The sequence below is a fragment of the Apium graveolens genome, chromosome 2, assembly GCF_009905375.1.
Source record: "Apium graveolens cultivar Ventura chromosome 2, ASM990537v1, whole genome shotgun sequence".
NCBI classification, from domain to species: Eukaryota; Viridiplantae; Streptophyta; class Magnoliopsida; order Apiales; family Apiaceae; genus Apium; species Apium graveolens.
Window position 1 is genome coordinate 311,986,354 of NC_133648.1, and position 72,089 is coordinate 312,058,442.

At 34.2% G+C, this 72,089-nt stretch overlaps 4 protein-coding genes across 6 annotated transcripts; 3 read left to right on the plus strand and 1 right to left on the minus strand.

Annotated features, from left to right (window-relative positions):
- The first annotated feature begins 14,295 nt into the window (after positions 1–14,295).
- Positions 14,296–18,153, plus strand: LOC141708744 (putative inactive purple acid phosphatase 28). 3 transcript variants are annotated; one of them, XM_074512509.1, is made up of 5 exons: positions 14,296–14,544; positions 14,726–14,873; positions 16,143–16,558; positions 17,173–17,654; positions 17,887–18,153. In XM_074512509.1, the coding sequence occupies exons 1-4, from the start codon at positions 14,350–14,352 to the stop codon at positions 17,632–17,634; spliced, it is 1,221 nt and encodes a 406-aa protein (XP_074368610.1). In that variant the 5' UTR covers positions 14,296–14,349; the 3' UTR covers positions 17,635–17,654; positions 17,887–18,153. The 3 variants fall into 3 exon arrangements, with proteins under 3 accessions (XP_074368610.1, XP_074368611.1, XP_074368612.1); XM_074512510.1 differs by having other exon boundaries at positions 17,185–17,654; XM_074512511.1 differs by having other exon boundaries at positions 16,182–16,558.
- Positions 18,154–51,897: 33,744 nt separating this feature from the next.
- On the plus strand, positions 51,898–52,484 carry LOC141706390 (uncharacterized). Its single transcript, XM_074509159.1, has one exon. It carries the CDS (start codon positions 52,107–52,109, stop codon positions 52,314–52,316), a length of 210 nt encoding a protein of 69 aa, XP_074365260.1. The 5' UTR covers positions 51,898–52,106; the 3' UTR covers positions 52,317–52,484.
- A 3,129-nt stretch (positions 52,485–55,613) lies between these two features.
- LOC141708746 (large ribosomal subunit protein uL30y-like) lies at positions 55,614–57,988 on the minus strand. Its single transcript, XM_074512512.1, has 7 exons — positions 57,837–57,988; positions 57,246–57,423; positions 57,053–57,150; positions 56,923–56,980; positions 56,318–56,397; positions 56,131–56,233; positions 55,614–56,040 (listed from the first exon to the last, which is right to left on the minus strand). The coding sequence occupies exons 1-7, from the start codon at positions 57,932–57,934 to the stop codon at positions 55,825–55,827; spliced, it is 831 nt and encodes a 276-aa protein (XP_074368613.1). The 5' UTR covers positions 57,935–57,988; the 3' UTR covers positions 55,614–55,824.
- A 719-nt stretch (positions 57,989–58,707) lies between these two features.
- LOC141703517 (ARS-binding protein 1-like) lies at positions 58,708–59,118 on the plus strand. Its single transcript, XM_074507020.1, has one exon. It carries the CDS (start codon positions 58,708–58,710, stop codon positions 59,116–59,118), a length of 411 nt encoding a protein of 136 aa, XP_074363121.1.
- The last annotated feature ends 12,971 nt before the right edge of the window (positions 59,119–72,089 follow it).

Here is a 72,089-nt window from a genome sequence, read left to right on the forward strand (position 1 = left end):
TCTTTGAGTCAAAGTGTTCATACTCTTGAGTGAGTATTGTCTTCATGTTCTTCTTAATTATCTCCGTTCCCTGACACCTTGTTTCCAGAGCATCCCATATCTCCTTAGCAGTCTTGCAGTTGATTACCCTGTTTGACATTACATTATCAATGGTACTATGCAGTAAGTGTCGTACCTTGGCATCCTTAGCAATTGATGCTATATCTTCAGCAGTATAATCACTCTTCTCCTTTGGTACGGTCTTTGCTGCTTCACCTGCAACTGCAACAGCGAGCTTGGTTGGTTTGTGAGGGCCTTCCTTGATTCTATCAAGGTATTCTGGATATGTTGCTTCCAGGAACATGGTCATCCTTACCTTCCATATGGGATATTCAGATGGTCTCAGTATGGGAACCCTGATAGTCTCATATCGACTTTGAATTTGTGGCTTCGGAGGTTCTTCAGTTTTGGTAGGCTTAGTTGGAGTTTCTGTGTCATACATGATTGTGTATGGATCTTTAGCTGTATGTGTGTTAACAGATTAGCTCTGATACCACTTGTTAGGTCACACACACTGTAGAGGGGGTGAATATAGTGTATAATACAATCAAATCGAACTTTAATATATTAAGTAACAGAAAACAAACTTTATTGAAACAATAAACTCTGTTACAGTATGGAACTGTTACCTCTCAGTGATGAACAAATATCACGAGAGCTGCTAGGGTTACAATGAATAATCTTCTCGAATATATTAACACTTTTAGTGTAAGCCCTATGTCTGTGTTTATATACTACACAGTTACAAGATAATTGCTAATTGATATGGAATATAATTCTGCTTCCTAAAATATATCAGTCAGATATCTTTTCTTCCAAGTATTCCATTCTTCACGGAATTCCTTCTTCATGCATATCTCTTCTTATGTTTATCTCGATCTTCTTTCCTTTAATCAGCTACTGTCCTTCTCTGATCATCCTTCAGCACTTAAGTTCTGATATCTAACTTCTGATGATTATCTCCTGATAATATAAGTACTGATATCCTTAAGTCCTGACTTCCAGTATAAGTACTGATCAACAGTTAAGTACTGATTTGTCCTGTTAAGTAAGATCTGAAATCTAAACATAAATTATATTAGCCATGACATTATCAAATATATCTAACTTCTTATTTCTGTAGGTCAAAATAATATTTGATCCTTTCATGTGAGGATGAGAGAAAAGATTGAGAGAAAAACAGTAAATAAGAGAGGCAAGATCCTTCCTGGCAAAAGGAGAGGTAGATGAGTGTTTGGATTTAGTAATCCTTGTGAGAAAACTCTGACTCTTAAAAGTCATGAGACTGGTGCAGTGAGAAGTAGTGAGACTACTTTAAAGAACAGAGAGTTTAGGACTTTTGTTATTGAAAGACTTTTTCTGCAGGTCTAAGAAAAGTCTCATATCCTACTTGTTGAACTCATCACAACAAAAATCATTGAAGCTTGAAGCTGCAGATATTGTTCTAAATGGACAATGCCAAAAGCTTGAACAACGTACATCTAGCTGAATCTTTCCACCTAGAGATAATGTCAAAAAGAGGGAGAATATATCTAAATGCAAAAACAGTTGTTGGATGTTGCCAGACAATAATACTCTCTTCTTGATAGGGGGAGAGAAGAGTATCAAGCCTAAGGATTCTCTCTGGAAGAAGATCAAGAAGATCATGCCTCAGAAGAATTTTGAAGAAGCTTGGAGTTGAATAAATCTGTTTGGATAAAAATACTCTAAGTCAAGATCTCTACAAGTCACAGATTTTGTGTTATAGAGAAGTCATTCGGGAACTCCAAATGACTTATCGAGAAGTCAGAAAAGCTACTAGAGAACTCAGAGAGATATCGACAAGTCAAGAAGACATGAAGGTTGGAGATATCGACAAGTCATTTCTTCACTAGAGAACTCAGAGTTGTCGACAAGTCTACATTCATTAGAGAACTCTAAGTTAGCGATAAGTCAAAGTCCACTAGAGAAATCAGAGATATCGATAAGTCAAAATTCACTAGAGAACTCTAAGTTGTTGACAAGACAAAGTGAAGACCTGATGCTGAGAGATCTCGACAAGGTAAAGTTTCATTCGAGAACTCAGAGACCTCTATAAGTCAAATTCACTAGAGCATTAGAGATCTCGATAAGTAATTATACTTATCAAGATGTCAAGATCTCTATATGCCTAATTGGAGATCTCGAGTAAAATTCTCAAAGTACAAAAATAACAGACCAGTTCAATATTCAAGATTAACAATCAACAAACAATCCAAATAGTTGGATTGACAAGTCTACAAAAAGCAGCTTGAAGAATGTGCAAGATCAATGGCGAAGATTAACTGACAGAGGAAGATTAAAATTATCACAGGATGCTAAATATATGCTAAGCCAGAAATGAAATATCTACTTTTCTATAAATAGAAATGACAAGTGACAGTTTTGAAAAGCTAATAGCATGTCTTATTTTACACTGTGTAAACCAGCAGTTAACTGAATTATAAAGTTAACACTGGTCCTTCAGTCAGAAATAACAATTTAGATTAAATTTCTTGTAACACTCTCAAGTAGAAGCTAAGCTCTTTATCAACAAAAGAGCCTAGAAATTTTGTAGCAAAACATTCTTAATTTTAATATAAAATTAAGTGAGTTTTGAATATTTGTGTTCTTTATTTTCTGCAAGCTTAATTTCTGCATAAACACATTTTACTACAAAATTTAATTTACTTTGTTCAACCATAAACATTCAAGGAAAGCCCAAAAATAGTAAAACACATTCATCCCCCCCCCCCTCTGTGTGTTATTCATTTCCTAACACTTTCATTACATAAGTCTTGAAAAACCTTATCATTCTAACCTTTTGATTCCTTATCAAATAAATTAAAGACTGCCACATGTTTCAACTGTATAAGCATCTCAATTGTAAGGTATCCATTCTCCTGACACGGCAACCAAGTCATCTCACACACCTTTGTATTTTCCCAATACTATTTTCTCTTTCTAGTACCACGTCTAACTTCTACTTATGATTCAATTATACTATGTAGTATACGCCATATATAACTCATATTGTTTATCAGTGTGGCATTTAAGAAATCAGTCCAGGTAGGACTTGGCTCGCAATAAACTAGCCATCACAGGATTACTGTCGTTAATGAGTCTCCATGCATAGGGCTGTAAAAGAACTGAGCTGTTCGTGAACAGTTCGTGCTCGACTCGTTAAGAGCTCGGTTCGACTTGGCTCGTTAAGAGCTTAAACTTGAGCTCAATCACAAAAAATGTTCGTTAAGCAAAACGAGCTTGAACTGAGCTTAAGGCTGTCCGACTCGTGCTCGGCTCGAGATCGATAGCTCGACATTGGTTCGTTAGTAGCTCGAAAAAACTATATATTTATGATTTATATTTATTTGAATACTTCAAGTTTTTTAAAATTAAAATTACAATACATATTTTCAAGTAAAAACCAAGAATGTTTGTAATACTTGGTCAAAAACATACAGATGAAAACGTACTTAAAAGTTTCTGGACTTAAATCCTTCAAAAATATTACATTTTAAAAAATAAAAACACAAAGTTGTCCAAGACTTGAACTAGTTGTAATCTTCATTCTTTAAACTTGAGACTTGAGAGGACTAAAGCATTCTGCATATCTGAAATTTGAAGCCAAAGCATTCTGCAAAACTAAAAAAAATGATCACATATGTTGTGGCAATTAAGCAAATTAACTATAGCCATTTGGCTTTCATACAATATGTAATTAGTTAGAAAAAAAACTCCAGTAATTATTTATTTAGGCCTGGTAGACTGAGATTAGAAATCAATAATCATAAAGTAGAGTTCAAACATGTAACCCTCAACATAGTTGTGGCTATTGTAATTAAATAATGTACTACAATATTTATTAGATAAAAGCAGAGCAATTCTGAATATACCTTGTTACAAGAAGAATAAATATAATTAAAAATGTACAAAACTCTAGATAACATAGTCGAAAAATCAGAATGCATAGATAATTTTAGATGATTGTTCTCTTGAGAAGTCGGAATGCTTATATAATATTTTATGTGCAAGTTATAAACCACATGTGGTTATTTTCTACCTTGTTCGTATAGATAAAAATAATACAGGCACTAAAGAAAGCATACATTCTTGTACTGTAAGGGAATATTGCAACAATATATCTGAGAAGTTTTGACATCGAATCTTTAACATATATCTGAGAAGTTCTGACATCTTTTCATAATATTCATAATATTCCAGAATCCAGACCAAAATGTAAATTCTAAGGTTTGAGTTATTAATAAAACATGGTTGTTCTCAAGGGCTTAAGCTACAGGTTACATGCATTAAATCGCGCTCATTTGAGCCCAGTGAACTTAACATTATATTGTGCACCTGATATGCCAGTTATAAATGAGCTTGGGGATTCAAGAAAAATACTATACCTTGAATTCAATGAACTAAGACTCATCGTCAATCTAAATGTATAACCACATCCTTGTACTCCTTCTGCAAACAAGTCAAAATTTGAAACAAGTTACACATGGTAGAATTATGAATCGAGGGGGTTAAAATTTAAGAAAATATTATAATATATATTTAATACCCGTTGTTTAGATTTTTTCAGTCCATAGACCTTACGCACCGAATCAGCACTACAAAGCAACATTTCAACGGTTTCGGGTTTTAAAGAAGACCTATAAGGTTCGATCACTCTACCTCCAGCACTAAAACTAGACTCTGAAGCAGCAGTACTTCTAGGTATACTCAACACGTCACATGACATCTTCGATAAAATAGGAAATTTTAAAGAATTTCCTTTCCACCAAACTAGAGCATCAAATTTTGAAGTCGGAGAAATAATTTTCTCACTCAAATATTCTTCCAATTTTGACTTTGTTGGCTCCACAATTCCACCCCTCTCTCTAATAAAACTTTCATAATCATTCATGTCTTGTGTTGTCTGAGTCTGACCTTGTTCATTCATGAAATTAGTATCGGAAGAAGATATTTGACTTGTTTCGTTCTTTTCCAAACTAATTTTCCTCTCTTTTTTGCAATATTCTTGATGAAGTCCAGTCAAAGAATTTGTTAAATAAGTCAGATTTTTTTTATTTTCATGCCACTGGATAAAGGGTCGAAAGGCAAAAGGTTGGAAGCTTCATTTTAAACTGTGGATCTATAACGGAACCAATTGACATTATTAGATTAGTTTCCCCCTAATATTTATCAAACTTTAATTTTATCTCTCGTGCCATCTCTCGAATATGAAAATTTGAGTGAATTATTATCTTGTCTATTACTTGCTTAACCAATCTGATTTCTGACAAAAATAAGTTAGAGGTCAGATATTAAGTCCTGGAAACAATTTTCGTTACATCACAAAAAACCTCAAGAAAAGAACACACACCTTCCACTATTTCCCAATTTTCTTGACCTGGCAAATAATCTTCAAACCCCCATCAGATGTGGCATACATTGTAAAAACTTCTTTAAACTGAAGTGCTCATGACAACATATTATATGTGGAGTTCCAACGAGTCGAAACATCAAAAATTGGTTTTTTATATTTAATGCCTAAATCCAAACTAATTTCAGCGAATTTAATTCTCCGACCCTCCGAGGCAGCCACATATTTAACCCCATCACGAACTTTCCCAACAATTCCATCAATCGAATTTAACCCATCCTTGACACATAAATTTAAAATATGCGCACAACAGCAAGCATGAAACAATTTACCACCAATTGATAATTTATTTCAAACACTAAAATTCTGTTTCAAATTTAGTATAGCAACATCGTTAGCCTTAGCATTATCCATGATAATTATACCAATTTTATCAACAATGCCCCACTCATTCAAGCACTTAAATAAAGCCTCTAAAATCACATATCATGTATGTGGGGGAAATCATATATCCTGTATGTGGGGGAGAAACATTACAGAAATTAAGAACTCTCACATTAAGGTTCCAATTGGTATTAATCCAATGACCAGTTACAACCATGTATCCTAGTTTCCTGATGAGATGAAGTCCGTTGTAATATTTTTCTTCCTAACAGATTTAAAAATTTCTCTTAGCTTACTTTTCTCAATTTCATAGGTACTGAAACAATCATTTTTAATCGTTTGCCTACATATCTTTTCCCAAAATGGAGTAGCTTTTCTCATTAGGACATCAACATAAAACTATCAGCATGCCTAAAGGGTAATTCGTTTACTAGAATATAATGAGATACAACATTTCTCATCTCGGAATAATTGTATTTAAATTTAGAAGTGCTACCTCAGATGATTGTTCGTCGCTCGGTTGGAACTGCAGTTGCATTTGACGTTTGTGTCCATGCGCAATAACACACTTATCAATATGCCTATTGAACGATGTTGTGATCCTCGTTTTACTAAATTTCATTGGATATTTGCAGAGCTTGCACACGGCCATCTTCTCATTCTTCACCATAATATTGTCCAAATACGGCCAATATCGAGATTTTTTCTTTATTTCTCTCTTTTGATAAGGAATCTCAGTGCTTTGATTTAATTGTTGAGATTCGACTTCAACGGTCTGACTTTTGCTTTGACCTTTTCTTTTCCTCGAAATCTCTTCTTGTTCAGGTTGCTCAGCAGTGTTGTCTTCATCTCCATCATCATCGGTGACTTCAGATGGTGATTCATCGCCTAGACTTCTTAAAGGTTCTTGTTGAAATTCAACATTTTGAGAAATATTTCAAAGCGAGGCTTTTTTTTGCCATTTCAACTTAAAGACCTAAAATAAAACAAAGGGGATAGATAAACAACGCAAATCGATGACAAAAAATAGGGATATATGAAGTAGTTGAATTCAATAATCATACACACACACATATATTGTGAAAGAGATATGGTTGAGAGGTGAGACTTACTGAATGTGAATCTTGTTCAAGTAGGAATCTGAGAGTCTTGTTCGATTAGGAATCGCAAATCTGAGGGATTCAATTGAATCGATTATTTGTGAGAGTCTGAGAGGCGCGGCTTTAGCATTTAGGGTTTTACTTTTATAATTTTAGTCTTCAGACGTTTATTGGAAATGGGCTGGGCCTGTAATTTAAAATTGGATTCGACTAAGTCTTCTTTAAATCTTAAAAAAAAATTACAATTTTTAACTTTTCACGATCTACTCGATAACAACTCGAAATCGAGTCAGTTCGTTAGTGCTCGAAACCAGCTCGAGTTCGGCTAGTTTCATTAACGAGCTCGAACTCGAACAAAACTTTTATTCGGTAAGAAAGTTCGGCTCGGCTCGAGATCGTTAAGAAAAAATTAAAGTTCGGTTCGTTTATGTCAAAACTCGGCTCGACTCGGTTCGTTTATAGCCCTACCATGCATGTCTTGCTATTAAAATCGTGTAATCTTTAAATCCTAGGCTCCTGGCTTTCTTAATAGCACACAGTTTATCCCATTACAGCCATTTGATACCTCCACTCGAATTGTATTTTTTCTTTCTGCATTCATCTTCTTCTCAATCATATCATAATCTTTCGCCGGAATCAAACATTAAACTCATCCAAAACAATTGGTATAATCAAGGCAACTTTTTTTTTAAGTCTAAATATGATGGTGAAAGAAATTTGTATGCAATAATTAATATAAATCACCTTATTTTTACTATCTGAGAAGTATTATCTGGCGACCTGATACGATTTCACATGGATTACTCGTTCGATACTTAAATCTTTAAAATATTATTACTATCCGGCCTAAGTTTTTTATATTAGCAATGTCAATTTAATTTGACATTTAAGCCTCTATTTCTGTAATAACTAATCTAAAATAAAAGTGACTTATATTTATATTAATCATTCCTTTAAAGTATAACATAAATTATTATTTTTGACAAATATGGCTTATAATCTTATAAATAAGTATTTGTTCTCAGAAAATTTACTGGATGGGCGAGGGTAGAAACCAGATATAGAGAATAAATTTTTAACCACTTAAGATATCTAAACATACTCCAAAGTTTTTTTAATTTTGTATATTGTTTATATTGTCTTATGACACTTTTCATTTTGTGTTTTTTTATCATAACTAACCCGCAACCGCTTGTAAACCCTACGGGCTCACACAATAGCCGGCAAACCAAGTTTGTTAGTACATAAAATTATCTTGTCCCGGATATTCCTTTATTTTAATCATTCATACATTTATTTGCACCGGATATTACGTATTTAGAAAAATTAATAAAATCTGAATTGTGAAAAAATAAATGTGATAAATATAATGATATTTGAGATAACATTAAAATAATAAAATAAACAACTATCTTTTTTATATTTACATAAAATTTTATACAACAGGTTTCCAAAAAGAACTTAATGTTATAAATACTATTGTTAGTCGAAGGCCCGATTTATGAGGCCCAAAAGTCGAAGGCCCATAAGGCAACCAAGGGTCAACCGTTGGACTAGTAAATTAAAGAAAAGTAACCCCCTTCAACATTGATGTTCCTCCTAAACGTAACGGCGAAGCATTTATGTCCGAGGTTTGGATAAATACACCAATCTATACACACAATCAGAGACACAATTTTAACAACGATGGCATATACAATTTTGGTACAAACACAGCTCTTGTACGTTCCATCTTACTCATGAAAGGCCGATTACTGATTCTCACACCGGAGGTGAATCGGGGGATAAACCCTCGCATTCTTCTCCTTGCAGGTCCGACCGAAGGACGTTCCACACGATCGAAGGACGTTCGACCATCATCAGAAATTTGGTTGTAACATTGGCGCCGACTGTGGGGAGTACAAGAAAGCTAAAACCAAAATTGAAACAATCGACATCTCCCGTGAAGAATGGCCGGAGGTTGGCAAATTCGTTGGTTGTACACTGTGATGGCAGATAAGAGCTTCCATCACAGTCGATCTACATCTCCAGATCTCCAGGAAAGTTGTATAATTTAATAAATAATGTATTACTAGTGTATCTACAATATTCAATTGATTTTGTCTAGCACAACGCACAAAGATCATGATATACTTTATGTTTATGTGACTAAATATGGTGCCAAGTCAGGTGATATTCATGAATATTCACAGGCTTATATGCTTAGCAAGTTACAATAACCTTTCTGTTTGTGACCTCCCGAACTCGAGACTTAAATTCCATGTTTAATTGGACCGAATGGTTCAAAAAATTTATACTTATGATATTGGTCCTGAAACTATGCAAGTTTGGTCAAATTAATGCTCTATCACTGTTACATTATAGTTCTAAAATTTACTGGAACGTTTATGTACATGTAATAAAATCTAACTGGTTTTGTGTAAATTACTTATACAAATCTATACCAAAACTGATTATTCTTATGCTTTGATATCATGTTGGATAGCTATACCTCGAGGAGTGGGTAATATTTTGCATCTGCAACAACTCTACTAGCCTAACTCCATAGTATATGGAATTACTCGGAGTGTTTATTCAAAGTTTTCATAAAAATAGTTAAAAGAGGGTGATGGATCACAGCCACAAAGGCTATGTGACAAGCATATCAGTTGTGTGACTGATATACTATTTAGTTATGGAGAGCAAATCAGTCATGCTTAGAAATAAGAAGGGGTATACAAGGCTGCTACTCAATGGTTGGTTAACCGCACAACAAGTCTCCTGAACAAAGAACAAAGTCTGGGACTTCTAAAAGGATAATTGCCATATGGACAAGTGATAGTTCTAACTAATCACCACCTGAACACACTTTGAAGAATTAATCCTGAGCTCCTCCTTGAAAAATCACCAAAAATGCTGCTGAAAAAATCGCAGAAATCTGAAAACTACGGAAGGCCTAACTTTGCAGAATAAACTGCTTTTCTCAGGGAATTTATGGATATGAAGCTATATACCGTTGGAAATATCTCGGAATCTAGTTTTTTTTGAAAAAAACGGTTCGTCAAACAAAATTTTCTACAGCAATCTATAACCGTTTTAGTGACAGGGTGTAAAACTGTCCAGATTCTGGAGAAACTGCAGAAATATCAAACTTTGCGGAATGAACTACTTTCCTATGGGAATTTATGGACAGCAAGCTACATACCTTTAGAAAGATCTTGGAGTCTTCTTTTTTAAGCAAAAAACGGTTCATGAAAATGATTTTTTTACAAAAAGTTACGGCTATTTTAGTAAGGAGGTGTCAAGATGTCTATACATGCAAAAATATACTGCATCTATAAACAAGGGCCGAATGAAAGTTAACGACTACATAACCCAGTTTGACAAGGTCAAGGCAACCAGATTCTTCAAAGCTAGCATCGATCCGACTAAAGGTACATGTCTCGGATTCAGTACATTACTTTAAATACATTTTTCGGATGTAGTACGCTATTTTGTTTAATTGCATTAATTTGAATTAAGTAAATTCATTCGAATTTAGCACATTAATAACAAACAAATTAGCAAAATACCTATTTAGGGTATATCCCAAATAATATAGGAACTTGTTTAAGTATCCAAGGGGAATATTTACCCCGAAGAGGAATAAGTATTTAAGACCCTAATTATCTTTCCTTCGGGATTGGGTAGAACAAATCGACCTAATTACTTGAAATCCGGAAGCAGAAGTTACTCAGTCCCTTAAAAATTTGGGGCAAAGAAGGTAGCTATAATATCTGACTATGTTGAGGTGACACATAAGATGCATACTATTAAAGTCAAAAGAAGCATTTTACTGCGCTATAAGGCTATAAACTGTGACTATGTTGAGATAACACCGAAGATGCATATTATTAAGGCTGAACGAAGCATCTTACTTCGTAAAAAGGCTAAAAGAAATGAATGAAATATTTATCTAGGGGGATATCCCGAAGAAGATAAATAATTGCTCAAATACATCGAAAGAGAATAAGTCTATAAGACACCGACCTGTTGCATTCGAAATTCGAGAAAAAATTGACTCGATATACAAGTCCCGAAGGCGAATAGCTCAGTCCCTTAAACACTTAGGGGCAAAGAAGGCAATTCTGAACAATATTTAAAATTGTGCCGATGTCGAATACCCAAGATGCACAAATTGATTAAATACGCTAGGCTAAATACCAAAAATGTGTAAATTAAATAAATTACGCTAGGTCAAGTACCGAAGACGCGTAAACTAAAAATATGCTAGGTAAAACACCGAAGATGCATAAATTAAAAATTATGCTAGGTTAAACACCGAAAATGCGTAAATTAAATAAATTACGCTAGGTCAATTACCGAAGACGCGTAAACTAAAAATATTTTAGGTAAACGCCGAAGATGCGTAAATTAAAAATTACGCTAGGTAAAATACCGAATTTACGAAAATTAAAAATTATGCTAGGTTAAACACCGAAAATGCGTAAATTAAATAAATTATGCTAGGTCAAATACAAAAGACGTGTAAACTAAAAATATTTTAGGTAAACACCGAAAATGCGTAAATTAAATAATACTCTAGATTAAATATCAAAGATGAGTAAAATAAACAATTTATGCCAAGGTTAATACACATACTGAAAATGCGTCAATTAAATAAATTACGCTAAGGTAAATGTTAAACCGAAGAAACATAAAATACGGAATGGAAACCGAAGAAGCATAAAAATAAATTATGCTAGGTTAAAAATCGAAATTCTGAATCCGAACTATTTAGTCCCCTAGAAACTCGGGGACAAAAATAACAATTTTAAAGGCTAGGCCGAAGACACATATAAAATTTTCTAAATTACGCTAAGGCACCAAAATAGCCGAAGCAGTGTAAAGGAAGAAAATTTTATCAAGGCACAAAAATAGCCAAAGCAACGTAAAATTTCCTCAAAATATGCTATGGCATAAATAGAGTCGCTTCATATTAAATCTATATTATCTAGAGATAAACATGTTTTTCATACTAGTTAGGGCGAACGAAAACCTATCTAGGGGCCACCCGAAGAAGATAGATCCTTCGTCCGTCCCTCTTTAAAAATTTTATCTCCCGCACGAAACACTTATCCAGGGGCCACCCGAAGAAGATAAGTCCTTCGTCCTCCCAATATTTCTTCGTTCGAATGGAACATTACACAAGACATTATCTCTAAAAAGGGGGCGAACGAACACCTATATAGGGGCTACCGAAGAACATAGTTCATCCGTTCCCCCACTCATTTCTAAGATTTAGAAACTGGACGAAACACCTATTTAGGGGCTACCCGAAGATAATAAATCATTCGTCTCTATATCACCTATACTTACCATGAAATTTACAGCAACTATTTAAAAAACAAGACCCATCTTTCGGAAAAGGGGCAAACAAAGCTAACATCATTTCCGAACAATGGCCCTAGTACTTCAAACACTTGGGGCGAAGATGGATGCTAAAAACTTATAAATTGTTGAGGCGAAATAAAAGCCGAAGATGCAATGCAAAATTGAACCATTGTTGTGGCGAAATGAAAGCCGAAGGTGCGATGAAAATTGAATAATTGTTAAGGTAAACCATAAAGCCGAAGATACAATTCGTTTTATTAAAATCGCTATGGCGAATGAATAAAGCCGAAGACGCGATTCATTTTATTACAATTGTTAAGGCAAACCATAAAGTCGAAGATACAATTTATTTTATTAAAATTTTTAAGGCAAATGAATAAAGCCGAAGATGCGATACATTTTATTACAATTGTTAAGGCAAACGATAAAGCCGAAGATACAGTTCGTTTTATTAAAAATCGCTATGACGAATGATTAAAGCCGAACTTTCTAAGGCAAATGACAGCCGAATACGCGGCTAAAATAAATGACAGAAATAATGCTGATAAAAGATGAAAGATGCATTAAAATATAATAGCCCGAAGGCAGAAGTTACAAGCCCGAAGGCAGGGGATTGATAAAATAAAAATCAAATTCAGAAAGGTCTTCATCCTCACCCGAAAAAAATAAAATCGTACGAGGACCGTGTTCTACAACACGAGCGCCTAGGTCTTCCATTACTTCATCTAGAAAGAGCTTGTGATTCCAGGAAAGACACGAGCCTTGTCAACAGCATAGTCAAATCCGAATGGAAACACCACTCTTCGGTTTGTTCTAGATCCTCTCCCAGCTTCCGTTTGTCTTCGATCTCCTTGGCTGAGCGTTATACGACAAGTGGCCTTAGGGTTACTGCCCAAAAATGGGCCACGCACATTGTCTATCGCCCACACACTAGTCCGACCAATAGACAGGGACATGTTAGTCGAAGGCCCGATTTATGAGGCCCAAAAGTCGAAGGCCCATAAGGCAACCATGGGTCAACCGTTGGACTAGTAAATCAAAGAAAAGTAACCCCCTTCAACATTGATGTTCCTCCTAAACGTAACGGTCGAAGCATTTATGTCCGAGGTTTGGATAAATACACCAATCTATACACACAAGACACAATTTTAACAACGATGGCATATACAATTTTGGTACAAACACAGCTCTTGTACGTTCCATCTTACTCATGAAAGGCCGATTACTGATTCTCACGCCGGAGGTGAATCGGGGGATAAACTCTCGCATTCTTCTCCTTACAGGTCCGACCGAAGGACGTTCCACACGATCGAAGGACGTTCGACCATCATCAGAAATTTGGTCGTAACAACTATCATTTGTTTTATTTATAAACACTGTTAAAATATTTCCAATAAACCGTATAAACTGTATTATTAATATGGCAATTTAAGAGAATTATATGAGAATATTAAGATTTAAACCTTGGTTTAGAAAGAAAATTTAAGAAATTTTGAAAAAAATAAGATTATAATAGATGATGACTTGAATAGAAATTTTAGTAGAATAACTGAAATTAAAAACAGGTATTTCTAATATATTTTTGTAGAATTGTAAGTGTTAAGCCACTTCACCAATTTTTATCCTGCAACTTGAGTGAAGAAATTTCAATTATCCTGAAAATGTGGATAAGGGTAATATTGGGAGTCAAAAGAATTATTAAGGTCCGGGATATAAAAAATGAAACTAGTAAACATATTTAACTGAGAAAACGGTTTTTTTTAAGTTGTATATATATTCAGAATTTTAGAATAATTAATATTAAATAAAAAATGAAAAAAATATCTAAATATTATTTTAGAAGGTTGGTAAATTAGTCCCTTTAAAATAAAAAATTTACCAAAAATATCACTTTTCAGCAAAATATTTGTAAAAATACGAACGCAGCGGTTACTTACAGATAAGGTCGTAACGGTTGCAGAAGTATATCCGTATTTTTACAAATAATTTCAACAACTTGGATATTTATAAAAAAAATTCTAAAAAATAAACCGAACTTCGCATAAATGAATGAACAGACAAGCCCCCTATCTCGAACTGAAACTAGTTTACCCAGTTTAGGCGATGAATTCTCAACAACAAACATGGATCCAATCTGTTGTTTACGTCACTTTAATCTCACTTTGTTTGTACTATATTCAAAACTTAATCTCTTCTAAATTGTTATTAGCAGACCTTAACAACAACACAATCATTCGCAAGAAACAACCATCTCTCCCACTTCATTTTCGCTCGGATGGAACTTTCAAAATCCTCCAGGTCTCTCTCTCTCTCTCTCTCTCTCTCTCTCTCTCTCTCTCTCTCTCTCTCTCCCTCTCCCTCTCCCTCTCTCTCTCTCTCCCTCTCTCTCTCTCTGTGTGTTGACTTTAAAGCTTGTGATAAAATAGATTAGGAAATTGTTTGTTTATTTTTTGATTATGAATTGTTATGGAAATTATAGGTGGCTGATATGCACTATGGGAATGGGATAACAACTCGGTGCAGAGATGTGTTAGCTACTGAGTTTGAGTATTGTTCCGATCTTAACACTACCCGCTTCTTGAAAAGGATGATTGAAGCAGAGAAGCCTGATTTTATTGCTTTTACTGGTATGGTAGTGCACTCTTATTTGTTTATTGCTTTGTTGAACAATTTTTAATGTTTATTTTCGGTCGAATTAATTTCTGACTTTGGATTATCCTAACTCTAGCCTGTGCATTAACTTGTAATTAACTAGCATTATTTTAGAATGTATAATAATTATTGCATTGTACATACACTGCATGATTAGTTTGACACTTACTCAGCCTCGTCTTGTTGAAGTTGATGTTTTAATATAAATTACAGGTAATTAGAATTGTAAAGACCTGGAATAAGGTTGTATGTTTATGCTACTCTACAGATTGACCCCCTTTTCTGCCTTTAGAACTCACCAGATAACAATACTTGTGTCTGTCACTCTTTGGACAGGTGATGATAATTAGTTGCAATTGATGTACCTGTCAGATGTTTGAGCCATATGATGAACATAAACTTTTTGTCCCAGAAAAAGAACCGTACTCAAAGCTACCTTTTTTTGAAACTTTACTCAAAGTAACTTAATATATAAATTAAAACATGAATTTGTATGTTTATTCTGCTATTATCTATAAATAAATACTATTGTAATATGTTAGGAGTTCAGTAAATTACTTAGAATATAAAGAATATACTAGGTAACATTAGAAGAAAAAATAAAAAGATTTGTTCCATTTATTTAAAATCTTGGTACCGTCAATTGTTATAATAATATAATAATTAACAAAGTCTGGACTGGTGAATTTTATCAATTTGTCGAGGTTAAGAAATACACTGGTGTATGTCATGACTGGAACAAAATATTCAAAAGATTAATTAATCATGGGTATTAGTAAGTCCTACCGTATTAGATTAGCACCAGAAAGTAGTAGATATAGTAAGATTTAGTTTTTTTATTAGGAATTTTCTTGGGTGTAGAAGCAATTAAACTTTTATATATATTCTTATAATGTTCATTATTATTTGTTAACTGCATGAGCTTATGAATGAATGAGCTATAGCCTATATGGTATGATGAGTATTTCTAGGAGTATACGCTGAGGTCTGAGATAGGTTTCATCCTTTAATTTACTTTTTGTTCCATTCTCGTTTTTCTTTTTGGCCTTTTAACCAGTGTCCCACATCATGAATTTTAATCTAATGTCAGTCATGCATCTAATATATACTGTGGCTATAATAAAAAAAGATTCTAATTTTCCTTTTACACCTTGCTGCCCTGCGTATAGCCCTATAGTTGCTTGGAAACTTGTCATTTGTATGTTTCAAATATATCCATCTCCTCTTTTGGCTATGTGAACTAGGTGATAATATATTTGGGACAAGTGCTTCTGATGCTGCAGAATCGCTGTTTGAAGTTTTTGGACCCGTTATAGAATCTAGGCTTCCGTGGGCAGCTGTCCTAGGAAACCATGATCAGGAATCCACCATGACTCGTGAGGAATTAATGACTTTTATCTCTCTCATGGATTATTCACTGTCACAACCCAACCCATCAGCCGGATATACCGATGAACATCCTCCAACACATATTGATGGTTATGGGAATTACAATCTCCAAGTTTTTGGTGCGTTAGGTTCCCCATTGGCGAACAGCAGTGTTCTTAATCTCTACTTTCTTGACAGTGGAGACAGAGCTGTCGTTAATGGAATTAGAACGTATGGATGGATTAAAGAATCTCAACTTCTTTGGCTACGCGGTATTTCTAAAAAACTTCAGGTATGACTGATGCCAAATGGCAACCCGTAATATTTCCACTTCTCTACTGGACCTCCGGGATTTTATAGCTTGTTAAGTATAATTTGTTTTGAGCATTAAGAGCATTGCCAAGTTACTCTTAGTTCACTCTCTACATATTATATAAAAAGTTAGCTCTTAGTTGTTTAGTATGAGTCCATCTCCAATTATGTTCTTCATATTCACTCTTTTTTTCAGTTTTTATTATTCAAAGTGCTTTGAATACATAAAGTACAAAAGAAAGTGGAGAGAAAAGAATGTGAATTTTTAATTATTTATTATGAAAATAACTTAAGAGTGGAATGTGGCTCTTTATAGATAGAGAAGGGAGAGAGACTCTTATAAATTAAAGAGCCACTAAGAGTCTACTGGAGCACTATAATAACACTCACTTTTTAAAATTTTATTACGAATTTAAATAAGGAGGCATTTGGATCAAATATGTAAAATAGAAAGTGACTTACATAATAAATGAATTTTTTCATCATTCTGAACGCTTGTTTATAGTTAACATTTGGCTAATCTTCTTTCTACTCTCATCAGGGAGGTTTGTAGATTTAGATTTCATTAACATGTTACAGGTCACACGCTAACAGGGGCAAATTCAGGAAAGTGATCAGGTATTAGGCACTCTTCCTTCCATGACTCCATCACTGGCATTCTTCCATATTCCAATTCCAGAAATCCGTACAGGGCCTTTGGAAGCCATTGTTGGTGAGTATCGGGAACATGCAGCCTCTTCATTAGTTAACTCTGGAGTTCTGCAAAGTTTTGTTTCAATGGGTGATGTAAAGGCTGTTTTCATTGGTCATGATCACACTAACGACTTCTGTGGGTATCTAAAAGGTATATGGTTTTGTTATGGTGGAGGTTTTGGGTATCATGGTTATGGAAGGGCTGGAATACCGAGACGAGCAAGGGTTATACTGATGGAACTTGAAAAGGGGGCCAAGGAATGGATGGGAGTGGAGAGGATAGAAACGTGGAAGAGATATGACGACGAGAAGTTGAGCAAAGTTGATGAGCAGGTCTTATGGGACATTGGGTCTTCTAGATGATTCAAATTGCACTATTGCAGGTATGCGAGCTTTAAACTATTTGTAGGAACTAAATTGCTGAACTATGTTATATAATTTTGATTTGATTGTGAGATTTTATAATTAAGTTTCAAATGTATTCACTTTGAATATCCTAAAAGGAACACTAAACATAGCTTAATAACGTTTTAATACAACGATTGGCATCTCTAGTCATTTCATATGTTTTATTCTCAACTCAGTTATATCTGCTGATGATTTAATATACCTTAGGATACCAAGATGCTAGAACCTTCCAGCTGTGCTGACATTGGAGGATTCCGATGCTTGCAAATATGTTCACAAGCTGGATTATTCCTTTTTGCGGTGAGGGGGGGGGCATGTTGCTTTGTTGTAATGTAACTGTTTTAAGCTCATGTATACTGCAAGCTGAACAGAGTGTTCAATCATTTGTTTTACAAATCACTGCGTGATTAGTAAAAATTAACTAACAATGTACTCTTCTTCTACATACTTTGTACTTTTGTAGTTTTGTATTAAGCTTAAAATTGTGGGATTTTAAAAACGGACAAAGGTCTAGTTAATTTTAGTCGTTCCGGGGGATTTGGTGAAGGTAATAGGAAACTTATGTGTACTACGCTTAATTAAAAGTATTGCTATGTGAATTGCAGGAAATTGGGTGTTCTACTGTTTCTCATTGTACACAGCCAAAATTATTGTACTTTCTGGGAAAAAAAATCAGTTTGTAATATTAAAATATCTTATATAACTATTTAATACATATAATTAGATGTAAGAGTAATTTGAGAAGAATAATTTGTTGGAAATTCTCAGAATGGAAGCGTGTAATGTATATATAACTAGTTCTTTAACTTCTAGTAAGTTAACTAAATTGTTCGAAATTCTTTCAATATTGCTACAAATACTGAAATACCAATGGATGCCTACAAAGGAAGAGAAAAATGGAGGCAACTACTGAGGAAGAACATAATTATCTGATTTCTGATTTTGATCGGAACTGCAGTGCAAGTACTTGAATACGTAATTCATAAGTACTTGATCGGAGCATATAGAAGCTCCAGGCCGCTAGCAACCAGGTTGCAAAGAGCTTACTTGAACCAAAATGTAAGATTTTGTGAAGTATAGATTCAAGCCTTGATTCCAAGCCCCTTTTTTCTAGGGATTTGGTCTCAGTATTGTATTTTAGAGTACAATTGGGTGTTTAAAGTCAAAATTTGTATACACTTGAATAATAACTTAAATAGTATAGCATGATATAAATAGAGAAAGTGCTAGTAGGTAAGTACCTCTGGGAGTTATACGAGTATAATATTTTAAGGAAATTTATTAAAAATACATTTTTTTTAAAATTATATGGGATTTTATCAAATATTGTAAAGATTTGCAAAAAATACTATTTTATTCTGATAATAATTATAAAAATAAGATTTTTCATAATAAATTACATTTAAATTATGCAACATGTTTAGATTGTATTTTGGGTTACATTCTATATTGCATTTTATGTTTACCAATTTGTATAATGTATTTACGCAAATATTTTTAAAAGTTCAAGATGCAGATATAGTTATAAAATGGTTCCAAAATCGCATAACGTATTTTTGAAAATAAATTTTAAAAAGTGATATTATTTTTGTAAAAATAATAATTAAAACTTGGGTATTTATGAAAAAAACTCGTAAAACTTCTAATGTACATAAATTAAATAAATTTTATTTTAGATTTTCAGGCAACTTCCAAGAAATTACCTCATTAAATGTACCGAACAACATAAACATCTTGTGAATATAATTTAATAAATAGAATAAGACAAAAATTTCAGGGGTCACAGTTGGTTTCGGGTGGATGTGAAACCAACAAGGAATCCGCAATGATTTATTGCGGGACCCACATGCACTTCCGCAATGATTCATTGCAGAAGTCACGTGTACTTCTGTAATGAATCATTGTGAAAGTTATTTTTTTCTTTAATTATTTTTAAATAAAATAAATATACCATTTTTGCATTATATTTAAATTATGTTGTCCCTATTAAATAATTCAACTATAATAAAATTAAGTATTTCATAAATTTTGTAAAAATATGTGTCACTGAATAATAAAATTATAATTCAAATATAATAATACTCATTTCATATTTATTATTATTAGATTATTTCGAGAAACGTTTATCCGAAAAGGTTTTTGATTCGTAAACTCATACCGGGTACACATTTCTCAAAATAATGTAATAGTAGTAATAATTAAACGAGTAATATTAATAAAAATTATTAATATTGTATTATTTAATGAAATATATTTTTACAAAATTTATAAAATACTTTTCGAAAAATATAAATGTGAACATAAAAAGCCCACTTTGGAAATAGTTTATTTATTATATTTGAATATATATATATATATATCAAATTTAAATGAACAAAATTTTTCCTTTCGAAAAAAATGATAGAATTTATATTTAAGGTACTCTATTTGTGGTTATAATGTGTTAAAATATTTTGATACATAATTGTATATAATTTTTCTCCAATCGCACTTTATATCATAAATAAATTATTCTAAAATTAATATTATATTTGTTAAAATATTTTTTAAATTTTTGAGTGTACTTATTACACCAAAATAGAAGGCAAAATCAACAATATTTATGTTGAAAAATTTTAAGAAATTGATATCAAAAAGTTATATAAAATCAATAAGAGGTATCAAATTTATAATGAATTTCAAAATATTTTATTAAAAATTGTTTAAAAAAAAAAATTACTGCTTCCGCAATAATTCATTGCAAAAATATATGTTTCGGCAATGATTCATTGCGAAATGAGAGAAAACTTTTTATAATTCGTGCGTTACTGGCGCGTTGGTTGGTAGGAGAATTGAATACTCTTTGTGCAATGATTTATTGCGGAAGTATTAAATGCATGTTTACCTACCTCCTTCTGTAATGAATCATTGCGAAAGGAGCATTAAATGCATTCTTACTTACCAACCTATTTTTTGAAATTTCAAAAATAAATTTTGTCAAAAATATTAAACTATTTATTTTCTAAAAAAAATTGTACATTTTTTCTGGAATATTTTGAAAAATATTTTTTATTTTTCCTTTTTTTATTACTTACTCTAATTTTCATATTTAAATTACTTAAAAAAATCATTAAAGATAAAATTGACATAAATTTAGTCAAAAAAATTACAATATTTATTTTCTCAAAGTGTTTATTTTCCTACATTTTTTCTGTTTTTTTTAAATATTTTTATTTTTCCTTTTTTATCACTTAATTCGAATTTTCAAATTTAATTACTTTAAAAAATTAAAAATTTGAAAAAAAAGATAAATATACTTGTGGAAGGAGAATATTATCTCGATTAGGAGATAACAGGCCAGAGACCTCTTATCGTCTTAATCGCTTGAAATTATCTCGATTAAACCTATTTTTAAATTTCAATCGAATAAAAACTGTTAAGTACAAAAAATAAAATTTATCGGTTCTCGTTTTCCACAATGAATCATTGCGGACCTTCGGCAATGATTTATTGCGGAATAATTGATTGACTCTGAAATAAACCTCAACCAATCATGACTGGGAAAGACAACCATAATTGGGAAAAAGGACAATCATTGTGGAAGAATTGGTTGATTCTGAAATAAACCCCAACCAATCATAGTTGGGAAATAGGACCCAAAGTCAACGCTAATTTAATGTCGCAGTCAAATACTAAATATTTTTGTGATCAGTTCTCGCCTCCGCAATAATTCATTGTGAAAGAATTGGTTGACTCTGAAATAAACTCCAAATAATCACGATTGGGTAAGAGGACAATTATTGCGGAAGAATTGGTTGGTTCTAAAATAAACCCAACCATGAGACAATTATTGCGGAAGAATTGGTTGACTCTTAAATAAATCTCAATCAACCATGATTGTGGAAGAGGACCCAAAAAATAATATTCAGATCAATTTAATGTCACGGTCAAATACTAAATACTTTTGTGATCACAAATACAAAAAAAGGGTACTAAAGAAATAAAGTTAATTAAACATAATATATCCAGAGCAGTTACAGATTAGTAACGCATACTTTTTATTCGTACAGTGCTCCAAACATTAAGTATTTAAACACATTTCAATTCGGTCCCGTAAGTACAGACATAAACATTAAATTTTACCAAATCAGTTCAGCAAATAAATGTGTCCGCTATTGTGCAATGGCGAAGAAAGAGAGCTCGGAAGAAAAACAACGTTCGGGAAATGCCCACATTGCGGCGGAAACGTGGAGGCTGTTGACGTGGAGACCCGGAGTAAATTTTGTTTTTTGATTCCGGTTTGTTTCGAAATCAAACGTAAATTTCAGTGTGCTGTTTGTTTCAAGCGTCTTGTTTTGAATTATCATCCGAGTTAGGCCGGTGGGCTATGAGCCGAGGATCAAAATGTAGAACGCATGAGCATGAATTTGAATATAACGTCCGTTGTTTTAGAGTTTTGTGGATGTTTGGTCAACTTGTTTACATTACTCTTTGGATTTGTGCACATGTGTTTGATACTTTTTCTCTTTTTTACATAAATTAATTTGTTATTTTGACGTTTTTTTTATTTATGCGCTACACACACTTGATCGGAAAATTTAATGAGAATCTTATAAGATTTTAGTTTTCAAATTATTTTTATTAAATTCTCTTTATCTCCTCTTCTAAATTAATTGGGTATATTTATTTCATATTTTAAAGAATCGTTAATAATTTATGAATTTAAAAAAAATTGTTGATTTTAATTGTTGCGAATTTTGATGGAATTAATCCAAAAATTTTGTAAAATTTTGCAGATTTTGTGAAAATCTCATGTATTTTGAAGAGGTTTCAAAATATTAAAAATTTACTGGCAAATTCATTAAAATTCACAACTTGTTTAAATAAAAGAAAATCCATGTATTTTTTAAGAGTTATTTGCAAAATGCATCCCCGTGATTTGGCCAAAATGTATTTTTTTACCTATACTTTAGATAACTGCACTTTGCATCCCCTTACTATTTCGGCGCGACAAATTGCACCCTTTTCGTTAAATTTGTTAAAATTCTCAGGGTCATTTTAGGAAATTAAAATATTTAATTATAATTAGATTATTATTTAAGTTTTTTGACCCTCTAAATGATACTTTTCGAAAAAATTTAAAGAACGAAAATTATAGAGAACGAAAAAATCTTTTCAAAACAATAACATTCAAAATTATCGAAAAATTTATGAAGCCAAAATTAAATAAAATATATACTTATTGAATTTATTAAAAACAATTATAAAAAAAATATTTCAATTTTGAACCTTTTTATTTCGAGGAGATCTTTTTATTCTCTACAACTTCCGTTCTTTAAATTTTTTCAGAATGTATCGTTTAGAGGGTTATAAACCTTAAATAAAAATCTGAAAATAATTTAATATTTACATTTCCTAAAATACCCCTGAAAATTTTAACAAAATTAACGAAAATGGTGCAATTTGTCGCGCCGAAATAGTAAGGGATGCAAAGTGCAGTTATCTAAAGTATAGATAAAAAAATGTATTTTGGCCAAAACACGGGGATTCATTTTGCATATAACTCATTTTTTAATAAATCAGATTTTGATGAATTTTTTAAAATCAAAATCAAATACCACCAAATTTTGATTGACTTTTTAAATTTTAAATTGAATACATTCAGTTTTTAAAAACTTTTTTTCATAGTTGTTAAAAACCTTCAAATTTTAAAGAATGATTTAAAATCCAAATTAAATACCGCATAATTTTCAAGATTCTTCAAAATCCCAAATTAAATACACCTCTAAGTTGAAACTTGAGAGCAAAGATGATGAGGATTTCTTTTCTTCTCTCTATTTTCTCATTCTTTCAAATTTGGGAACATGCGGCATGAATTCAACTTATGTGTAAAACATATAATATATTAGAGACATTGAGTATGAAAATATAAATAAAAGTTATAAAAGCTACTTTCTTTACACTAAATTAGAAGATATTTTTTTCTCATATATATATGCACGTACCCATAATATGATGCATTTCCCTAAAAAATAATGACATTTTCTTAATTGTTAACATGCAGTTCTTAAAAAGAGTTTCCGTTTTAAACTAAACTCGGCAGGGCGCATCTAATTACTTTTTTGAAAAAAATAATTTATTAATTTCACCTTTTCTAATTTTTCTTATATTTTTAACTAAAAACTGGTACAATAGATATAACAATTAAGTAGTACAATAGTTTCTAACAGAACTATCTATTTGTTATTATTATTTAAAGAATAAACTCTTTAAACGTTGAATAAGCTCGACTTTATCATCAATCGGAATGCAAACTTTGTCACTAGAAAGCAATGAGTATTAAAGTAACTATTAAAATAAGTGAGTATTAAAGTTAAATTATAATTCTATTAGTTCTCAGCAGCTGCCAGGCAAAAATGCAAGAGAACGAAATCAAAATGGATATAATATGCAGAGGTTAGGGAGCAAACGAGTCTTTAAACCAATTGTCCGGTATTTGATTCGAAAATAAATTAAAATAGATTTAATTCAATTTATAAATAAGTAAATATATTCCGTACCTAACCTATTATAATTTATAAGTACATATTTAATTTATGAAATAACCCTTGTAAGTTTAATCAGGTTAATTTGGGTCGGGACAACCAAAAAATTTAAAATCCATACCCAATTTTTGGCGAACCCTCACAGCGCATGCTCTATTTCATTTAACCCAATGTATTTATATTTTATTTAAATTAAATGCCAAATATCTTTTTTTGTCAAAAAAATATTGTGGGTGGCTAAAAATCGAACATTAATCCTCCCGTTAGCCTAAACTATGATAACATGTTGTGTAATTAGTTCATTTAAAATATTAGGATATTAAAGAAAGCCTCCAATAAAATCATGTAGTTAACAATAATGTTTAATTTAGGATGAGCCACACCCTCGTACCAAATATTATTATGGGGCGTTTGAAAACTTGAATTTCATTTCAAATGAGATATTTCAAATTATAGGATTTGAGTTGTCATTTCAAATTCTCATATTTATACTAATATTTAAATTTCTTGGATTTAAAATTAAATCCAAATCCAAATTTCCAAACAGTTTATTTGATCAAATTCAGAATTTTAAATGAAATCCAGTTTTTCAAATGTACAATTACTAATATTTAAAAATTTGTTCGACCGAAAAAGGAATCGGACCGGGTTGATTTCATCGGGTCGAGGAACCGTGAACACGCGTCCTAGCATCCAAATCCTGATATATATTCGTATCCCACGTCCATCTCTGTACAGCTGTATCCATAATTTTATATGGCCCAGTGCACATGTCCTAAAAAAGCTAGTACAAAAGTGTTCAATCTGGTTACCTCTCGAAAAAATATTTGGTTGAAACTATACATTTCACGACATACATGTTAGAAACATCATGAAATAGACACATCAATTGTTTTGGTGTTTCACCTATCAAATCACGAAAGAAGTAGCAAGTCTGTTGGTTGACAAACAAACACAATCAGATATAACAACTGCCCTTGAAGAATTTATTCTACTAAGCTTAAAACCCGCGCATCGCCCGGTTCGGTTAATATATATATTTTTTAATTTATATTTTATATGATTTTATTAAAATTCTAATATAAATAAATAAATACGTTAATTAATAACAATATAGTTATAATTTGATTATGTTTAACTTTAAGTTAAATCAAATACTATAGTATAAAATAGTATATAGTTGACGAGATTTGAACAATTAACCTTATTTATAAATAATAATTAAATGTTGGATGTTGATAAATATTAATATAAATATTTGTTGTTGACAAAATTCTATAAATTTCTTTGTAATTTTATAAATAATAATATAAATATTTGTTTTTTGCGGGATTCAAACCTATAAGTTTGGCTAGTGTATTTTTCTTAGTATTCGGATCTACAGTTATGATTATTTGGTTAAGAGATCTGACGGTCGTGATCGAAAGTGATAACCAAAAATAGGGTTAAACAAACTATAAATTATATCTTTGTTCGCTTATTATAATTTAGTATAGATTTCATCAAAAGTTTAGTTTCATTTCACAAAATAAAATTCACCATAATAGAATCATTATACTCAACAATTGTTGAATTTTTATGTGAACTAACGTAAATAGAGGAGAAACTACGGTTCCGGTTTTGATATCAATTTCACTTTAATTTTATATTTATTTTTATGTCTCAATTTATGCGTGTTGTTTGATTTTTGTGGTCAAACTGATGGAATTTTGACTGAAATTATATATGTTATAAAATCGAAAATAATTACAAAATATACATCATTAGAAAGTATACAAAATAAATTTTAATATATATTTTTGAAAATTCAAAATAATGAAAGGATATTTTTTAATTTAAAGTGAAATATGAGTAAATTTGACCGTAAAAAATCGAACAAAATAAATGATTTGGGACTGAGGGATCACGATTTTACTAACAAATTTTTTTAATCGATTTCGTGTTCAAATTTATTTAATTTTTCATTTATCTCTAACGTAGAGAGTTAGGAGTACTCACTCCATGCCATTTATTATTTTACAATATTTTTTACGTGAGCCTATTTTAAAGAGTAATTTCATAATTTTTTAAAACTTTTTGTATAGAAATTTAAATGATATATTTTTATTTAGCTAAAAAAATAAAAATAAAATAGAGAAATATACTTTATAGAAGTCTTTTAAAATACGTATCAAGTCAATGTCACCCGTGTAAAGAACCAATACAAATTATTTTAGAAAAAATATGCATAATAAGAAAAATATTAAGTTGATGATGTTTTTTCACATATATCCATCATAAATAAATTAATTTAATAACAATATAAACCCCCCTAGATTCATTTTCACGTTTCATTATTTGTTACATAATTTTTGAAAAGGATAATTAAAAAAAATAATTACATATTTAGTTTGAAAGTTATAAATGGACATGCATTAGTATCGTGAAATGGAGGACGGGGGAGAGATGTACAAAAAGCTCGTTGGGTTGGACTTTATCCGCTCTTTAAAAAATTCAGTTTTTATGAAAACAGATCGGGTCAGACTTTTTTAAAAATCGGGTTGTGCCAGGCCGGGCTTTACAGAAAATATAAGACCCGTTTTGGGGCCCGTGAGCCGGGTCAAATCGGGCCGAACCGGGTTTTATTCGGGATTTTTATTTATATATTAAAAAAATATTTTAATATTTTATAACTCGAATTATGAGTAATTTAAATACCAAAGAAAATAATATCTTAATATATCAGATAGAGTAGTTTAGACACCGAAATAAATAATTATTTTTTGATATAATATATAAATAATCATATATACCTTAATTGCTTCTAATATTATAATATAATATTTTAAAAATCATAAAATTATTGTATATTTTCAAATTTTATATAAAAAATCGATTTTTTAATCAGGCTTTCGAAAAAGCCCGGGTTTTTATCCGGGCCGAACCGGGTTTTTTTCGATCTGGACTTTTATCTGGATTTTTTTAAAACCGGTCTTTTCGACTTCGGGCCGGACCGGATTTTCTAGAAAAAGGAGGTTCATTTAAGGCCCGCAGGCCGGGCCAAACCGAACCGAATTTTTTTACAAATCAGGTTTTCAGGTTTTTTTCGTTACCAGATTGGATTTCAGGTTTCGGATTTGTTAAACATATGTAAACGGAGTATAAGCGAAAATATAAGTTTAGAAAGTGTGTGAAATACTTGAGATATACAGCCAGCGGTGCAAGTGTTGGATTGTCGGTTACGTGCGTATGAGGGATAAGGGTCTGGGGAGATGCAAAGCGCGGGGCCACAGAAAGGGTCCCGTCCACATGATCATAACAGAAATCTCCCCTCTTGCTCTTTCAGGATGATCCCCGCCATTTTATCTTATTCAGGGTAATATAACAAATATGCATTATTGGTAAAGGAGAGAGCCTCGTTGATCGAATCGAGCAGAGTTGAACACGGGATGTATCATATTGTTTGTCTTCTTATAATAGGTTCTTCTAGTTTTTGAAATGCTCGATTTGTATCGATCTTGACTAAAAAAATTCGGATTCGAGCTCAAAATCGAATATAATTAATAATTTAGTTTCAAACTTAAAATTCGGATCATAAAAAATTTGATAAATTCTTATTCAGCTCAAAAACTTAAATAAATTTCACCAAATTTTAACAAAAACTTGAAATATGATATATTCAACTCGAGTTTGATTCCATTAATTTTATAAATAATAAATAAAATCTAAATATTTTTACAAAAATATATTTATGATAAAAAATTAAAAATAATAGAGGCTCGTGAACCTTACAAGCATATTAATGTGAAGTTCAAGCTCAAGTCAATACAAAATTCGAAAAGTTCGAGTTCGATCTCTCTCAATTATTAATATTTTATAAGTCAAGTTCGAGTAACTTACAAATTGTTTGACTTATGTCCCTGAGGCGAGTCTAGAATAGAGATGAATATTTGAGTAATATATTTGATGCATTAATTTTCATTACAGATTTTGACATACAAAAACATTACTTCTTCCGTTCTAAAATATATGTCAATTTTTTAAAAATTACACATATTAAGGGGAAAAAAGTGGACGATGATAACAAAAAAACTGTGTTAAATGTATTAAATGAATATAATATATGAATCATGATTGATATTGGAAATTTAATTTAGAAATATGTAAATATAGTTAATTTTAGAAGAGAAAGTACACAAAACACTGATTTCAGCAACAACGGCTCCATATACTTATTTTCGTAGAGGGCGATTAAAAATACTAATGAAACACACATTTCATATAAACGTGAATAAAAATATAAAAGACATGCATTCTGAAAATGCATGTCACCTAATACACATTCATTTTTAGAATGCGTTATGTATCTTTTACTTATTTTTTTTTAAAAAAAAATACAAAGGATTTACATTTTATTTTTACAGCGTATTCCGATATACGCATCGCAGAACTGCGTATTTACAATTAATATTTTATTTTAATTTTTTCCATTTTCGTCAATTGAAATACAAGGAAAGATACGTAAGTGAGATATATATATCTCGTGATACTCATTTTTAGAATGCATATCTCAAAATACTTTTAAAATATTGCGTTGTTTTATAATATTGTAATTATAAATGATTTTAATGTATATATTTCATATAATTTTATAAATCTTTTACTTTAACATATTTATTTATTTATTTGTATTTATATTATTATTCAGTTTTACACGAAACACGATATGAGAACTACACGAAAACGGAGGTACACGAATATGAAAATACACGAACCCTAAATTGATCGGTGTTGAGTTCGAAATGGTACACGACACGAATGAATTGACACGTCAAATGTCAAATTTTGGATCATCTATTTTCTGTGATGCGTTTAGATATCAAATTTTGGATCATCTATTTTCTGTGATGCGCATTAATGGCCATCACCCATTTTAGATATCTAAACTTATATTAAAAGTTAAATTGAACAATTAATTTGAAATAATTTTTTTTAAAGTGAACATGTATTTCGAAAGGAAGGGAATAATTAATTAATGTAGGCAGTACTCCCTCCTTCCATACCAATCTATTATCATACATGAAATTATTAAATAATTGCTATTAAAAAAATTTATTTATCATTAAATTTAATTTTAATGTTTGTACACAAAATTAAAAATATATATAACTTTTTTTTCACTTTTATAGATTATTTTATAGTTACATTTTTGGAGTAATATGACTTACAAATAATATTACTCTTCACACATATAAAAAAAATATGAATGTGAATAAAAATCACAGGTTCAATGAAATTAAAAGATCTTAATATATTTAATAAAATTATTTTTATACCCGTACAATGTCGGAAATTTATAATATTTATACATTCAAAATTGTCAATCAAATTTAATTTAAAATTTAAATTTTTTAATAATAATTGAAGTTGGTAATATATTTTTATTTGTCTGTTTTTTGAGTTTATGTGAAATTCTTAAAATCATATATTTATGATTGTTTATATTTTAAAGTCATTAGTTTTTGTGGTTATTAATTTGTTTTTTCATTATATTTTAATTTTTTTATGGTGCGGTCGTGATTTGTTTTTTTGTCAAACCACGCGATGCGGTACAATTTGCGGTTTAAAACTTTGTTCTCGTGATTCAAATCTCACCGCACCGTATATTATAAAAAAAAATAAAAAAATATATATATATACATAATATTGTTTTTTCTTTATAATATTAATATATAAATAAGTTTTGGTCCAATCAAAATAACTTGGAAGCTCCTGATCAAACATTTATGCAGCAATGTTACAGCTTATAATGGATGATTTCATGCTAATGTTTATTTTTTTATCAATGACTAAGATAATTTGAAATTGTATTTGATGTACGATAAAAAAATTGTGTTTGATGGTTCAAGCTTACTAAAATTGTATTTTGAAGTAATAATATCACCTTGGAACTTATTTATTAACTCATTTATTAATGTATTGAAATATGTAATCGCCCGCACAAAATTTATTATTTTCTTAAATATTTTTAATCATCCAAATCGCTTAAACTGCACCGCACCGCATTTTCGTGATATGACTTCCGCGGTTTAAGATTTTACGCGGTGCAGTTGCAGTTTGAAATTTTGGTCAAACCGCACCCGCGATTTGGTTTGCAGTTTTTGTCTTTTGGATGGTAGAGTTCAATCGACCCTAAATAAAGGAAATATTGGGTTGGGTCGGGTTATGCGAGCATGTTAGAGTTTGATTAATCCCCGGGGAGAGAATATGAAATATAATATATTGCACTTTGTACCCCTTTAGTTTGGCAAAAGTACAGATAAGTACTCATACTTAATTTGGTGGCAGTTCGCCTCCTAAACTTAAGAATCAACTTCAGTTTACAACTCTTTCGTCAAATTAATGTCGTTTGTTGTACAATCTACGAAACAAGCAAACAAAAGTAATCTTGTTTGTGTGTGTGAATAACATGATGAGTGTATAAAATAGTGAACGGAATAAAGAAAAAAGAGACAGGAACCAAAAAATCCAGTGTGTGACTGTATCCTTAAAGCATATTAGCCCTCACGGTACGTGTGAGCAAATTGCCTCCCAAGATTAAACGAGCTGCAGTGAAGTAGAGCATCACTATCAGTGAGCTTGTACCGAGTAAGAAAATATCACCGACGAATACAGAGAGAAGATAAAGCGACTAGGGTTTCGAATAAATAAAATTCTACGACTTAAGGATGTATATATAGGGATAACAAAACTTGGGCGCTAATCCACTAATTAATTAAACCTCGTTAATTAATTAATTATTGATCCGTAACCGACTCGAATTAATATTATGTCAAATAAATTATATTTATCCGTATTAAAAAATGAACTAATTATTTAAAGCCCAAACCCAGCGAAAATGAGAATTAGCAAAACTAGTTCATGATTGGACGGTTGAATTTTCTGCTACATTCGTGTCTGCACGTCGCCCACGCGGCCTTTGCAAGCTTCGAATTAAGCTCAAAATTTCATTATTTGCATCCCCCCCACCCGCGCGCACGTTGAAGATGGAGCAATAACTTAGTAACACATTTAGACACTACCAGGGTGTTGAGCTATATAAAGCAATGGAAGGCCCTTTTCCATTTCAAGGTGGGATATAAGATTTCTTACCTACATTTCCACTTTTATGGGGATAATCTTTAGATACCCATACCTCATCCATCTCTTGATCATTTTGAGTGATTAAAAGTGCCTCGAAAAGCTCTCACGGAGGAGCACGCATTCCAAACATCACTTATTGCGCACACACAACATTCACTCACTCAAGTATGGCTCAAACATGACTTGATAATGTGGGGGTTAAAATTCACATTTTCCAACAATCCCCCACATAGATGAGATTGATATTTCAGTAGGACACACCAGATTAACAGACACAGAGTTTGACTTGGTGATAGTTTCTTCGATCAGATATAGCATACGATAGGTAGGTAATGCTTTTTGAACCTTCACTTAGATAAATATATCGACTTTACTGGTAGACAGTGGACGTGCTTGTTCTTGAACTGTTCGACCATTTGTGTAAACGATGATATACTTATCAATATATCTTTTCTGACTCGTTCAACTCCATGATTATGTCCATTTTCGCCATGGAACATATTCCTGATTCTGCAGGAGTTTCTAAATAATTGTGTCTTATAATTCTTCTTTTAAGCGGCCCCACTTCTCTCCCATATAGGTGACCTTTATCTTATAGAGTAACCCGCGTTTACTCAACTGAATTCCATGTGTTCACTCTTGAGCTCCATGTATTCGTCAAATGATCATTAAAAATTCAAAAGCTTAACCTCGTACCATACGGTCTCACAGTTTTCTCATCATAGGAACATGCCAGGGGTTAATCCCACAGTAATTTGGTCATCATGATTTAGCTGGCCCATTGAACCAAGTTCTTGGGATCTCTAATCAGCATTAGTTAGGTGTCCACCATGACGCCATTCAATAATAGCCTTAAGGCCCATCCCTCTCGATGATTTCTCAACCACTTCTCTTAATAATCCTTTGATTAGCGAATTCGCGATATTATCTTTTGACGGTATATAGTCAATAGTGATCATTCAGGTTGAGACTAATTGTCTAATGAAACTATGTCATCGTCATATGTGACGAGACTTTCCATTATATATCGTGCTTTGTGATTTGCCAATAGCGGATTGACTATCACAATGTATCCATATTACAATCACAGAATTTGGCCATCTTGGAATATCCTCTAAAAATTGGCGTAGATATTCACCCTCTTCGCTGCATTCATCTAATGCCACAAACTCAGCTTTCATAGTGGAATGAGTTATCACGGTATGCTTTGAGGATTTCCATATCATGTCGCTCTAGCTAGTGTAAACACGTAGCAACTCGTAGAGTTTAAAACCTTTTTGCTAGATATCTGGTTCACGTCAGTATATCCCTCTAATACTAATGGATATATGCCATAATGCAGTCCATAGTCTCGAGTTCCTCTCAAGTACTTCAGTACTCGTATGATCGCTTTTCAGTGATCAGCTTCCAGATTACTCGTAAATCTACTCAACTTGCTAATTAAGTATACTATGTCTGGTCTTGTGCAACTTATAAGGTACATCAGACTTCCAATTATTCTCGAGTATTCCAATTGGGAAACCGCTACACCTTTGTTCTTGGATAGATGCAAAGTCATATCCACATGTGTCCTAACTTTCTCAAAGTCATCCTTAAGAAACTTCCCAAAAATCTTATCAACATAATGAGGTTGACTCAATGCGAGTCCCTTTGATGTTTTAGAAATCCGGAATCCTAGAATCACATTTGCTAGTCTGCTATCTTTCATGTCAAATCTTGCATTTAACATGTCCTTTATAGATTTGATCACTTTACCATTACTTTTGGAAATAAGTACATTGTCTACATACAATTTCATCATGACATAATCGTTGTCATTATCCTTGAAATAACTACTCTTTTATCCTTGTAATAGGCACAACTACACATTCATTGATCTTGAAGCCACTGGCCAGCACGACCTCATCAAATTTCTCATGTTATTTCATAGGCATTTGCTTCAAACCATACAATGACTTCACTAATATACATACTTTCCTTTATTTTCCAGGGACAACAAACCCTCTAGGTTGTTCCATATAGATTTCCTTATTTATATCCCCATTTCGGAAAGCTGTTTTCACATCCATTTGATGTACTGCTAAATTTTGCATTGTAGTTATAGCAAATATCATCCTTATGGATGTTATTCTTGTTACTGGAGAATATGTGTCAAAATAATCAAGGCCATTATGTTGCTTTTACCCTTTGATTACAAGTCTCACCTTGTACTTGTCGATAGTGCCATCAGTTCTCAACTTCTTCTTGAAAACCCACTTGCTACCTAGCGGTTTTGTGACGCCCTCAATCTCGGGGTTAGGAAATGAGGACTCATACACCTCTAATCTAGTAATTAAATATGCATAAACGCCGATTAACTACTAACAGGATCAACAGGATAAAGTATGAGACAAGATCACAACTACCAATCATAAAATATAACTTACAACCCAAAGTATCATTAAATAAACAATATCGATTCCGGATGGGAATCGACAGATAACCCATTGTATCTTTAAACATTTCCAACTAGGCGCGAGCTCACTCTTATTTACCACTACCTGCTCTGGCAACCGGAAGCCCTCAACACGGTAGGGACCACCAGGTACGCTCTTACGAGCAGTGCGCCTAAGCCTGACCATCTTCTTGCTTAACTGCCATGGTTAGATTAAAACAAAATAAATGAGTATAAAACTCAGCAGGTAACTATATAGCAGTTCTACAATATCAATTCACAATATGCTTTACCAAACTCAGGGCATTCTACTTTATTTGATCTAGGTAGCAGATTTCCATCTTTTGGGTTAAGGAAAGGTTTTAAGGGATAATGTGGGGCTTTCAAGAAACAAGGCTCAAAGCAGGACGAAAGCCGACATTCATCACAAATCAATAAAGGATAAAAATAGATATTTCAATAGAGGAAAGCAACAGTATTTCAATATATGAAATCAATCATATGATCAACAATTCAAGAATCAGGGTTCTCGAGCTTTAAGCTTCACATTGACATAATAAACTCTTTTCAAAACAATATAAACCATTTCCATTTTCAAGAATCAATTTACTGAACAGAAAGTTTCAGTTCCATTTTTATTAAATAATCATTTAGAACCCTTGATTGGATCACTTTATCTTTCCATTTCATTATATACGGGTGATCAGCCCGTATCGACCTCCATTCTGGTCTTTAAGGTACCAATCGGCATAATTTCAGCCTTAAGTTGGACTAGCCCGCTAGCCTCTTACCATGACTGGACTAGTCCCACTAGCCTCTTACGTCCCAATCCAATCCATCAGGAATTCATTTGGAAAACCTTGAGTTGGAAAAACAAATAGGTTTTCTAAAATTCATTTTATCATTACCAAGCATTTGAAATCATTCGGACTCTTTCAAGTCGAAACTCATTCTTAATTCAGATTTTAAGGAAACAAAGTTTAGGGAGTGATTCAAAGATAAACAAGGAACAATTCATAAGGATTCTGTATCAAGGATAACAAGGCACTAAATTAGAAGGATCAACATCTGTGTAGGGATCAATAGGGTGATCGGGAAAACATGGTATCATTAAACAGGGTTAACAAGGATAATCAGAGGGTTCAATATAATCCATGGCTTAATAGATAACTTGAACAGAAAGGACAAATTATCAAAGGGTTGAATCATTAAGCTTATCAATAACAGTTTATCAAGAACAAAGGCAGGGTATCTCAAATCAATATTAGGGTTTCATAATTGAACAGTTCAATACTCTACATGGTATGAACAACATTCTCTTTATAACCATTTACACAAGTAATCAGAGTTACTTGCCAGAATTTGCTTTCCTGAAGGTTGAACTACTGCCACCTAGTAAATACTTTCCTTTCCTAGCCTGAATGCCCTCACGCTCCGAATCTACAATAAAACCAAACCTTAATCAGATTCTCAACTCTCGTTCCCGGAACGATCACTCAATACGATAACTCGATTACATCCTTGACTCGAGTATACGATTATAGCTTATACACATAAGCACATAGCACATAGCATATATCATATCCCTTTCTCGTAACTTTTATATCTTTATATATACTTAACCATCAAAGGTACTTGCTTAACCTTAGCTATTTCTCAAATCACGCTAATATAATTCTTACGAGTACATGGTTTATTCTCAACTAAACCTTTACGACCATAATTATCACTTATGGTTATCAAAATTAATCAATCTCCACCTTAGCTCACATAAACATATAACACAATCCAAAATCTTTAAAAAGAATCATTCTCTTCTCTTTTATCATCAAAATTCGAATCCAAATAAACATATAAATCACATAATCTCTAAAATTACTCATGCATTGACTTAACATCAAATCAATTCCTTTTTATTCCTATATTCCATTCGGCTATATCCACAAAACACAATTCAAAGGTCGAACATTGACATGCAAGCATTAGATTTGCTTAAAAACTTGAAATTAGTCCAACACTCATCCTTTTTAGCTTATTTTCAAATTGACATTTACATGCAAGGCTATACTTTAACATGCATCACTAATTCCTTTTGTAAATCAACATGCAAATCTTGAGACTAGCTAATTAACCAAGAATCAAGTTATTAAATTTTAATTCCCTTTTCATTAATACAAAACTCGACCAAAGCTCAACATGCAATAACAATTTCACATCTTTTAATCCATTAACCATCCTAATAACAATCCATAATTACTTTATTCAACAAGAAAATCAAATCAATTATTCCAAGAATCAAAACCATACGGGTTTTCAAGAAAATAACACATGCAAGTGATTTCTCTTAATCCTTTAATCACAAATCAACCCATAATCAAATCGACAACTCATTTCTAATAATCACTTATCAATTTAACTTTTAGAAATCAAAACCTTTTTAAAATTCAAATGATCCAAGCATGCAAACACCGAAATCAACTTTTATGGTATTAGAGTTCAGTTTTTTAACATCACAACTCACCACCGGTTCACCAGAGTTCATCACCGGTGGCGGTGGTTTCTCGGTGGTGCCCCAATTCGGGGTTTCCAACCTTGAAACCTTCGATTTATGTACACACAAGGCACATGCAAGACTCACTTGGCTTTGAAAATCATTTTTCAATTATAAAATCATCTCCTTAAGCACATACTAGACCATATACACACACGTACACACGCATCAAGCATGAACACACACACACACACACACATCGAGGTTGCATGCAACAAGATATTCACACTTGCACATTCCAATAACCACTTTTGTATGATTAACAAGAGATTTTGAGAAGGATTGGTGATAATTATCAAAGAAACAAGTGGTTTACCAAGAGAAAAGAAGAAGATCCGAGAGAGAGAAAGAGAGAGAGTAGCCGAGAGAGAGTGTGAGAAAGAAAGAGAGAAGAGAGAGTGATGGTGCTCGGGAAAAAGAAGGAAAAAGGGGGAAGGGGTTGAGTTTTATACTCAATCAAAATCAAGGGCATTTTAGTACATTACTAATTCCCTTTTTATTCTTATTTGTTCCTTCCTTTTTACTAAAATGTAACAAGGATTAAATATAAAATATATCTCTCTCGGGAAGTCGAGAATTATTGAAAATGACAATTTTAATACGTAGGCCTCGAAATTAGCTTTCCAACCATTACTCATAATAAGATTTTGAGCGGACGGTTGATTTTATATGAATTTCGCAATCTCGCCTTAATAATATCATTTTCCACATAAAATCAATTTTTAAAATGCAAAGACCACCAAATTAATCCACTCATCATTTTTAAAACGTCTCTAGGACCACTATGAAGATAACAGAACAAATCCCATGTTTTTATCTTACTCGAATGATTTTATAAAAATGCGCGAAGGTTAATTAAACCTTTATTTAAGTCACATAATCCCTTTAAAATTCATAAAATTGTCACAGAACACATAGTCATGCACACAGACAACAATCTCACATATATAATCACGTAACGACTCAGGTCTGATTATAAAATTTATCCTTCTTTAATCTTTATCCTTTTCTACGCGTACCGGGTCACGTTCAGCCTGACGGCCCGACGCTCAGCGTTTCGATTACGCTTCTCATTATCATTATCAATCAACATGTCACTTAGGATGAAATACTTTATTTACACATTCATTTCATTCAATCACAGATAATTCACATTTTATATTCTTTAACTCCTTATTAGGACGGGTTCCGTTCTACCTCACGGCCCGACACCACAGCTTAACTTCTAAGCTGACTCTTTAAATTGTAATGTTTTTATATACGCTCCTATATTCTAATATACAGAAAAGACAATTATTCAGCACTTAGTCACATAATTATAATCACATCACATAACACATACTTTATTGACTTAATTACGTCGCAAAATTCTCAGTCGTCACAATCTACCCTCCTTATAAGGATTCTGTCCCCAGAATCTAATCTAAGAAAATAGATGGGGATACTTTTCTTTCATTTCGCTTTCTAATTCCAAAGTCGATTCTTCGACTAATGGATTTCTCCATAACACTCTAACTAGAGGTACAACTTTATTTCTAAGCGTCCTTTCTTTTCGATCCAAAATTCGCACTGGCTGTTCCACATAGGACAAATCTGGTTGGATTTCCACTGGTTCCAACTCGATCACATGGCTCACATCAGCATTATACTTCTTCAGAAGAGATACATGAAACACATTGTACAGATGTTGCATTTGCGGAGGTAGCGCCAATTCATACGCCACTTTCCCGACTCGTCACAATACTTCAAATGGTCCAATGTATCTAGGACTCAGCTTCCCTTTCTTTCCGAATTGGGTTAAACCTTTCCAAGGAGATATCTTTAACAAGACTTTGTCTCCAGATTCGAATTGCACATCTTTCCGTTCTTGATTTGCGTACTTTGCTTGGCGATCTTGAGCTGCAATTAATCTCTTTCGAATCGTTTCAACCTTTTCCTTCGTTTGCTGAACTAGCTCTGGGCCAATTAACTTGCGCTCACCAACTTCGTCCCAATAAGTAGGGGATCTACACTTTCTTCCGTACAACGCTTCATAAGGCGACATTCGCGTGATAACTGTTGTTGTAGGAAAACTCAATTAAGGGTAAATGATCGTCCCAATTTCCTTTAAAATTTATTGCACAGGTTCGCAACATATCTTCAATTGTCTGAATTGTCCTCTCACTTTGTCCGTCTGTCTGCGGATGATATGCCATACTCATTTTCAACTTAGTTCCCAAATGTTCATGGCATTGTTACGAAAATCTCGAGTTAAACCTTGGATCTCTATCAGACACGATAGATATAGGAACTCCATGACGTATCACGATCTCATCCAGATATAATTTGACCAACTTTTCCAACGGAAACCTTTCATTTATCAGCAAGAAATATGCTGACTTCGTCAACCGATCGATTACCACCCAAATCGCATCATGATTTGACTTGGTTTTAGGTAATCCTATCACGAAATCCATCGCTATATGTTCCCATTTCCATTAGGATATGTCCAGTGGCTGAAGCAATCCACTTGGCCTTTGATGTTCTGCTTTGACTCTTTGGCACGTGTAACATTTACTTATCCATTCCACAATTTCCTTTTTCATGTTGGGCCACCAATAACTTTCTTTTAAATCCTGGTATATCTTCGTACTCCCAGGGTGAATTGAAAATCTCGAGTTATGCGCTTCTTGCAAAATCTCGTGCTTTAGTTCCACAATATTAGGTATCCAAATACGTGAGTTAACACGGTATATCCCTTTTCCATCCTTTTGAGCTTTAATTTCTTCTCCCGTCAACTTATCCTTTTCACGATTCATTACTTGCTCTTGACAGCATTGAATCTTTTCCAGAATCTCGGGTTGAAACAACATTGCATATATAGCTACACCTCCACATTCTGGAGTCTGCACCTCTATTTCCATCTTTTCAAAGTCCTTGATCAATACTTCTGATGATGTTAACATATTCAACCTTTCTTTTCGACTTAAAGTATCAGCTACCACATTTGCCTTTCCAGGATGGTAGTTTATCGCACAATCATAATCTTTGATCAATTCCAACCACCTTCTTTGTCGCATATTCAATTCTTTCTGTGTAAAGATATAGTTTAAACTTTTATGATCCGTATAAATCTCGCACTTTCCCCCGTACAAATAATGCCTCCAACTCTTATGGGCAAACACAATTGCTACCAATTCCAAATCATGCGTTGGATACTTTTGCTCGTGCGGCTTGAGTTGCCTTGACGCGTATGCTATTACCTTCCCGTGTTACATTAACACGCATCCAAGTCCTTTATATGAAGCATCACTGAATATCACAAATTTCCCTTTATCATCTGGTAATACCAACACTGGGGCGGTTACCAATCTCTTCTTTAACTCTTGAAAACTTTCCTCGCATTTTTCTGTCCAAACAAACTTCTCGTTCTTTCTCGTCAATTTTGTCAACGGAACGACAATCTTAGAGAAATCTTGCACAAATCTTCTATAATATCCGGTTAATCCCAGAAAACTTCTTACCTCTGTTGGAGTCTTGGGTCTTTCCCAATTCATTACATCTTCTATCTTGGCTGGGTCCACTTTAATTCCTTCTTTATTAACTACATGACCAAGAAATTGCACTTCCTTTAGCCAGAATTCGCACTTTGAAAACTTAGCATACAGTTTCTCTTTTCGCAGGATTTCCAAGGAAATCCTCAAATGCTCCTTATGATCTTCTTTCGTTTTGGAGTAAATCAGTATATCATCGATAAACACAATCACGAACTTATCCAAATACTGCTTAAACACTCTGTTCGTAAGATCCATAAATGTAGCTGGCTCATTAGTCAAGCCAAATGCCATTACCAAAAACTCATAATATCCGTATCTCGTTCGGAACGTTGTCTTGGGTATATCTTCCACTTTGATCTTTAACTGATGATACCCAGATCTTAAATCAATCTTTGAGAAACACGAAGCTCCTTTTAACTGGTCAAACAAGTCATTGATCCGTGGTAGAGGGTACTTATTCTTGATTGTCAACTTATTCAGTTCGCGGTAATCAATACACAACCTCATACTTCCATCCTTTTTCTTTACAAATAACACCGGTGCGCCCCACGGGGATACACTCGGTCGGATCACTCCTTTGTCCAACAATTCTTGCAACTGAGCTGCCAATTCCTTCATCTCGATCGGCGCCATGCGATAGGGAGCTTTTGACACTGGTTCCGTACCAGGAGCCAAATCAATCGTAAACTCGATCTCTCTGTCTGGAGGTAGTACAGGCAATTCATCAGGAAACAAATCCGGGAAATCTCTTACTACCGGAATATCCTTGATCTTCACAGATTCTTTCTCCACGTCCACGACAAGAGCCAAATAAACTTCGCATCCTTGACGTATTAATCTTCTTGCCTCAATAGCCGTTAGAAATTTCTTCTCTTGCCTCTTTCCTTTAAATATCACTTCTTCACCATCCTTGGTTCTTAACTTCACCTTTTTACTTTTACATTCTATTTGCGCTTCATGGTTTGACAACCAATCCATTCCTAGTATGACCTCAAATTCTCCTAACTTAAAAGGAATTAAGTCAGCAGAAAAGTGTCGACCTTCTATAGTCACATCGCAATCAGGACAAATCTTACTAGCAATAACTTTCTCTTGATTTACTACCTTTATAATCAAATTAGGCTCTAGAGGGTACGCAACACAATTTAACTTATCAAGAATACTTTCAGAGATAAAAGATCTAGTTGCTCCAGAATCCATCAAAACTTTTACTTCTACTGAGTTTATAACAAGCATACCTGCTACCACGTCCACATCTTGCACCGCATCTTTCATCGTCATGTTAAAGGTTCTAGCTCTGGGTTGAGCTGATGGTGCTGGGAGAGACGGCAGTCCAGCAATTCTGAGATCATTAGCCTTCCGAACAGGCTCCTTGCAATTCCTGGACATATGGCCCACTTTACCACACTTGAAACAGGCCAAATCAGGCTTCCTTGCTCCACTTGGGCATTCTGAAGAATAATGCCCCTTCTGGTTGCACTTAAAACACGTTATATCCAGCTTATTACACCGCCCCGGGTGTCTCTTTCCACAATTCCTGCATTCTTGAATCTGGGGTCTGTTATCCTTCCCCGGTTGTCCAGCCTTCTGGAAACGGTTCTTCTGAGCTCCATTACCGGGTCTAAACTTCTGGAACTTTTGGTTCTGACCTCCACCATTCTTACCAAACTTTCCTCTGAACTTTGAGCTTCCTTGCTCTTGCTCAGAGCTTTCAAACTTCCTTTTTCTTCCTTCATTTTCTCTTCTGGCAGCTTCCCGCTCACCTTCCACTGTCATTGCTTTCTGAACCAAAGCAGCATAATTCTTGATCTCCAACATTGCTATTTGACTCCTAATCCATGGCTTAAGTCCCTGTTGGAACCTCTTAGCCTTCTTCGCTTCTGTATTCACGTACTCAGGTACGAATCTAGACAATTCCGAAAACTTCACTCCATATTCCGCTACTGACATTTCCTCCTATCTAAGATCCAGAAATTTCATCTCCAACTGATCTTGCATATAGCTTGGCAAATACTTCTCCAGAAACATCTCGGTGAACTTCTCCCAAGATAAGTCTTTGCCTTCCAACAACGCCTTTGAAGATTCCGACCAAAAACTTGCTTCATCTTTCAGGTAATAACTTGCATACTGAGCTTTCTTATCATCTTTAACTTCTGCTAACTCAAAAGCTTTTTCCATTTCTCTCAACCACGACTGAGCTTTAATCGGGTCTGGCAAACCTAAGAACTCTGGGGGATGAACAGATTGAAAGTGCTTAAAGTTTCCAACTTTAGGGGCCACAGGTTGTTGCAAAAGCTGAGCAAGTCTGCTCATCATAGTGCTTTTTGGGTTTATTTCTGGGTCTTGGGTGGGAATTTCTTCTTCTTGGTGATCTGGTGAGTTAGCCATTTCTTACAAACCTGATTGAGCAATTATTTATCAATACGATGGCATGGCATATATATATAACAACAGTTTCTATGAAATCTCTTTTATGGGTTTTAAGTTTTACCCAATTTGCACATGCAATCCTTTTACTACATAATTCTCATATCAGTGTTGTTTTATCATGGCACTGAACATGGTTTTATGATCTTTAAACATGGTTATATGAAAACATGGTTGTATTAAAACATGGTATTAAGAAGAGTTTATGAGATAATTAGGGTGCGCAATGGAAAGCAAGACAATGGATTTATTTAAACAAGGGTACATAAAGATAGTTCTGGATATCACAGGTTCTGAAATAAAGTACAATAAATAGCAGGGTTAAACAGAGGAAAAACTGGAAAATATCCCCCTATCTACCCCTAACTTCCAACAACTACGACTACGACACATATCTAAAATATAATAAGATAAATGAAAAAGGGATCCCGGCATCTGACCAAGTATACCAAAGCCTACTGGCGCTGAAAAACAACAATCTACGGGCTCAACCAACAGTCCCGTCTAATCATCTAGAATCTCTCTCAACACAACCAACATCCAGCGAATGATCTTATGCAGCCTCCGGGCCTCAGCATCAACATCACTAGTGGATGGTCCCTCATCCAATCTCCTCCTGGCAACCTGCTACACCATCTTCACCCGAACTCGCCACTCATCATCCATAACAGAAACACTCTGCCTAGACTCTCTGGCTAATCTATCCACCAAAGCTCCCAACTCAGGAATGCGGGAGTACACAAAGTCTCGATCCCGGGCTAACTTGCCACCAACACTGACAGGAATAGTCTTAGGCATCTCGGACTCTGGCTCAGGGGCAGGGGTCTCTGAATCTGGCCTCAAGGGTGAAATCTGCATAGGGATCTCACTACTCTCAGAAGGGTCCTCCTCTGGGTCTGAACTAACATACACAGGCTCCTCTGGAGAGGGTGGAACGGGGTCCACAGGGGTACCAGTCAAACTAATCTCTGAGTCTGAGTCACTACCACTACTAGGATCCTGAGAGAAAACACAAAAGAGCAACCAAGAAACAATGTTAGGGTTAAATAAAGCTTCCAGCTAACTCACACCCTAACTCTAGTTTCTACTTCACCAATAAACACTTTCCTTAGACTATAACTAATAGTTTAACTCAACTCTATATGAGTCGAACTCTCTCGCGACAGAGATATATTCCCAAAATACCCCTTTTAAATCCTAACTTGTCTCAGGGACTAGATCCTGTAGCTCTGATACCAACTTGTGACGCCCTCAATCTCGGGGTTAGGAAATGAGGACTCACACACTTCTAATCTAGTAATTAAATATGCATAAATCCCGATTAACTACTAACAGGATCAAGAGGATAAAGTATGAGACAAGATCACAACTACCAATCATAAAATATAACTTACAACCCAAAGTATCATTAAATAAACAATATCGATTCCAGCTGGGAACCGACAGATAACCCATTGTATGTTTAAATATTTCCAACTAGGCGCGAGCTCACTCTTATTTACCACTACCTGCTCTGGCAACCGGAAGCCCTCAACACGGTAGGGACCACCAGGTACGCTCTTACGAGCGGTGCGCCTAAGCCTGGCCATTTTCTTGCTTAACTGCCATGGTTAGATTAAAACAAAATAAATGAGTATAAAACTCAGCAAGTAACTATATAGCAGTTCTACAATATCAATTCATAATATGCTTTACCAAACTCAGGGCATTCTACTTTATTTGATCTAGGTGGCAGATTTCCATCTTTTGGGTTAAGGAAAGGTTTTGAGTGATAATGTGGGGCTTTCAAGGAACAAGGCTCAAAACAGAACGAAAGCCGACATTCATCACAAATCAATAAAGGATCAGAATAGATCTTTCAATAGAGGAAAGCAACAGTATTTCAATATATAGAATCAATCATATGATCAACAATTCAAGAATCAGGGTTCTCAAGCTTTAAGCTTCACATTGACATAATCAACTCTTTTCAAAACAATATAAACCATTTCCATTTTCAAGAATCAATTTACTGAACAGAAAGTTTCAGTTCCCTTTTTATTAAATAATCATTTAGAACCCTTGATTGGATCACTTTATCTTTCCATTTCATTATATACGGGTGATCAACCCTTATCGACATCCATTCTGGTCTTTAAGGTACCAATCGGCATAATTTCAGCCTTAAGTTGGACTAGCCCCGCTAGCCTCTTACCATGACTGGACTAGTCCCACTAGCCTCTTACGTCCCAATCCAATCCATCAGGAATTCATTTGGAAAACCTTAAGTTGGAAAAACAAATAGGTTTTCTAAAATTCATTTTATCATTACCAAGCATTTGAAATCATTCGGACTCTTTCAAGTCGAAACTCATTCTTAATTCAGATTTTAAGGAAACAAAGTTCAGGGAGTGATTCAAAGATAAACAAGGAACAATTCATAAGGATTCTGTATCAAGGATAACAAGGCACTAAATTAGAAGGATCAACATCTGTGTAGGGATCAATAGGGTGATCTGGAAAACAGGATATCATTAAACAGGGTTAACAAGGATAATCAGAGGGTTCAATATAATCCATGGCTTAATAGATAACTTAAACAGAAAGGAAAGATTATTAAAGGGTTGAATCATTAAGCTTATCAATAACAGTTTATCAAGAACAAAGGCAGGGTATCTCAAATCAATATCAGGGTTTCATAATTGAACAGTTCAATACTCTACATGGTATGAACAACATTCTCTTTATAACCATTTACACAAGTAATCAGAGTTACTTGCCTGAATTTGCTTTCCTGAAGGTTGAACTACTGCCACCTAGTAAATACTTTCCTTTCCTAGCCTGAATGCCCTCACGCTCCGAATCTACAATAAAACCAAACCTTAATCAGATTCTCAACTCTCGTTCCCGGAACGATCACTCAATACGATAACTCGATTACATCCTTGACTCGAGTATACGATTATAGCTTATACACATAAGCACATAGCACATAGCATATATCATATCCTTTTCTCGTAACTTTTATATCTTTATATATACTTAACCATCAAAGGTATTTGCTTAACCTTAGCTATTTCTCAAATCACACTAATATAATTCTTACGAGTACATGGTTTATTCTCAACTAAACCTTTACGACCATAATTATCACTTATGGATATCAAAATTAATCAATCTCCACCTTAGCTCACATAAACATATAACACAATCCAAAATCTTTAAAAAGAATCATTCTCGTATCTTTTATCATCAAAATTCGAATCCAAATAAATATATAAATCACATAATCTCTAAAATTACTCATGCATTGACTTAACATCAAATCAATTCCTTTTTATTCCTACATTCCATTCGGCTATATCCACAAAACACAATTCAAAGGTCGAACATTGACATGCAAGCATTAGATTTGTTAAAAACTTGAAATTAGTCCAACACTCATCCTTTTTAGCTTATTTTCAACTTGACATTTACATGCAAAGCTATACTTTAACATGCATCACTAATTCCTTTTGTAAATCAACATGCAAATCTCGAGACTAGCTAATTAACCAAGAATTAAGTTATTAAATTTTAATTCCCTTTTCATTAGTACAAAACTCGACCAAAGCTCAACATGCAATAACAATTTCACTTCTTTTAATCTATTAACCATCCTAATAACAATCCATAATTACTTTATTCAACAAGAAAATCAAATCAATTATTCCAAGAATAAAAACCATCCGGGTTTTCAAGAAAACAACACATGCAAGTAATTTCTCTTAATCCTTTAATCACAAATCAACCCATAATCAAATCGACAACTCATTTCTAATAATCACTTATCAATTTAATTTTTAGAAATCAAAACCTTTTTAAAATTTAAACGATCCAAGCATGCAAACACTGAAATCAACTTTTATGGTATTAGAGTTCAGTTTTTTAACATCACAACTCACCACCGGTTCACCAGAGTTCATCACCGGTGGCGGTGGTTTCTCGGTGGTGCCCCAGTTCGGGGTTTCCAACCTTGAAACCTCCGATTTATGTACACACAAGGCACATGCAAGACTCACTTGGCTTTGAAAATCATTTTTCAATTATAAAATCATCTTCTTAAGCACATACTAGACCATATACACACACGTACACACGCATCAAGCATGAACACACACACACACACACACATCGAGCTTGCATGCAACAAGATATTCACACATGCACATTCCAATAACCACTTTTGTATGATTAACAAGAGATTTTGAGAAGGATTGGTGATAATTATCAAAGAAACAAGTGGTTTTCCAAGAGAAAATAAGAAGATCCGAGAGAGAGAAAAAGAGAGAGTAGCCGAGAGAGAGTGTGAGAAAGAAAGAGAGAAGAGAGAGTGACGGTGCTCGGGAAAAAGAAGGAAAAAGGGGGAAGGGGTTGAGTTTTATACTCAATCAAAATCAAGGGTATTTTAGTACATTACTAATTCCCTTTTTATTCTTATTTGTTCCTTCCTTTTTACTAAAATGTAACAAGGATTAAATATAAAATATATCTCTCTCGGGAAGTCGAGAATTATTGAAAATGACAATTTTAATACGTAGGCCTCGAAATTAGCTTTTCAACCATTACTCATAATAAGATTTTGAGCGGACGGTTGATTTTATATGAATTTCGCAATCTCGCCTTAATAATATCATTTTCCACATAAAATCAATTTAAAAAATGCAAAGACCTCCAAATTAATCCACTCATCATTTTTAAAAAGCTAGGACCACTATGAAGATAACAGAACAAATCCCATATTTTTATCTTACTCGAATTAATTTATAAAAATGCGCGAAGATTAATTAAACCTTTATTTAAGTCACATAATCCCTTTAAAATTCATAAAATTGTCACAGAACATATAGTCATGCACACAGACAACAATCTCACATCTATAATCACGTAACGACTCAGGTCTGATTATAAAATTTATCCTTCTTTAATCTTTATCCTTTTCTACGCGTACCGGGTCACGTTCAGCCTGACGGCCCGACGCTCAGCGTTTCGATTACGCTTCTAATTATCATTATCAATTAACACGTCACTTAGGACGAAATACTTTATTTACACATTCATTTCATTCAATCACACATAATTCACATTTTATATTCTTTAACTCCTTATTAGGACGGGTTCCGTTCTACCTGACGGCCCGACACCACAGCTTAACTTCTAAGCTGACTCTTTAAATTGGAACGTTTTTATCTACGCTCCTATATTCTAATATACATAAAAGACAATTATTCAGCACTTAGTCACATAATTATAATCACATCACATAACACATACTTTATTGACTTAATTACGTCGCAAAATTCTCAGTCGTCACAGGTTTACAACTGGCTGACAAATTCACTAGTTCCCAAGTATGATTCTGTATAATTGAATCAACTTCGTTCGTATGGCCTCTTTCCGCATAGGACCATCGGGTGAGGTAACTGCTTCCTTATAGGTCTTCGGGACACCTTCCTCAAGCAAATAGGTCATAAAGTCGAACCCATCGGATTTCTCTGTACGTTGTCTTTTCCTTCTTCTCACTACCCCCATATTTTCTTCCTCACTTTCTTCACTCTCATTATTGTCATCTATAGACTCATGAGCTCGTTTAGACATTATAGGAGGTTCATTTCCGGGATTACATGAAAACATCATCTCAAAGAATGAGGCATTCCTAAATTCCATAATTGTATTATTCTTAATGTCATGAATCTTGGAATCATACACGAGAAACCGATATGCAGTGTTATGTGGTGGATATCCGATGAAGATACAATCCATGGTTTTTGGACTAATCTTCACCTTCTTTGGTGCATGGATTAGTACATTTGCAAGGCACCCCCACACTTTCAAATGTTGGTAACTTGATTTCTTTTTCTTCCACATTTCATAAGAACTTACTTCCTTATTCTTTCTAATCATCTTGTTAATAAAAAAAATTGCACTTAGGATGTCTTCCCCTCACATCGACTGCGGAAGTCCAGAGCTTAACAACACCGCATTCATCATTTCCTTGAGGGTGCGATTCTTCCTCTCAGCTACTCCATTTGACCGAGGGGAATATGGTGCAGTTACCTCATGGATTATATCATGCTGTGAACAAAATTCCCCAAAGTGTTCAATATATTCACCCCCACATTCACTACGCATCGTTTTAATTTTCTCTTTTTATTGTGTCTCAACTTCTTCCTTATAGATTTTAAATTTATCTATAACTTCGTCTTTGCTTTTAAGCAAATATGCATAGCAATATTTTGTACAATCGTCCACGCATGTAATAAAATACCTATTTATTATCTCTAGTTGGAGCAAATTTTAAATCACAAATATTGCTATGTATTAAGTCAAGCACTTTAGTGTTTCTTTCAACTTATTTAAAAGATGGTCTCGTTAATTTTGCCTCAACACAAGTTTCACACTTATGTTTTAAATCGATATTCAATTTTGGTATGTATGCTTTAACACTTAATCTTTGTAAAGTGACATAACTCATATGTCCTAATCTAGCATGCCATAAATTATGAGACTCAAGCAGGTAAGCAAAATAATTCTTCATTTTATTATCGTCCTTAACGGACATAAAATTGAGCTTAAAAATCCCATCAGTTACATAGTCATTGCCTACAAACATGCCACTCTTAGACATTACTCAATTACAATACTAAAGCCATGCTTATTCAACAAAGAACCAAACACATAAAGTACATTCTTCAAAGTCAGATTCTTCTTAGAGGTCATCTTCAGTATCACCATGCCTTCGCCTCAATGGTCGCAGTCGCATAATTCTTATGTAAAGCTTCTCACCAGCATCACAAACTTTGAGGCTAGAGAAAATCGCCTTGTCTGAGTAAGCATGCCTAATAGCACCAGTATCAATCCACCACTCACGCGAATTAGAGCGGACCAGGTTCACTTCAGAGAATGTAGCATAGAGGTGTATGTCACCCATTCCCTTGAAGATATGATTGACTGTTTGCTTCTTTCTTCTTGTTGGCCTTCTTGGAATTCTTGCAATCAGAAGACTAGTGACCCACTTTATCACAGTTGTAGCATTTTTCTTGAAATTTTGACTTCAAAATCCTTCCCTTGGGTGCCAACTTTGCCCATTTACCAGAAGTGATCTTCTTGGGCTTGGAGCTTTCAACATGCTCCACCATTTTTGCCTTCTCAGTAGCAACATTCATTTTATTCTCAGATCCTTAATTGTCTTCTTCAATATTTCAATATGAAGTCTGAAAATCAGGTCCTCCGTGATCATCTCCTTTCACCTGTGATTAGGTAGTTCTTAAACTCATTCTATGCAGGTGTCAGCTTTTCAATCACAACAGCAACTTGGAAAGATTCACTAAAGACCATTCCCTCTATATGAATTTCATGAATGATCACCTGCAATTATTGCATCTGACTGATCACAGTCTTGGAATCCACCATCTTAAATTCAAGAAAGCGGTTAACAATCCACTTCTTTGCCCTGGCGTCCTCGATTTTATACTTATGGTCAAGTGACTCCCATAATGCCTTAGTTGTTGGCTTCGAGCTATACACGTCATATAACGAGTCAGCCAAACAATTAAGCACATAGATCCAAAAGCTGTTGTCAGAGTGTTTCCAAGCATTAGCAGCATACACATTCTGCGCGTTGCTCTCAGCAATGAGTAATAGAACCTCTTCCTTCGGGAAGCGAACCAGATGCAGCGTGATCAGATAAAAATGTATCTTTTGCTACCAACGTTTGAAGTTCGTTCCGTTAAATTTCTCGGGTTTTTCAGCGTGTGCAGCATGCACAATTGGCATAACAGGTGCAACAGGCACCACAGGTGTAACATTCGGTACGTGCGTCTGTACTACCGGTGTATGTACACCAATAGTCACCGCAAGTACAATCGAAGGAATAAATCCTGCCGACATCTATCCAAAGGGCACACTAAACTGTCCAATGACAGTGTGTCCCAAAGGCATATGTCTAATAGGTGTCTGACCCCTATCAGATACTTTGATCTGTGCGTTAGGGTTAGGCGCATGCTGGTGAACCCCATCAGATCCAGCGATCTGTGCGTTGGGATCAACCGATGTTCATCGCGTTGTTTATAGTTTGAATCTCCATAGTTTTGTCACTCAAACAAACAAGTAACCACACAAGTAATCAAAGATGTAAAAGTAATACGCTTTAAAATTGTTATACAATCTGTGAAAATAAGCAAACAAACGTAATCGTGTTTTGTGTGTGAATAACAGATGAGTGTATAAAACAGTGAACGAAACAAAGAATGAGGAGACATCAACCAAAAAACCTGAGTTCTAGTGCGTGACTGTCTCCTTAAAACGTATTAGCCCTCACCTTATGTGTGAGCGAATCGCCTCCCAAGATAAAAACGAGTTGCAGTGAAGTAGAGCGTCACTATCAGCGAGGTTGAACCGAGCAAGAAACTATTACCAACGAATACAGAGAGAAGAGAGGGCGGCTAGCTAGGGTTTTAGATAAATAAAACCCTACGACTTAAGGATGTATATATAGGGATAACAAAACGTGTGTGTTGCCTCACTAATTAATTAAATCGCGATAATTAATTAATTATTAATTTGTAAATGACTCGAATTAAAAATTTGTCAAATCAATTATAATTATCTGTATCAAAATTGAATTAATTATTTAAAGTTCAAACTCAGTGAAAATAAGAATTAGCAAAACTAGTCTGTGATTGGACGATCCAATTTTATGTTACATTCGTGTCCCCACGTCATCCACGCAGCCTTTGCAAGCTTGGAATTAGCCTCAAAATCCCATGATTTGCACCCCATGCGTGCACGTAGAGGATGAAGCAATACCTTAGTAACACATTTAGACACTTTTAGAGTGTTTGTGCTATATAAAATAATGAAAACCCCTTTTGCATTTTAATGTGGGATATAAGGTTGTTTAACTACATTTCCACTTTTAAATGAATGATCTTTTTATACTCATATCTCATTCATCTCTTGATCATTTTGAGTGATTCAAAGTGATTAGAAAAGCTCTCACGAAGGAGCACGCATTTCAAGCGTCACTTGTTGCGCACACGCAACATTCACTCACTAAGTATGGCTCAAACATGACTTGACAATGTGGGGCCAAAACCCACATTTTTCCAACACCGTTAACGTTAAATTTGATTTTTAGTACAAGGAATTTTCGTAATTGCGTAATATAATTTTTGATTTTAATAAAATATATAAATAATTCGACTTAATTGCCTAACATTTTTTTTTCTCAAATATTAATACTACTATCATCTATTTCTACTTAAAAGAATTAAATACAAGAATTTTAAACAAGTATATTAATTTTTTTTAAAATATAAAATCAAATTAAAATATTGTTTTTGGTAAAATTAAATTTTATATTAACAAATGATTAAAAAAACCCATCAATGTTAACGTTAACAGACTGTACTTGATGAAACTAATGGCAAGAATTATGAAGTGAAGGAGATTCAGATGTTTGGGACACCTACCATCAACTTAAGTATAAGTACTTACTTATTTTTTTGACAAACTTACCGGGATAGAAACTGCAATGTCCTCTATGAAATAAAGTAAAACATGAGAAAAAAATGAGGATAATTGGGTAAAGATATAAATTAGGTTGCCGTTTGAAAGTATTAAATATGTTGTTAAGTGGCTTCTGTGACTATATATTTCTGTGTGCGCTGGGTGATACCAGACACGTACATACAACATAGCAAGTTGGATAGGATAAGAACACCTCACTCTCATCTTTCTGTTCCAAATAACCAAAATAACCAAAGCATCATATACAATATATCTAGTCAAACAGAGAAACATAAATATTCATCATGTGTGTGACAACGTTGTACGTTTGTGATGAAGAGGAAAGAGAACTAGGTAGACAGCAAGCTTCCGGAGCTTGCCCTTACTGTGGAGGCAAAGTTGAAGCTATAGATGTTGAGGGCAAGTGGAGGTTCTGTTTCCTTCCTTTGTGTTCCATTGTCAAGCGCAAGTTTGTCTGCACTCTCTGCTCTCGCCGTCTCGTCTTGTATTCTTAACCGCACCAAACCGTCTCGTCTTGTATTCTTAACCGCACCATGCTCCTTGGTGGTCTGTTTTATATAACCTAGCTGTATGTCTCTTAATTGTTGTGGCTCCTGCATGGTTAACTGAAGCGAGAAGTTTTTACTGTTTGATTAATTATGTATCCCACTGTCATTTCTTTAGTTCTTTGTTACTTCATTTTTTAGTTAGTTTGTATTATTAGTCTAGTACCGTATTCAACTTCTCTTCATTTTCACTTATTTTTGTTCTCTTTTTTTCTGTTTGTCTATTGATAAACGATGGTTGGTTTGAGATCAATCTGATGATGTGCAGGCACTTTTGAGTCTAGTGAGATGGATCTCACTCACATTCAAATTTTTATCGTTTACATTTTCCTGGTTATCGAAAATTTAAATTTTGGTCAAAATAAAGTGTTCGTACAGTGGTAGAACTAGTATAGCCGCGAGAGTCCAGAAGTTCGACCCCGATATAAGATTATAAAAAAAAAGTCAAATTTTGGCAAAATTTAAAAGTTTAAAAGTTTGCCATAAAATTGCAGTTAAAATTTAGAAAAATGGCGATAATGATGGAGTAGTGTTGCTTTGCATTACCAACTAAAAATAGAAAATCTGAACAAAATAATTTATAATAGTGAGGTACAAAATTGTCGATACTAGTAAAAAAGGGAAGGTGGTGGCAAACTTTATAAATGTTGTGTAGTTAAAATGTAAGGTCCTTGAAATAGACAAACCAAAAAGGTTGAGATGGTCCCTTACAATTTACATAATCCATCCAACTGATATGGATGCATATTGCATACCCATACCCCCTGTACGATTGTTCAGTGCCTATTGGACCACTATATTTTTCATTACTTTTAGTAATACTTTTTTTAATTTAAATTAACTTTATGTATAATTCAATGAGTCCATGTATTCACGAAAACGGTCTGTCTACTTTAATGGTAAAGGCGTCCATATATTTTACGCTGCTCAGATCCGCTTAGAATTATACTCGATATGTTTCGTTTAGTTTGATTTAATTTGATTTTAGAGCCAATTTTTTATTTTTAGAACAAATGAAGTTTGAAATGACAAAACTAGACCCCTGCATATTCAATAATAACAAAAGAATAAAAAACAATGTAAAAGTATTTTTTGACTTTTCATGTTTTCAGCTCTGAAAAAAAAATTGATCTAAAAATAATATTTCCTTAAATTATTGGTTCATACAATATGGTCTCGTCCCAAAATTAGGGCCTCATTTGCAGGCCTAAATGTTAGAGGCCCACTAAAAGGAGTACATTTTAACTTGTTGGTAAATAACATAGTTAAAACTGCCTCCTTGGTAGAGACAGCCCTAATACATTAACCCTTTCACAGAGGACACCAGGACAGACAGGCCCCTCATAGTACATGAACAGGAACAGGATCAGGATATGGGTTCTCTGGCACAAAAAAATTGCAGAAAGTTTTGATAATAATTGAGTGACATTGCTTTGGTAAATTTGATACTGTACAAGACACATCAAAACCCAACTGTAACAACTTTAACCAAGCATGCGAAATTTGGTTGTGTTTGCAAATTTGAAACACACAGGAAAGCCTAATGTAAGTTAACATTCTGAAGCAACATTACTGAACATGCCAAATTGCCAATGCAATAGAATTGGTCCGCAAAAGCACTATCCTGTTTCCCGGTAGCAGATTATAAACCCTGCAGAAGCTACTGAACAGATTTCCGCTCCAACTTGTCGCATTATAGCCCATAGTATAGAGTATAAAATTATGTCAAGCTGCAACCCAGCACTTCTCAAAAGTACATCTGAGCATGAGATATTACCACAACATCTCGAACTCTCGAAGAGCAGCTAGGCACAAGTCCGCAAAAGTTGCACCTCGTTTCTGATAAATAAAAGATACTATATGACAGTGGCACTCAACATATTTTTGTGATAGAACAACCTCCATACAAACCTCGAAAGAGCACAAGCAACTGGTACAGATGAGCATAATCGCGCCCCTTGCAACGCTGCAGAAATACAGATTTGAAAAAAAAATTACAAACACAATTCACCACCGAATTAAGTACCAAAGTCCCAGAAAAAAGAACATCCGATATTCAGATGCATACGACATGGCCAATCTTCACAACCCGCTAGTCAACGTTACTACCTGGTGACAAAAACCTCAAATGCCGAGATATAAAAGGATCGTTTGGACAGAGCTTCAGAACTACTGAGACACCCAGCAAACCCAAAAAATGTGAGGTCCTAACTTAATAGATAAATTCATGAAAACGCAAGAACAGAACAGGCTGCTTGGATTTTAATAGATAAATTCCTCCAGATCAATTTACCAAAATTTACAAAACAAAAGGCCCCTCTATACCACAGAGAAAATAAATGCACAAAGCACTTGCAGCAATTACCCCATTATGAAATTAATTTTGATACTATTCTCAAAAAAAATACAACCACAAGATGATACCAAGCATCAGGCAAGTTCAGACCAACCAGTCAAAATCAGTAAACACCAACAAAACTTGTAGAAGATTTCCGAAATATATTTGAACCATAAACATTTAAAAAAATATATGAAATCAGCTTCAACAAACAGCTCGTTCCATTTGAATTGAAGGGTGGCTCAACAGAATGTTCTACAACTGTAAAGCAACCCGAACTCTACTATTATCACGAAATCTCATGCCCATTAGCTTCAACCTAATAGTTTCTTCAGTTAGACCAATTAAATATCGAGGTGATCACATATTGTAAAAAAAATATGCCAGTTCCTCTCATGCCACAGAAAGTAAATTAGAGCAGCTGAAAAATTACCTAGCATTACCATCATTCATTCATTGAAGAGACTTGTTAAAAAATGCTAGCATACCATGTAAGAGTTCCTCCTGGACTTTGAGATGGTGTTACTGGACTTCCAGGAGTTGGAAATTTGCTTAGAATGCACACTTATAACTTATAAGATATCCAATTTATCATTTAAATTTAAAATCAAATCATGTGGTTTAACAATGGCGATTAATCAAGGAACACATTTGTCCATAGTCAAATAAAAATTCTTTTATTTATATACAACTAAACTGGGATATGAGATTTAAAAATACACCCGTGAACAAAGATGCAATATCACCAAACTTGTCAAATATGGCATTCAACAGAATATTCAAAACAAAACTAATATCCTATCTCTTAAAGACAACTCTGCTAAACTGCAAAACATCGCTGTAATTTTGGTCCAACCTCCAAAAATCCACAGGTAACAATGTCACAGCAAAAATAAACATCGCAGGCATATCAAAACTAATTAATATGGGGAATTGGGCTATCATATTCAACACAAAAATAATATCCAATCTCTCAAGACAATTTCGCTAAACTGCATAACATCTCTGTAATTTCGGTCCAAACTCCAAAAAAGCACAGGTAACAATGTCATAGTACAAATAAACATCGCAGGCATATCAAAACTAATTAATATGGAGCATTGGGCTATCATGGTGAACCTAGTTCATCCTTCTGATGAGCTCATTGACGAAATCCTCACGGTTTCCAGCATCACCACCTTCAACATAGTGGTTCCTCTTCTTTTTAAGACCGCCTAGTGGTGCCTTGAGCTGGAATGGCCACAAGAAATTGTTGGCTTCCTTGAAGTGAGGCCCTACAGTCATGATTTCGTGGATCAAATCTTCAACACAGATGATGCCAAATTTGCCCAAAGCCTGTACAAAAGCAAGCCAACTCGGTTCGTAAGCATCCCCTCTATATGCAATGTAAACAACAAAGAAACTCTCATAAAGAAACCAACAAACCTGCTCAACAACGGAATTGTCTGTCAATGCAATCCTCTGGCCTTTAAGTTTACCATGGCCCCTTTTGTAAATCAATTCCTTGACACTTTTCAAGTTTGGGTATCTGCACAGAAAAAAACATAACCAATAAGAGAATTGCAGAGTACAGGACTCAAAAAATCTTTATTTACATGGAATTTCGACATACCCATAAGTCACGTATGGCTCCACTCGGTGCAACATGTTAAGTGTGGCTTTGTTCACTTTCAAGAATACGCCATTAAATATCTAAAAAGAGCACAGATAATCAAGCAAAGTACAATATAGAAAAAAATGGAACGACGACAAAATGCGTACAAACAAATTGGGGCACAGCCAAAAATGAGAGATGTCCATATCCAGGTCAGTAATGAACATCCAATGAATTACAAAAATGATTGCACAAAACTAAACATATTACACAAACAAATCTGAACAAGTACCTAGCCGCTACTACAAACCATAAATTATTAAAATGTTAAATTGATTGTTAGCTATTTAGACATTCAGAGAGAATGTTATGGGATATATTGAATAAGTTTGGAATAATGTAGAAGCAAACTCTTTTTTGTGTAGGTTTTGTGATAGAACAGAAGTAAATGGCTCCATAATGAAAATATAACATGATACAAACATCTCTCAGTCGAAAAACTCATCAAAGACAAAAACAAAAAACAATTAGGGAATATACATGTCACACACTAGTACAAAAATAGTGCAACCACGGTACTTTTCTTCAGTTATAATCTATGATAGAATAAACGATCACATTACCTGCCTCAGTCGAAGAAGTTGGAGGATCTTCTTGGTCTTTGGGTCAATGGCATTAATACTGATATTACAAAATGTTAGCACCCAATAAATTAGTACAATTTCTAATCTTTACAAAACATAATCAACATACCCACGAATTCTGATGATAAACAATAGCTTGGCCTCAGGACTAACATAGAATCCACCCTTAAGCCGTGCCTCACGCTTCAAGCGGATCAACTCCTTTTGCTGTAAAAAACATAAACACATCACAGTCAACTAATTATATATTCATTCTCGACCATTTCAAACGAAGCACGCAATAATCTATCCACATTACAAACCTGCTCATCATATTCCTTAGCATACAACCTAGCACGGTTAAAAATCAGCTTCCTGTTCTCGGCATTCTTCTTCTTAGTTGCCTCAACCTCTTGCTTCTTCGCAAGAGCCCAATCCTCACTCCTTTTCTGCTTCTTTAAAACCGACTCGGGAACCACCACAGCTCCTTCACCCATTTCTCTACAACACAAAAATCTAAATCACTCTCTAATCACCAAACAACTAACCTAACCTATATACACATAGTTACCATCAATCTATACAATGTAGGTACCACGATCAATTTTTCGATAACACGAAACTCCCGAAAAAACATATATATCAGTTCTAAAATGCAAACACAATCAGTTCTCTAATTAAACAGCTACGAATACGATACATACGTGTATATCATTCAATTCACAGCATTAGCTTTGCATTTCACAAATATAGCAAAATAAACATCAAAATTGAATAACAATAAAAACACATCATGATTATCTATAATTATCAATATACAAATCGAACAGCTAACAAATCTAACAAGCATCAAAATAGATATGTAAGTGATTAAAAAAATGATAAATTGAAGAAATTAAAATGGATGAACGCACCTTGGTTTTGAATTAAAGGCTTGATTCGGGAGGGGCAGGGCAAGAGTTAAAGAGGGTTTTATAACACAAAAACCTAATTTTGACGGCCCGGATGGCATTGGTTTGGGTGGAGTATTTATCGCCGTTGGATCTACCCTTTATTCTAAATTTTGTTTTGTGAATGTTATAGTGATTTCAACAAAATAAATGAGTTTTCTTTTTTAAAACCTTAAATGATAAATGAGTTTTTTAAGATAAATATAAAATATAATTTTATAACTTTTTTTAAAAAAAATTATTTTTCTGAATAAAAATAGAATGTTTAAACTTTTATTCAAAAAAAATTAAAAGAAAATAATAAAACTATAATTTTTATTCATCTTAAAATACGTGTCGGACACTCTTTTAGAAACAATAACTATTGCGAGGGACCGAGGGAGTACAGTAAAACCTCTATAAATTAATATAGTTGGGACCGGAGAATTCTATTAATTTAGAGAGGTATTAATTAATCGATAAATTAATAATTATTAATTTATAGAGAATTTTCGGTAGCAAACAAAATTAACTTTTGATTAAATTTTTATTCACATAAATTTAAATAAAATGAATTGTACAATTTATATTTTATACTTAATTCAATTAATTCAATGTATATGAATTTAGAAAGTCAATGTAATGTACAATATATTAGATTCAAAGTCCATGTAGTGTATAAGTTAAATTCATTGTATTTTACATAGAAAATATTCAATGTATATTAGGAAAATTCACATGAATTAATTTAATTCATTGTATTTTACATAGAAAGTATTCAATGTATGTGTAGTCATAAAATATATTATATATATTGTATATACTAGATTGAGGGGGAAATTATACAAACAAAACAATGGCTTCTCATCTAAAAGGTGTCACAAAATCAACAATGATGGATGAAGCAAGAAAAGCATTATATGAATATAAAAGAGAAAATTCATCATGCACTCAAAAAGATCTCCAGTTGTGGTTCGAGAATAAGTTTCATCTAAAAGTTAGTCAAGGTACAATATCAAATACACTGAAAAGGTCAGCAGACTATCTTGCAGCTAATTACTTGGAGAAAAGAAAAGATATTAAGCGACATAAACCAGCAAAATATCCAGATATGGAGAAGGTTCTCTATGAATGGTTTCTCGAGTACCAAGATCGTGTTAATATGACAGGAGAGCTAATTTTAGAGAAGGCAAAAGAGACCATGAAAATTTTATACCCTCAACAAGATCAGGAGCACACTTTTTCTCCCAATAATAAGGAAGATTAGGGATGAGCTTCATGTTGATTTAAATTATATGAAAAAGCAAACTACAATTGAATCATATTTTACAAAGATGTAATAGCTATATTTTTATGAATATAAGGGAATTATTAATTTATAGTTTTATTGGGACCATATTTTTATACAGGGTTTTCAAAAAAATTATTATCTTATTATCTTATCGAAATTGATCATTTTTTGAACTGGCCCAAGTCGGGACCGGACAAAATTATTAATTTAGAGAGATTATTAATTAATCGAGTATTAATTTACAGAGGTTTTACTGTACTAGTATTTCTAGTTTGGTTTTTATTAGTAAATTTTATTGGATCATTTTAATATAAAGAAAATGTTGACATGCTTAAGAATTTGTTTTTAAGTGAATATATTTTGATTAAAATAATTATGTTAGAAATGATTACGATTTGTTATGAAGGACTGCAAAATAATTTCATCTGAAATGATTAATTTTTTAAATTATAGCTAGGTTTTGACTAAGAAATCTATCACCAAGTTTTTAAGAAATATTTTACAAAATTATATTATTACATCATGATTATCTATATACAATCGAACATCTTAATAAATCTAACAAACATCATACATATAACAAGAATAAGAGGAGAGATCAAATGAAAATATAAGTGAATAAAACTAGATAAATTTGAAAAAAAATAAAATTGATATACACGCTTTGGTTTAAAATGATAAATTTTATATACGTGATTAAAATGATATAAATCGAATTAACTGAAAATTAAAATACGCACCTTTGTTTGAATAGAAAGATCGCAGGGTGTGATTTTACATATAGCTCCCGAAAGGTTTAGTCCTCTATCTAACTCCATATAACTCCTCTAAGTACTAGTCCCGACTCTTAACTCGGTCTAGTCCCGCGCACTGTCAGTCCTGACTGGCCCAGTCCCGCAAGCCCAACCTTGATAAATCCCAGCACGTGCGGCACTGGCCCAAGCACATGACAGGGACAACTGCCACACATCAATCATGGGAATAATCAGGACACGTGTCAGAAGATCCTCAGAATATTTCTCGATCAGTCTCGCGCTGACACGTGTAAAATATCCACTCCAACCAGGTGTCCTCCGCTCCCATAACTGATGGCTACGATTTAAAGGTACCAACCCCAAAACCCTATCATTGGGCTATAAATAGCCCAAAAAGGTAAGGTTTTGAGGTTAATCACTCTCTTACACTCATATACACACACAGCTAGGGTTGTTCGCAAACCGAGCCGAGCCGAGTTTTAAGGTTAACGAGTCGAGCTTTTATTTTTTTCTGACGAATCGAGCCGAACCGAGCTTACTTATCGAACAAAAAAACATATTCCTGCTCGAGCTCGTTAACTAACGAGCCGCACACGAGTTTGTTCGCGAACAAAAATGAGTTTAACCGAGCCCGAGCTATAATCGAACAGCTCGTTAACAAATTAAGAGAAAAACAATTTTGCTGGCCTAGACTAACTAATTCAAGCCCAGTTTATATGCAAGCCCATGTTAGATGGAAGCCCAACCCAAATATCCAAAATTCTAACCTAAACTTAAACAGTTAAATTACTTCATCTTTCGTTTATTAATGTATTATAGCCTCTCTCATCTCTATTATTCTTATTCCTAAATTTTAAATTTTCAATCATCATTGTTACCTCATTACTAGGCAACTTTGTAAATAAGATGGGGTTAGGTCTTCATCTCCGCTGAAACTACTGTACTAATAGCTTCATTTTTAGAATCTTCAAAGTCCTTAACACTTGATCTAGTCCTAGATTTCGATTTTTGCTTGATTGAGATACCTTCTGATGTCACTAGATTCTGATCATCACTTTTAGCATCAGTTGGCTTGAGTTGATGGGATGGAGTACGCGGATGTGGTGGAGGTTTTTGGATACATGGATTTGATTGAAGATGAGAATGATGGGTAGGGTTGTCTTCAATTTTTCAGAAATGGGTGTGGATTTGTGTTCTTTCAGTTGCATTCTTCGTATACCTGTTCATCTATCTAATCTAAGGGTTCAAAAACCATCATATTTTTCGAGTTTTTAACGAACGAGCTCGAGTCGAACGAGTTTGAGCCAAGTTCGAGCCAAACATACTAAAACTCGGCTCGAGCTCGTTTTGCTTAACGAACACATTTATGTGTTCGAGCTCGAGCTTGATTTCACGAACGAGCCGATCCGAACGAGTCTTTAACGAGCCGAGCTCGAGCTTGTTCGCGAACAGCTCTGTTCGTGAACAACCCTACACACAGCCACCCTGCATTCATATATATCTTCATCTTCCCCAAAAGCGAGTTCTTACTCTCACACCGGAGGCGCCGCAAGACCCAAACCCCCCTTCCGATGTTGTTTTGTAGGAACCCCACCACTGCTACACCTCCACAGCGGTGAAGGATCCAGGCACGGCATCGAAGGAGCGGCCTCGCCTCCGGGAGTTATCATTTGGCGCTAGAAGGAGGGGCTCTCCATCCTTGGGTCTCGGTGCCCCTGGATTCACCTTCATCAGCAAGCTCTTAAAAGAGTCCATTAATTTAACTTGTAAGAACCCAAGCAACCAAACTCTCTCATAAAAATGAATGTTGTTTATTTAATCCACGTTTGTGTGTGCTCATTATTTTAGGCCACGTTTGTGTGAGCCCTGTTTTGTTGATTTAAGCCACGTTTGTGTGTGCTATTGTTGGTTTTGATCATTTTAGAACCCCGATTTTACTCTAGTTTGCATATTGCCTTTGTGTTCTACAACCCCGCTACACTTGTTCTACCACATTGTTGAGCAGTCCCAGAAGATTGTTTAAACTAGTCCCAGGAAGCTATTTGTTAGTGTTTGCTATTATTCTGGGTAGTTTTTGCGATTCTCAAAAAGCAACCTTAGATCGATACTTTCTGTAGCATATTATTGTGTTAGGTCACACACACACTGTAGAGGGGGTGAATACAGTGTATAGTACACTCAAATCGAACTTTAAGAACTTAAGTAACAGAAAACAAACTTTATTGAAACAATAAACTCTGTTACAGTATGGAACTGTTACCTCTCAGTGATGAACAAATATCACGAGAGCTGCTAGGGTTACAATAAATAATCTTCTCGATAATGATAACACTTCTAGTGTAAACCCTATGTCTGTGTTTATATACTACACAGTTACAAGATAATCGCTAATTGATATGGAATATAATTCTGCTTCCTAAAATATATCAATCAGATATCTTTTCTTCCAAGTATTCCATTCTTTACGGAATTCCTTCTTCATGCATATCTCTTCTTATGTTTATCTTGATCTTCTTTCCTTTAATCAGCTATTGTCCTTATCTGATTGTCCTTCAGCACTTAAGTTCTAATATCTATCTTCTGATGATTATCTCCTGATAACATACGTACTGATATCCTTAAGTCATGAATTCCAGTATAAGTACTGATCAACAGTTAAGTACTGATTTATCCTGTTCAAGTAAGATCTAAAAGCTAAACATAAAACATATTAGCCATGACATTATCAAATATATCTAACAATCTCCCCCAACTTGTAAATTAACATAATATACAAGTTTAACAGATATTTGATGATGTCAAAAACATTAAGTACAAATGCATGAGAATTAGACTAGATAACTACAACTTACAGTCCTTAAAGCTTTTACCAATATCAACTTCTGATAACAACTTCAGTCTGTATACATATCAGTATTTAAGCAGTTGTAGATCTTCGACTTGGCTTCATCATTTTCTGATCTCTCTGATGTCAGGAGTTGTTCTGAGATAGTTCTTCAACAAATATTTCTCAGCATATCTTAGTTGATCAATCATTCTCCTTTTGACATCTTTAAGCTCTGCAGTATCTTCACCAGTTTGAAAGATTGCAGCTCTGAGATCATTGATCTTTGCTTTTCTCAACTCCTGATCTAGTCTTATGACATAAGCTTTGTCAGACTCCAGATTGAATTCAAGTCCCTTAATACCAAGATATGTTCTGATCTGTGCAGTATTAGACTTCATATCAACAATATCACCATTGTGATCTCTGTACTTTGGAACAAATATGCTGTCAGACTTAACAGAATAAAGCCTTTTCTGTCTCTGAATCTGTTCTTTTAAGTAGTTTGCAGCAGTCTCTATTATTCTGTCATCCACTTGAAGTAAGAAAAGTACATGCTCCAATTCTTCAAAATACTTCAATGGAATGGCATTTTGTCTTATATGATAAACCCTACCATCTGTCATGAAATACAACATGATGTATTCTTTCAAGTAGGTATGATAAACCATCTGTACAGATTCCAGTTGATTCAATCTCTCATGAGTTGCTCTAATACCTGGTTCACTCAAGGAAGTTGGATCATTGGTAGTGTTGTGTACTCTTCTTTCATCAGCACTTCCCAATCCAGTTTTATCTCTAGCCTCCTTTCCAGTAACTACTCTTGCTTCAAAACCACTTGCAGTAGTCTTCAAAGATTGAGTCTGTTTTGCTTTAGTGAATCCTGGTAGGAGTGTCTTTGATCTATTTTCTGATATCAAGTTAACTTGAGCTATGTCAGAGGTTACTTGCTTCTTCTGAATATCAGAACTTACAATTTCTTGACTCTGAACAACTTGAGCCATGTCAGAGATTATTTTAAGAACTTTTCTTGAAGTCAGAGCAAGATCATCCTTTTCATCAGTAATTTCTTCTTCCTCAGGAGGTACATAAATCTTGATAGGTTCACCAACCTTTTCTTTACCCTTGGATCTTGGATCTATCTGTGGTTGTGATCTAGCCAACGTTGCTTCAGTATGTGTCCTTTCTTTGATCACAATGCCTTTGAGTTTTGGAAGTGAATTTTTACCAGAAGCTTCAGATTTAGATATGACTTTCTCTGATTTAAGTCTAGCTTGTTCTTCCTTTAAACTTTCCAAGTCCATTCCTGGATTTTCTTGAAGAAATAACTGTCTTGACATTTCCTCATCAAGATCTAGAAGTTCATCAGAACTTATCCTTTACCAGCAGCAGAACTTATTATTTTCCCAGTATCAGAACTTGTCCTGTGACTAGCTTGTCTTGATGTAAACCTTCTACCTTGACTATGACCGCTACCCATTCCAGAGTATCCTTGATCATCATTTCCATCATCCTTTCCTTGCAGTGTCTTGTTAGTGTTGCATTTGGACTTAATTACCTTCTCCCCCTTTTTGGCATCAGCAGGTAGTAAAAGAGAGATAAGTAATTCCACTGAGGATTGGATTTCAGTAAGTTGCGATTGCTGAGAAGCTTGATTTGTCAGAATGTCATCAATCTGAGCTTGTTGTTTCTCTTGAGTTTTCTCAATATAAGCAATCATGTCAATGGTAGGTTGAAAGAACTTTTTCTTATCAATTTTCCAAACTTGTTCTTGTTTGATAAAGTTCTCCTGAATCTTGTGTAGCTCTGCATGAGTAGTTGAATGAAGACCTTGTAGATGTTTAATACTCAATGCAGTGACTTTAAGCTGGGTTTTTAAATCATCAGAATTTAACATTTCATCAGCTTTAGTCAAGTGCTCAGCAAGATGTATTGCAGTTGGAACATATGAAACTGAGTTCCATTCCTTAGTCCACTCTTGACCTGCAGGAGTTTCACTCCAAGGTACTGGTGCAGCCCCGGTAACAAACTCCTTTACCAGTTCAGACTTAGGAAGAGTCTGTTGAGGAGTATGTCCTGAAGGACCTGCTTCATCAGCATCTACAGTTGGAGCAGCTTCACCAGTATCTCCAGCATTTGTAGCATCAGAACTTAAAGAATCAGTATCTTCTGATAAGACAACAGTGTGAGTAGCAATGGAGGCTTCAGCATCCTCTAATTGCTGATCTGATACTAAGTTCTGATCAACAGCCATATCCTGATGCTCACCTAAAGTCTGATCATCAGCATCTTGATGCAGAGAAGGTGTTGGTGATAACTCTGGAGTTTGAACAACATCAGTAACAGGTGTTGTGGAAGGATTATTTGTTGTTGGAGCTTCTAAGAGAAATACTTCAGACACAACCAATTGTTGAACATCAATATCAGCACTTGTGCCTGGATCAACAAGAGACACAGATGGTGAGTTAGCCTTATCAGATACAGCTTCCTGAGATGGAGTTAATGGAGAAGAAGTGACTGGAGCAAATTCCTTGTCTTGTGAGATCAGAGATTCTTGATCCCCTTCCTTAGCTGCTTCCTCTTCATCATCTGAAACTGGCCTTTGTGCCCTCTGTTTCTTGTACTTCCTTGTTGATTTGGAGTCCTTGGGAGTTTCAGGAACTGTCATTCGTCTAAGCCTGTTGAGAAGCCTAGAACCCCCAATTTCAGAATCTTTCTGAGAAATCTCTTTCTCAGCTTCAGAAACAACAGGTTCTCTAGAAGAAACCTGTTCCTCAGAATCAGATTCATCTCTCAATACAATCCTCCTTCTCTTTTGAGATGGTTGAGGAACATTCTTTGTCCTCTTTGGCTTGGAAGATGAAGGTTTCACAGTAGGTGCTGAAGATGAAGGTCGAGCAGTCTGTGAAGTTGAGAGATAGGATTTGAGATATGTTCTGAGGGTAGGTTGAGTAGAATGAGTGGTAGGTACTGAGGTTGATGGATTTTGGGTGGTTGGAGTTTGTTGGACATCAGAGTAAACAGATTTATAAGTATCAGGATCAGCATTTACCAGGATCTGTTTTACAGACTTAGGAATCTGTAATGGTCTAACCACTTTTTTCTTAGTATCAGCATTTACCAGGTCATTAAAGTATCGTTTTGCAACCTTAAAAGGTGGGGTTTGAGTGCTGACTAAATGAGGTTCATCAGTACAGTAAGTGTAAATAAGTTGACAGAATCTAGCAAAATAAACAACATCTCGATCCTCTGTCATCCTATTCCCAATAAAACCAATTATTCCAGTTGCAAAATCAAAATGAGTTTGATGAATAATAGCATACCCTATGTGCTGACTCAGAATTGGGATAGCATCAAAATTTGAACATTTGTTCCCAAAAGCTTTGGTGATGCAATCAAAGAAGAAACTCTATTCTCTTCTGATATTAGCCCGTTTCAACTGTCCAAGTTTCGTCAGACTCTTTTCATATCCCAATTCAGCCATTAACTCCCGAAGGGCTGAGTCCTCTGGAATTGAGAAAGTACAATCTTCTGGAAGATGTAAAGCCCTGCGTACTGTAGCAGGAGTGACTACAAAGGATGAATCACCCACTTGGAAGATAATACTGGGAGTTCCACGTTGACCACCATCATCAAAAAGTCCAGTCCTCCAAAACCTCAGAACTTGTTGGCTTGAAAAGAATTCAGGCTGTGTTAATGCATACCCAACCTCACTATGTGCAAGAAGATATTGCACAAAGTGCAATTCAGATGGAGCTTCAGTGTGATCAAGAACTGCAGCATAGTTGTTGGAGACAAACTTAGCTCCATCAATGATTAAATCCTTTGGTGCCATGTGAAAAAAATGAGATTCAAGTATGCCTGTTAGGTGTTTGAGATAATGTCTGTATAAAAAACCAACGTGAGAAATAAAGAGAAAGAGAGTAAAAGTAAGGAGAGAGATAAAAATGAAGAAAATAAAAGATTAAAGAAATCTTCTCTCTGTTGTACTTATACTCTGAACAAAAATGTTACCGTTGGACACCTGTCAGACATGCAGTAATAACGGACAGTTACTGGGCTCGAGAAAACAGGAATCATTACTTACCCAGTTGCCTAGTTTCAAGGAAAAACCGTTCCATTTATCAAGAGAAACAGTTTTAATTCAAAATTGAAACCGTTAGCACTGATTGAATTATTTTTCACTGCATCATTGATATTCTGAAAATACATCACATGAAAATGACCAAGATAAATTAGATAAGTAAGTGCTGAAAATGAATCAGAACTTAATATAAAACAAAATTTATATGGTCATTAGAATATCAAACAGGATTCATCAACACAAGATAAAATAACTCAGAGACAAAATCTTGAAGTGAAAACAACTTTCATTAATATATCAAGACAATACATTTATGAAATGGAAATTACATTAATACGTATACAAGATTTTCCCTAAGCTTCTATACCTAACATCAACAGCCTTAGTCCTAGCTAAGAAGCCTGACAAAGCCGATGATGAAGAAAAACAGGAAGAAGACGAGATTAAGTCATCTTCTTCTTCCTACTCTCGATAAACAGAATGGCGAGTCGGATGATTCGCTCTTGTTGGCGGAGAGCTTCCAGCCTTTCCTCCTCCAATCGCTCCAGATGGCGATGGTAGTCCATATAGAAGAACAGAAGGTGTGTCAGTACCTCCTGTGGGACAGAGTCCCATATCTCCTCAGGAATGGCTGTGACATGCCATTCCTGCTGCCACTCGGCACAGCTTAGCTCCATATTGAAGTTTTGGTAGTTCAAAAACATGTTGTATCTGACCATTGTGTTTTTGAAAGAAGAATTAGGAAGATAAGTGTGTGAGAAGAATTTGATGGAAAGACTGATGTGAAGTGGCTGCTTATATAGGCAAGAGAATGCCAGGAGACGCAAAGAGATTGAATGCTGACAGGTAGAATTAATTCTACCTCATCTCCCTAGACTTTGAAAAAGAATAACATTCATTGGAAAGAGGAATCATGGTTTAAAACGCACAAGAAACAAGAAACAGTGGACTGTTCAAGTGCGAATACCATTAATCCTAATCATAGTGACTATTAATCTTCCACTTCAACATATTCTAGTTCGAACTGAGACTGTTATCAAAATTTATTCACAGATAAGCCAAGTAAAGGATTAGACTGAGAAATCAGAACTTAGACCTATACCAGAACTCAACAATCATCATAACATAATTTCTTAACTCGAAAAAGGAATGCCCATCTTAGTAAATCCTCATACAAGTTCTGAGTTATAGACTTCAGAACTTAATCATCAGAACGTGTAACTAGAACTTGTCCTCAGAATTTGTGCAATAATGACACAATGACTGTTTATCTAAAATAACATAGACCACCACACAAATTTTCATCATTCAGATGGAGTGATTAGTGTGTGCATTAAGCTAAATAACAGACAAAGAGTAAAGTCTGATTCACTTCAGTACATCTTAGAAACAAGGCATAACTAAAATTTTGCTAAAGAGCTGTCATTGTCCTGAAACCTACTGATGAATGAGTTCATGCTTGAGTCCACCTCAACTATTTTGTGCTAATTTTATGCATCTTTTGAAATTCTATTTTATAGTGGCTTCTCAGTGTAAGTGAGTCACGACTGTTTATCAGAATTTATGCTATTATCAGAGTATTTCTCCAGTAATCATAGAGTGTGAAAAGTCACCAAGAAAATATTTTGCTTTTCTAATGCATGTCTACTTAATACTAGCAATGCACTTGGGTCGTCCCTTCCACATTTTTACTCTAGATCTCAAAGGAGTACCTGATTTTATTCTTTGAACTTTTTTTTTTGCTTTTTCTTTTGATAAGTGAGGTTTATCAGCACTTAGTACATTCAGCAGTTTTACTAGTATCAGAACTTAACAGATGAGTAGCATTATTCTAATTTGTGACTTAGTAATAAGATATACAAAGTAAATTTAACTAAGCTCAATTATCAGAATTTGCTAGTGTCATAGGGTTTCCACTGAAATAATTACTTCTTACATGGAATCATTTATTTATTGAAGACTACTAGGTCAGTATCTAGCACAGTTATCCTCATAGGATTGAATAGGTACTTGAACAGACATATCACTTATCAGAGTTTAGAAACATATATCAGACAACAGTCAGTACTTAAAGACATTTATCAATTAAGCACAAAATACACAATGAGATTAATTCTGTAAATACTGAGCATAAAGTCTGATAACACAGAACAAGACTAAGCAGATTTAGAGAAAGAACCTGAATTCATTCCAAGTTCATTTACCAATCTTGTAAAAGTAGCTTCACACAGTGGTTTTGTGAAGATATCTGCTAGTTGTTGATCTGTGGGAACAAAATGCAATTCCACTGTACCTTAATCCACATGTTCCCTGATGAAGTAGTACCTGATGCTGATGTGCTTTGTCATTGAGTGTTGAACTGGATTACCTGTCATAGCAATAGCACTTTGATTATCACAGTAAATAGGGATTTTGAAATATGTTAACCCATAATCCTGTAACTGATTCTTCATCCAAAGAATCTGTGCACAACAGCTTCCTGCAGCAATATACTATGCTTCTGCAGTTGATGTGGAAATTGACTTTTGTTTCTTGCTGTACCAAGAAACCAATCTGCCTCTGTTGAATCCACTTTCCAGAAGAAACTGAGCTAAGGTCTCATACCATGCTCTAGGAGCTTGCTTAAGTCCATAAAGTGCTTTATCAAGCCTGTAGACATAATCTGGATGTTTGGAATCTACAAAGCCTGGAGGTTGTTCAACATATACTTCCTCCTCCAATTCTCCATTGAGAAAAGCACTTTTTACATCCATTTGAAAGACAGTAAACTTTTTGTGAGCAGCATAAGCCAAAAATATCCTTATGGCTTCTAACCTAGCAACTGGTGCAAATGTTTCATCATAATCAATTCCCTCATGTTCAGAATATTCTTTTGCAACCAGCCTTGCCTTATTCCTTGTAATTATGCCATCACTGTCAGTTTTGTTTCTGAATACCCATTTTGTACCAACAACAGATCTATTCTTTGGTCTTGGCACTAGGGTCCAGACTTTGTTTCTTTCAAATTCATTCAACTCTTCCTGCATTGCTTGCACCCAATCAGCATCTTGAAGAGCTTCTTCCACTTTCTTTGGCTCAGTCTGAGAGAGAAAAGAATTGTAAAGACATTCATTTGAAGTACCTGTTCTAGTTCTGACACCTGCATCAGGATTTCCAATTATCAAATCAGGTGTATGTGATTTTGTCCACTTCCTTGCAGATGGAAGGTTTTCTCTAGAACTGGATGCTCCCCCATGATCCATGCTATTTTCATTTTCATTTTCTGATGCTCCCCCTGAAACTATGCTCTCTGAGTTGGATTCTTCGGTATTTAGATTTTCAGCACTATCAGAACTTGGCTTATCAGAACTTGACGAATCAGAGCTTGAAGAGCCAGATGCATGTTCTGATGTTTCTTGAGATGTGGTAGGATCTTGAGTATGCTCCCCCTGCATAGGTGCATCTTCCTTTGACGTAGTCTCCACAGTTTCAATAACATCAGAGTTTAATCCATCAGAGTTTACAGTATCAGGACTTAGACTGTCAGGATTTTCTGTATCAGAATTTGAGTCTTTATTTTCAAATCTCAGCTGATCATGGTCAATGAAATCTTCAAGACCAGTAATCTTGTTGTCATCAAAAGAGACATTGATAGATTCCATGACCACTTTTGTTCTCAAATTATAGACTCTGAAGGCTTTTATGGAAAGTGGATATCCAACAAAGATTCCTTCATCAGCTTTTAGATCAAACTTTGATAGCTGTTCAGGATGAGTCTTGAGAACAAAACACTTGCATCCAAATACATGAAAATATTTCAGATTTGGCTTCTTTTTCTTCACCATCTCATATGGTGTTTTTCCATGCTTGTTAATGAGTGTTGCATTTTGAGTAAAACAAGCAGTCTGCACAGCTTCAGCCCAGAAATAGGTTGGAAGCTTTGCTTCTTCAAGCATTGTACGTGCAGCTTCAATGAGAGTTCTATTCTTCCTTTCAACAACTCCATTTTGCTGTGGAGTTCCAGGAGCAGAAAATTCCTGCTTTATTCCATGACTTTTGCAGAACTCTTCCATTATCAAATTCTTGAACTCAGTGCCATTATCACTCCTTAAAACTTTCACAGAATCTTTGACCATTTTATCCAGATGTTTAATATGATCAATCAAGGTTGATGCAGTTTCACTTTTTGTATGCAAGAAATACACCCATGTGTATCTGGTGAACTCATCCACTATGACCAACGCATACTTCTTCTTTGCAATAGATATGACATTTACTGGACCAAATAGATCAATATGTAGTAGATGATAAGGCTCAAGAATTGATGATTCAGTCTTGCTCTTGAATGAAGATTTTCTTTGTTTGGCTTTCTGACATGAATCACAAAGACCATCAGGAGCAAATACTGTGTTTGGAAATCCTCTCACAAGATCTTTCTTGACCAGTTCATTTAGATTGTTGAAATTTAAATGAGAGAGTTTCTTATGCCAATTCCAACTTTCTTCACTTGATGCTCTACTGATCAGACAGATTGCAGAACCATCAGTACTTGTTGAAAGCTTAGCTTCATAAATGTTACCACGCCTGTATCCTTTCAGAACAACTTTGTCTTTAGATTTACTCACAATTTCACAGTGTTCTTCAAAGAAATCAACATGATAACCTCTGTCACAGATTTGACTTATACTCAGTAGGTTGTGTTTAAGTCCTGAGACTAGAGCTACTTGTTTAATTATGACATTTCCAAGATTGATATTGTCATATCCCAATATTTTTCCAATGTTGCCATCTCCATAAGAAACACTTGGGCCAGCTTTCTCCACAAAGTCTGATAGCAGGGCCTTATTTCCAGTCATATGTCCTGAACATCCACTGTCCAGAACTAGGATATTTTTCCTGTTGCCCTTCAATCACAAAGACCACTAATTATTAATTTTAAGGACCCAAACTTGCTTGGATCCTTTGGCCTTATTAAGTTTGTTAACATTTGCAGCGGATTTAGCATCAGAGTTTATGTTAACATTTTTCTTATCAGAACTTACACTATCAGACTTTGAATCAGAATTTACACTAGAAGGAACAATGGAAACTTTCTTCAAAGAAGGTTTTATTTGATAATAATCATAGTACAAACTATGATATTCCTTACAAGTATAAATGGAATGCCATAAACTACCACAATGAAAACAAGGATTTTGTGGTTTGTCTCTAACAGACTGACTATTAACTCCTGATTTTGAAGGTAAGGAGTTAATATTCTTATTCTTCCTGCAAAAAGAAGCCAGATGGTTAGAACTTCCACAGT

Excerpts from the sequence above, each read along its gene's own strand:
- LOC141708746 (XM_074512512.1), bottom strand. The coding sequence starts at position 57,934 with ATGCCATCCGGGCCGTCAAAATTAGGTTTTTGTGTTATAAAACCCTCT. Across the intron at positions 57,424-57,836 it reads GCCTTTAATTCAAAACCAAG|AGAAATGGGTGAAGGAGCTG; the intron begins GTGCGTTCATCC and ends TTTGTGTTGTAG. Across the intron at positions 57,151-57,245 it reads CTAAGGAATATGATGAGCAG|CAAAAGGAGTTGATCCGCTT; the intron begins GTTTGTAATGTG and ends TGTTTTTTACAG.
- LOC141703517 (XM_074507020.1), top strand. The coding sequence starts at position 58,708 with ATGGCTTCTCATCTAAAAGGTGTCACAAAATCAACAATGATGGATGAA.
- LOC141708744 (XM_074512509.1), top strand. The coding sequence starts at position 14,350 with ATGAATTCTCAACAACAAACATGGATCCAATCTGTTGTTTACGTCACT. Across the intron at positions 14,874-16,142 it reads TGATTTTATTGCTTTTACTG|GTGATAATATATTTGGGACA; the intron begins GTATGGTAGTGC and ends TATGTGAACTAG. Across the intron at positions 16,559-17,172 it reads GTATTTCTAAAAAACTTCAG|GGGCAAATTCAGGAAAGTGA; the intron begins GTATGACTGATG and ends ACACGCTAACAG.
- LOC141706390 (XM_074509159.1), top strand. The coding sequence starts at position 52,107 with ATGTGTGTGACAACGTTGTACGTTTGTGATGAAGAGGAAAGAGAACTA.